We start from the raw sequence: 72,089 nt of genomic DNA on the forward strand, positions 1-72,089 counted from the left end.
CGTAAGTCAAAATTTTAGTATCAAATTATGACAAATTAGAGTCGGTGGCGCGTTTGTTTGTCGTTCACCATAATAATCGCGTAAGTTCGCGTCATTGCCGCTTTAAACCGTTCTTCGATCCGATTTCAACTACGGTTATTAGAATTAAATTATGGAGCTAAATATAACGTAAAATTTAAGTTTCAAAGGTAATTACACATCTCCGATGCTTCCGTTTCGTTGCCGGTGCGTTTCTTACAGTCGCGTTTTCCATTCACGTTCGCGTTTGCGATGTACGGAAGCATGATAAATTCGCAATACTAAATTTATAAGTATATGTTATTTGTATAAACTTCGTAATCGACGGCGTTGTCAGTATTTTGTACGGTGTCAGTTCCTTATCGTTTATCGTTACGCAGTTGTTCCGAAAATCACCGTATGCGCACTGTAGCGTCAGATAAGCGTTCCTAGGCATTCCAATGGCCTAATTAAGTTAATTGTGCCTTAAACACTACTTATTATCGCCTTAAACGTTTGTTAATCGCGTAATTAGAAGGTCGTTAATTACAGGTTGTCACATTCTCCCCCTGTTGCAGAAATTTCGTCCTCGAAATTTAGACTATGTTATCTCCTCAGAGTTGTGTCGTTCTTAGGTAAGTCCGAATAATACCAAAGTGAATGACCGTGTAATCGAACCAAAAGTTGATCTGATTACGTGATTGCAAGAACACTTTGCATCAATAAGAACCCAACGGTTCAACTGAGTTTGTTTACAGAAATCGATGTCAAGTGAACGAGACGTTGTGATACTATCACCAATGTGACTGAGTTTATTGGGTTAAACAAAAGAGGAATCTTGACCAATAGAATTCCAATTGAACGCTCACAATAGGCAAATCAATTTTTGAAACAATAGCATTCACTACCAACGGAAACTTGCGTTGGTTGTTGTATGATTGAAACTTGAATTTAACAAGCTCGAATAAGTGGAATCATGAAAATGATTTGTCAACTAATGAACAATTAAATGAATAAAATCAATGTGTTGACATTATTGAGTTGCAAGGATACACCGAAACGAAATACAACCGAACATGGTGTATCATCATCTTAATACATAGTTGCATTAAGACTACTTAAATGATGTGTCAACGAAAAAAACATACATAGTTTCGCATGAAATAGTTGATCGTGATTAGCACAAGCTACAAGTTTATACCGACACCACAAGGTGTCGTAGTGAATGAAGCAATTCAATAATAGCGGTGACCGAACAAGTATCACCTATGTTTTGCATGAAACGCTCGATCATGATTAGCCCAAGCTACAAGTTTATACCGACACCACAAGGTGTCGTAGTGATTGGAATATTTCAATAAGAACGGTGATCAAACAAGTTCACCGTGGTTGAATTCAACTGAAGGTTCAACGAAGTAAATCTGAATGTTTGTTTCAAACAACTCTCATAGGATTTTCAATTGAAAATGAAACAAGGAAATAATGTTTTCGACCGAAAATGAAAAAGCAATGAATATCACAAAATGTTCGATCGATGCTGAAAGAACCGTTAAGAGGTACACCGAAATACGAAATGAATTTGTGTACCATTATCTTAACACACGATTGTATTAAGATTGCTTTAATATGATAAATCAACAAAGCGGATTTAATATCAATAAACAAATAGATAAATAATTAAATCCGTACATGATGTGTGTAAACGAGATTAACGCAAGCTTCAAACTTGTGAAAAAACGTCACCACAAGGTGATCGTGATTAAAGAAACGATTCAATGAAGTCGAAGACCAAACAAGCATGTTGTGGTTCAAAGCAAATGAAGTGCTTGTTGGGATTATTTCGAATATGATGGCCTCAATCCATCATATGGAATCCTGAATCGAATATATATTACGAGCAAGTTCAAACAACTGAACTTGGTTTAAGCACAATCCAAAAATGGATGCATGTATCGATACGAAATTTCAACATGGTTACAACGAAAAACCATGTATGTAGCTTGAAAAGGAAAAGAGATCCAACAAGTTTCATTGACTCGATATCAAGGAGTCAACGCTTTACAACAATGCAATCGTCCAAATCACAATGCAATAATCAACGTAGAGAAACAATATTGAACGTTGATAAAGCAACAATTTCGAGTGAAGTCACATGCGTAACAAACGACGCGCGTATAAATATGAATTCATCAAGAATGAAACAAATGAGCATTCACTATTACGAAAGAAATTTTTTTTTTGTGATGCAATGATCATTAGGGGGAGTAGAAATATGAAAGTCTACTCGCTATATGCAAAAATCAGAATTTCAACAAAAGAAGTTTAAGGACTTTACCTGGAAGTTCACGTGATGATCGGTTGCTAGATGAGATTACCATGGAATGCCGAACATTGCGTATTTGCCATTCATGAAATAGAGGAGATGCGAAGACGTGTGACTTCTTTTGCAGCGCCCATAGTTGTGAGTCTCATTAGACCTAGTATCGATCGTTATGAAACCTTGTTTCAACGTACCTCAGCATGATTTGTGTTGCTTGCAGGATCACTTGGCAAATTGCTGCGTTTCGATCAGTAGTTCTCCCGCTGACGGGATTAGCATCGTTGTTTCCGTGCCCAATCGTGTTTTCCAAAGGCCTTGCCTCGAAAGTCGTGTGTGATGTACTTCGACGTCCACTGACGTATAGTTTAAGTTTCATGTATACCTGTTCACTAGCATTTCGTTCTGCGTAGAATATGATGTGCTCCGACATCCGTTGATGTATAATTTGAGTTTCATGTATACTCGTGCGCACTAGCATTTCGTTCCGCGTAGGTTACCTGCTCTGGTAAGTAAGATAGCATAGACGACATAATATAATAGCGTTTGCGCGAGTTAATAGTCGCAGTTTCTAAGTGAGGACCTCTAATGAGTTTCGACGTAAGTTTTCCAAAGGTCCTAAATGCATGTTATCCAAAACTCTCAAAGTTTTGCTTACTATATGTAATCGTTTCATGTACCGTGTATCCAACACAACACTTGTGTATGTTTAAAACCAAAAGCGTTGACTCATTGTTTTCGGCAACGGTTGGAAACCCATATTCAGTCCTAGGCGTTCTGTATGTGTCCAAGTCTTAATAATCTAAGTTCCCAGAGGAAATAAGGTTAAAGCCTAGGTATCTCTACAGAAACCTAATTCGCTGAAACCTAATGCTCTGATACCAATCTGTCACACCCCGAAATTATCAGAGCTGGCGTGACTGGACCGGTATCTTCATTGCACAGCGGAAGCAAAAAGCTAAGACTTCTAAACAATGAACGCCCGCAAAGTACTCGAAATCCCGTGGGTTCTCCTATTCCAACCGTTCCGTAGTTTTGAAAAATGCAGCCTGAGAAAGAACATGCGAAAAAGTCAACATAAAGTTAAGCGAGTTCATAGTTTGTTTTTAAAAAGATTTTAAACAAATCTTTTTGTGTACCGGTTTAAAAGCTGTGGAGAAAATTTAGTAAAATCAGAGTTTCTTGGCATGTTATATGAAAACTGTGGGTCTAGCCCACAAGAGTATTCGTGCATTGCATGAGAGAGAATGGGCCGAGCCCAAAAGAATATTTGTAAGCAGGACCAACACGTCCTCTTACTTGTACATAAGTTGAAAACATTTTCAAAGTTTGTAAATACATGTATTACGAGTTTGCGTCAAATGAATATTAAAAACATTTGAAAGTTATAGTGTTGTAAGTTGGTATGTAAAGCGTCTATGAACATGTTGATCATTAATATTTCGCGAGGACATTAATATATGCGACGACATAGGAGGTACTCAACCCGCGTAGGCAATTTAAGTGTCGAACTCTCGACGCTGGACACAACAGCACTCTAAGTGGTCACCCATGGACCGTGAGTGGGGCTCGCCCGTACCCATTAGATCTAACCTTTGTTCCTTGGTCCTCAAAAGGATTAATGGCACCTCAGTTACAGCCTATGCTCACATGATCTAAGAGTTCATTCCATAACTTAATCATACCTAAGTTTGACATGTATTTCCCCCCCGAAAGTTGTTAACCGAAACGTTGAAAGAAAAGGGGGACATGGTCTCACTGAGTTGTCTCGTTTTTCGTACGCAGGCCAACCCAGTCCCGTTGTTGTAACTAGGACATTCTCGTCACTAGTCATGAAAATCAAGCATGTTTTGTAAAACCGGTATGTTTAGTATAAATCGTTCGTAAACCATTCAAGTTTGTTGAAAATCATTTGCAACATGGTTTATAAATATGTGTTTTCGTTCATCGAAATAGTGTTTTCTTTTGCAAAAACTTGCATGTCTTTCCACCCCCGAAAACATTTATAAAAATGTAAAACAGTAAAAAGTGGGGGTTATGAACTCACCTTGACATTCCTGTGCAAAGCTAGCCTAGCGTGATTCCGTAGTGTCATTCCACGAATGTGATGTAGCTAGCGTGCATCTATAGTATTCCTAACAGGGAATAACTTATCAGTTTCTAGTTTAAAGACGTAGTTAAACTACGTGTCCGAGCTCTACCGAGTCGTTAATAAAACGACTCTAAAGTAGTGTTGAGACTTTGATTTGAAATAACCGAACTATGGTTATTTGATCCTATTGATAATCGGGATGAAACTAATTCTCGAAAACAACTTAGTTTTCGAGTGTTTTAGAAAATATATACATTTATGTATATAATCATATATATATATATGGGTGTGTGTATACGAAGTCGTGTTAGTAGTCGCGAATAAAAGGCGTATATGAAGTAGTGATACGGCTAGTCGTAGTTTTCGTAAGGTGTAAGTATATGTACACTCGATATCAACTAACTCTGTTGGTAAGGTGTTATAATTGTGCGATGCTTGTCGTGTTCGGTTAGATGTTTGAAACGAATAATCTTTATAAGAGTATTCGAAGTCTCGACACTCGAAATAAATATAAATAATTATATTTATGTTATATATTTTCCGAATACTAGACTTTTGAAATACGATTTCCGAATCGTTGACGTTAGGAATAAATATAAGACATTTTATTTATTTTATAAAATATACTTTTCGACGTTACGTTTGAAATAAATATAACTAATTATATTTATTTTATAAAAGTGTTAGAGTTTCAATGTGTTTTCGTTGACTTGTAATCCACTTTTGTCGAAACATTATAAACGCGTTTTGTAAGTCGTAAAGTGTCGCCAAAATAAATATACTCTTATATTTATTTTATAAAAATACCTCAATCTCGTTAGACGTCGTTTATATAACATAATTATGTTTGATATTTCGGATTTTTGACGAAAAACGGACAGAGTTTCCTCTGTTTTTGGACGATCCCGACAATCAAACTGTCGATCTTTTTATAAAAATTCAACAATTTTCACCAAGCAAACAATATATACTAAAATTATACGAAATACGACAAGATAAAATGTAACTAATCACTAATCGATTCGGGTCGAGCTCGGTTCGCGTAGTATAAAAATCTATTCTAATTTCGTGACGTTAACTTTACCGGATCTTGTGTTTGACCAGTTGACCCTACAGTTGACTGGTTGACCAGAGTTGACTTTTGTTGACCTGACCCGTTTTGAATTGAATCCGAACCTGTCGAACCGAACAAACTTGAGGTGAATCGAGACCGAACCAAAAGTAAACCGCATACTCAAAACGGACCCGAGATGATGTTTGACTGGCGTTGACCAGCTGTTGACCTGTTGACTAATAGTTGACCGTCTGTTGACTCGAGTTGACTCGGGTGTTGACCGAGTTAACCGGGTTTGACCCGAAACTTTGACTCGAAACATACTTTAACTTGCTGAACCAGAGCCCGACACGAAATCCGAGCCTGGTGCTGAACCGAACCCAACTGTTGAACCGTGCCCTCGAAACAAATAATAAAAAATCAAATCATCATCATCAGTGACATAACTATCCATCAACTTCATTAGTCTCCAGCAGAAACAAAATGAAAGGGAACGACGATTTACCGGAGAACTTGACGGGAGAAGATACCACCGCCGCGGTGAGCGGCGGCGCTGCCACCATGTGCAATCATTGCCGGCTTCGACCCCCTACCATCACCATCTTCTCGTCAACATCATCACAATCATCGGAAAACATAATCGTCATCAACAGGAATGAAGCGGCCGGAGCCGATTCCGGCCAGATCTGACCCGATTCCTCAGCAGCGTCGTCATCATCAGCTTCAACCTTCGTCATCAGTCTGTATCATCATCTCTGACGTCACCAGCGGAGCCGGTTTCACCGGTCGGGCATGTAGCCGGGGGGGGGGGGGGGGTTCGTGATGTTGTCGGTGAAGGAGGGTGTTCGGGTGGATCTGCTCGACAAAACACCGTCGGCCGTCGCCATCGCCAGAGCCAGGCGATTAGGCAGGTCGAACAAAGGGGGGGGGGGTGGGTGTTTTGCCGGTAACTCTTGTTTGTGTTTACAGAGATTTCGAGAGGGAGAGTAGGGTGACCGAGAGGGTGTCTGGCTGAAGGTGTTTCATATGTATGTGTGTTGTGGATCAGGAAACTATGATGCAATGAGGTGTTTTTCATGTTTCCTTGGAGTATGTAGTAGAGAAAAGGGGAGTTTGGGAAGGAAAAGTAAAGTGTCGGCTGATGAAATGAGGGATTTAGGGTTTTCTTTGCTATTTATACTTAGGTTAGAATTTGTCTTAATGGGCTTGAGCCCAAGGCCCACAAGCCCAATCCACGTGTTTTTAGTGGCCCATCAGCTCAAAACCCAAACCCCGCGAAACGTCGTAAGTCAAAATTTTAGTATCAAATTATGACAAATTAGAGTCGGTGGCGCGTTTGTTTGTCGTTCACCATAATAATCGCGTAAGTTCGCGTCATTGCCGCTTTAAACCGTTCTTCGATCCGATTTCAACTACGGTTATTAGAATTAAATTATGGAGCTAAATATAACGTAAAATTTAAGTTTCAAAGGTAATTACGCATCTCCGATGCTTCCGTTTCGTTGCCGGTGCGTTTCTTACAGTCGCGTTTTCCATTCACGTTCGCGTTTGCGATGTACGGAAGCATGATAAATTCGCAATACTAAATTTATAAGTATATGTTATTTGTATAAACTTCGTAATCGACGGCGTTGTCAGTATTTTGTACGGTGTCAGTTCCTTATCGTTTATCGTTACGCAGTTGTTCCGAAAATCACCGTATGCGCACTGTAGCGTCAGATAAGCGTTCCTAGGCATTCCAATGGCCTAATTAAGTTAATTGTGCCTTAAACACTACTTATTATCGCCTTAAACGTTTGTTAATCGCGTAATTAGAAGGTCGTTAATTACAGGTTGTCACAAAGAAAGTCATTTCTCCCGGTAATTGTTTTGAACTTTTCAGCACGCCTAAGAACACTTGCAAGACACCATTTGATATCCATTAATTCCATCTCTTCGGCATCTATTTGGTCGTATTCCTCTTTGGTGAGCATGGGATTTCCGATCCGACCAGCTACAAGACCCTCATATGATAACAATACAGAACCAAGTAGGGCCATGTGGTCTTTTGCAGTATCCTCAGAAAAACTTTGACCTTCTGGAAGATTTAGAGCTATATTGCATTGAATCACATAACCATTTCCAGTTTTTGTACTCTGAGACTGAAAGCTTGTGTTTGATTCTTTAGGATTGACACTTGGAAATGATGAGAATCCGCTGCTGCTTTTTGTTGAACTCTGATCAGCTTTTTCCATTGAATCACCAGCACTAAAAGCAGTTTGGATTTTCGGACTTCTCTCAGCTTCTGGAACCAGAACACTCCCTTTGTAATACATCTTTACATCCTGTTGACCACTGGGACTGTTCATCCTAGCAATCTTCTGTTGTTCCAGATCCTGACTCTCGATCTTTTCAATAAACTGAGATATAGTCAACCCATCATAAACACCAGTGTTTTTCAGAATCATCAGATAAGTTCCCCACTCTTTCTGCGGTAGTGCATCAGCCAACTTATCCACCCACTCTTCACGATCTTTAGTAATGCTCAACATAGACATGGATCGCACTAGGTGACAGTATCTCTCAATCAGCTTCTTCGTGTCTTCACCCGGTAGACTGCTGAACAAATCAAACTCTTTCTTTAGCAACGCCTTCTTGCTTTTAATCATATTCTCGCTACCTTCAAACTTGACTTTAAGAGCATCCCATATCGACTTTGCAGTTTTGTCGTGCTGTAGCAGAATGAATATATCTTCTTTGATCGCTTGCTGCAATAAACTGATCATCATCTTCTCGGCTTTGTACATCACCCGTTCCTGATCCGTGAATTCGGATAACTGTTTGATAACCTGCAATTCTGTTCGAGGCAACACATACTTCTTCAATATACACTCCCATGATCTAAGATGATTCGCCTGAACCCAGTTCTCGAATCTATCTTTCCACCCGTAATATTCTTCGATACTCATCAATTTCGGGGGCTTTTGGGTGGTTCCCGTCTCGTTCTCTAAGTTCATGGCCTGAGCAATCGCAGCTGGAGTAGACGGTGTTGCAAACGCATTATAAAACTCGGTATCCATGATGATTTAGCACATTTTTCAAAAACAATGACGAACAAGCGAAACTACTGATATTCACACAAGCGAAACTACTGATGTTCGAATAAGCGAAAATAGGGTTTGTTCGGATAAGCGAAACCCTGATTGTCCTTTGAAGCGGAACCGATTGATGACCTTTGGAACGAAACCTTAAATGTTCAGATAAGCAAAACTTTGATGATCACTGAAGCGAAACCTATAAGCGGAACTTCAAATATGTCCTTTGAAGCAGAATCTTGAAGCGGAACCTTTGATGTTTTTTAAGCGGAAACTCACTTATGGTGACACACAAGCGGAACTACCACGTAACTTGGAGCGGAACCTCTGAAAAATGACCGAATAAGCGGAACTATGAAGCGAAACAGTCAAGTGTACAAATAAGAGGAACCTATTCGAAGGTCAATTTGCTCCACTTTTAGTCCATATTTTGGCATGAAACTTTCCAGGGTTTATTAATGTCCAATAATACACATTCTGTGCAATTTTGATCCAATTCTGACCGGTACAACTTTCCGAAATGATAAAAGAAGGTGTAGAAGTAAGAAACAATGATGAAATCCAGCTAATTTCTGTAGAAAACCTCCTCCCAGGCTCTGATACCAATTGTAGGATCGAATACTGACCTGAACGAGTTGTTCAGAGGCATTCTTCTATGTTTCAGGTGCGGAATAACAAGAAACGTAGATAGAAATAGCTTGTTGTTCACTTAAACTACTGATTTCATTGATTTAACAATGTTTACAGCCCAAACGTCACACCGGCAGCACCTCGGTATGGAATCCATCAAAATTCTTATGGTTTCGCTTATAGTGACTCCTATTTATAGTGCACATGGTTTCGCTTATGTGTACATGACACATAAGTGGAACCTCTACAGTGACAACAAAGCGAAACCTCTAGCATATGTCCCTACAAGCGAAACCTCTTCCTAAAACACATACATTCTCCTATTTTCTCGTATATTGAGCCCTAATCTATACAATGCAATGTTTGACTTGATCCAAGACGAAATCAACAGATGTAGTGCACCAACAGTTATAGTCCTATATGACATTTATTTATGGTTAGTTGTTTATCTTCGTTTATGACTATAAATTAAATGATTTTGGTGTAGGAGTAATTAGTACTTTCTTTCATTAAAAATTTACTGACATCTAACTATTTTTCACGATTTTATAAAAATTTTGATAACTTTTTAGAGATTTTGAAAAAAAAATCACATTTTTTAATTTTTTTCGTATTTTTTTAACTTTTCTACAATTTTTTAAAATTTTTATAAATCTATTTCGCATTTTTTTCTAACCCATTTGTCATTTATGTGCCATGTCAACAATTTTTTTAAATAAAAAACCTAAATAAATGCCATTTGGATAGATGACCTTTTATTTAGGTAAAATATCTAGGATTGAAACATTAAATGAAACTTGAATGACCTAATTGGAACAAAAACAATTATGAGTGACCTAATTAGAACACTCTTGGAACTTGGTTATTATTGTACAAAGTTAACCCTTAAGTTAAAGCTCTAAAATGTACTTATGAGTCAAATACTATTTTTTATTTTTATAAAAACGAAAACTTTAAACTTAAAGTTTATTGGATGAATACTATGTGGATATTTAGAAAAAGTTATGAACTTTAAAAAATAAAATTATACTTTATAATTTAACCAATAAAATAAACAAACTTTACAATTATAACAACTTATCTTTTATTTTTTGTCTGTTGATTATTAATTTTTATACAAAAAAAAACAATATTTTTTATCTTTTGATTATTAATTTTTATAAAAGAACAAAACTTTTACATTTGTGTAAACTTATGACATATATCCACCACAATAATGTTATCATAAATATTATACGAATAAGAAAACTATCATAAACGAGTGTCGCAATGCAAAGTGTCGCCCCCGTCGCATCGCGCGGGCACCCTGCTAGTATATATATATATAGGGTAAGGTTCATGCGAGAACCACCCTTATTGCGAGAACCGCGAGAACCAATGTGAACACAAAATAAAATCTAAAAAAAAATCAAAAAAGCACTCAAAAATTTTTTTTATTTTTTTAATATTTTTTAACAAAAAATCGCTATATTTCGTTCCATTAAAAAAAAAAAACTTTTTTTTTTCGAGTAACAGTTATCCATGCACATGTGCATATGTATCATTACTTCAACAAATTCGGTAATACATTATCAGGAATAGACAATTGCACTTTAATTTACAATACCATTAGTAATACACTACTTTTTACATTACCAATATTCAAAATGCACATGTGCATAATTAGGTATAACCATGATATAACGTGTTTTGGTACAAAAAGTTTGTGATTTTGAATGGAGAAGTAGACCCATATGCATGTTTTTTGGTTAGTTATATCTAGTGGTTGATGGTTTGGTTATAGTTGTCAATTTTTTATGAAATATGTTGATTGGATGGTATAAATGGTGTTTACATACATGTAATAAAGTGAAAATATTGTTAATGGTATTGTATTATGGATGGTAGGAGGTAATGGTATTGTATTATGGATGGTAGGAGGTAATGGTACTGTATTATGGATGGTATGATAGATGAAAGGGAAAGTGTATTCAAAGTGGTGTACCAAACACCTTATTTCATGTTGATACATATAATGCACATGTGCATTTCTAATATTGGTAATGTAAAAAGTAGTGTATTACATATGGTAGTGTAAATGAAAGTGCAATTGTCTAATATATGTAATGAATTACGGAATTTGTCAAAGAAATGACTGAAATGCACATGTGCATGCTTGTGTATTATGGATGGAATGATAGATGAAAGAGAAAGTAGTGTACCAAAACACCTTATTTCCTGTTGATACATATAGATGCACATGTGCATTTCTAACATTGGTAATGTAAAAGATAGTGTATTACACGTAGTAGTGTAAATGAAAGTGCAATTGACTATTATTTGTAATGAATTACGGAATTTGACAAAGAAACGACACATATGCACATGTGCATGGATAACTGTTACTCGAATTTTTTTTTTTTGAAATTTTTTTTATTTTTTTATTAACAAAATATAGCGATTTTTTCAAAAAAAAAGTAAAAAAAAAAATTTTTTTTTGGTGTTTTTTAGATTTTTTTAGGAATTACTGTTTGTGTTCACACTGGTTCTCGCGGTTCTCGCAATAAGGGGTGGTTCCTAACGGATCTTTGTCCTATATATATATATATATATATAGGGGATGGTTCAAATGAAAACCACTTTTATTGTGAAAACTCGAAAACTAATTAAAAAAAGCCTAAAAAACACACAAATTTTTTTTTTCAATTTTTTTTATAAAAATCGCTGCTTTTTATATATAAAAAAAACTTTTTTTCAAAAAAAAAAAAAAATTTTGTGTAGTGCACATGTGTAATAATACACATGTGTAGTACACATACACATGTGTAGTATTACACATGTGCACTACACAAAATTTTTTTTTTCTTTTTTGAAATTTTTTTTATATAAAAAAACCTGCGAATTTTGGTTTGCAAAAAAAAAATAAAAAAAAAAATTTTTTTGTATGTTTTTTTGGCTTTTTTTAATTAGTTTTCGAGTTTTCACAATAAAAAGTGGTTTTCATTTGAACCTTCCCCTATATATATATATATATATATATATATAGGGGAAGGATGTATAGAAAACCCACTTTAATTTAGAAAACCCGGGAAACTCAAAGCTCCCGATGTTTTTTTTTCTTGAAAAAATTTACACATGTTATATACATGTTTTTAAGGGTTTTGGGCAAAAAAAATCAAAAAAGCGCCGAGTAGATCTTTTTTAAAAAAATAAACAAGTTTTGGTGTAACACATGTTACATTCATCTGACATATTTGTAACATGTGTTACACCAAAACTTGTTTATTTTTTTAAAAAATATCTACTCGGCGCTTTTTTTATTTTTTTTGCCCAAAACCCTTAAAAACATGTATATAACATGTGTAAATTTTTTCAAGAAAAAAAAAACATCGGGAGCTTTGAGTTTCCCGGGTTTTCTAAATTAAAGTGGGTTTTCTATAGATACTTACATTATATATATATATATATATATATATATATATATATATGTATATATATATATATATATATATATATATGTATATATATATATAGTGTATCGTACAAAATGCCTTAATGTACATTATGTACGCGATTAGAAATCGCATGGCTGACTAACCCGGACATGTGTATAAACTCGCATGGCTCTTAAACTCAGACTCCCCAAAAAATGGTTGTTCGCATGTTATATACAAATCGCGTACGCAATGTACGTTACGGGATATTGTTCAATAACCGGCCTATATATATATATATATATATATATATATATATATAGTAGACGAGGAGTTAAAATTGACACTTTTTAAAATTTAGGATAAGTAAAATGGAATAGTAGCACAGAGGTCAAAATTGTCATTTTTAAAAGTTAGTTGCAAAGCAAGTGGATAAAATAAGAGTTGTGGAGGTAAATTGAAAGTTGATAGCAAAGAAAAAGGCTAAAAATGAGTGTTTACAAAGTTGAAGATAAATGTGAAACATCAACCGACGACGACATTCATCTGGAAGAATACAAGTAATAAATAGACCCGTGTGCGTTGCAGCACAGGTATATTGCAAAAGTCGAATGGATTAGCGCAAGTGCTATGTAACGCGACCGATGCACAACAATTAAAAGGGTTTTGTTATAGCTTTAAAAAATAGAAAACACATGAAACACATAGTAACTCGAATTTATACCTTCGAATAGAAATATATTATATTTAACGACACTCGGTATGGTATGTAAAAAAACATATTATACTTGCACAGAGTTTTCGTCTAAAAAAAGATCAACTCGAATTTATACTGATACATACATAAAAATCCGCACGTAAAAAGTTAATTTTTTTCAAGTAAAAGAACAAAAAGGGGCAAAGTCGAAACTTTTGAAACTCAAAAAGGTTGACGACAAATTAGTTCTTTAAAGAAAATTGGTAAACAAAAATCATTAAAAAAGTTACATCTAAACGTAGATCAACTCGAATTTATACCGACACATAAATAAAATTCCGTACCTAAAAACTTTTTTTTTCAAGTAAAGGAATGAAAAACGGTAAAGCCGAAACTTTTGAAATTTAAGGAAATTAACGACAAATTAGTTCTTAAAAAAAGATATTAGGGAACGAAAATCATTAAAGAAAATAACATGTTAAAAATGCATATTATATATGGTACATGGGTAAAGCTAGAATATTAGAAACATGAGGGATTAAACGTTGACGTTTGTAAAGCCTAGGGACTAAAATTGCAATGTGGTGAAACTTTGAAAAAAAACGTAAAACTAAGAGAAAAAGAGTTAAAAAATGTAAAATTGGAAAGTATAGGGGGTGCCAGTAAAATGAAATATGGGCTAAAAATACCATTTTGTAAAGTTAGGGGTTGGATTTATTATATTGTATAGAGTAAGGGGCTAAAAATATTATTTCTCAATGTTGAGGTGAACTTGTATTTTATTGAAATGTGGAAGCGATGGCCTTGAATTTATATGTAATAAAATCATTTATATGTTTTCTAACTATATAGTCACTTAAGTTTTAACATTATTCTATATTTGAGTTTCTTTTATAAATGTTTAAAACTAGTTGATGTCCCGTCCGTGTTGCGGGGCGATGACCGAATAACTCTTAATCAATTAAAAAAACACTATCATAGTTTTGTTAGAAAAAAAAACTAAAACGATGACAAGACCGTAGTTCTAAGCTCAGGGCAAAACTATAGTTTGTCAGGATTAATGAGCGAGTGTTAGGCAGCTCCTTGACATGAAAAAAATTATATCCAGTCAACCAATTAAAAAAACACTTTTACAGTTTTGCTAAAAAACTAAAACGATAGTGATACTGTAATTTGAATACTGGGGGCAAAGTTGTATTTGTTGACTTGGGTAAAATCGTAATTTGCCAAAAGTTAAAGTGATAGTAATACTATAAATTTGAACCAGAGACAAAATCGTAATATAACTTTGCACTAAGGACAAAATCGTAATTTAAGCTGGGGACAAAACTATATTTTTTATTTTAACCGGGGCAAAATCAAAATTTTGAATTGAGGGAAAATCGTAATTTTGAACTGGGGGGCAAAAGCATATTTTTATTTTGAACCGGCCAAAAAGCATATTTTTAAACTAAAGGTGAAATAATAACTTTTGAAACGGGGGGCAAAAGTAAAAATTTATTTTGAACTGGTGCCAAAATTGTAATTGTAATCGTAATCTGGGGATAAAATCATATTTTTGAACCGAGGGCAAAATCGTAATTTTGAGCGAGGGACAAAAACATAATTTAATTTTGAAGTGGGGTAAAAACGTAATTTTATTTTAAATTTAGGACGAAACCGTAATTTTAAAACGAATATAAAATTGTAAAATGATTGGTTCAAAAGGAAAGTGCCACGCAGCTGCGTGGCACTATTCCCCTCACTTGCCTGCGTGACACTATTCCCCTCACTTGCTATTGTATATGTAGGAAAGCTACGTGGCACTATTCCCCTCACTTGCCTGCGTGACACTATTTCCCTCACTTGCTATTGTATATGTAGGAAAGCTGCGTAACACTATTCCCCTCACTTGCCTGCGTGACACTATTCCCCTCACTTGCTATTGTATATGTAGGAAATGATTTATCAAAACAGAAGATAATAAAATTTATTTGTTATTTAATTAATGAGTTTATTTCAACAAATCTTCCATTTGAGGTTACTAGAGTGGTGCTTGTGTAATGAGAGTTACTAGAGTGGTGCTTGTGTAATGAGACGGGAACACAATATCTAGGTTACTGATTTTTAAAGGTGTGTACAAGGCGATTCGCTTCGGTTTTGTGCCATAATAATAACCAAAATTTTTGGTTCGGTTCAACTTTAAACCGGCGTACCGCATATGGACCCAAAAAAAAAAAAATTAAAGCTAAACATGCCAAACGGCCCATGGTGCAGCTAAATAAAGCCGCCAAGGAACTTTGTAGAATTATTATTTATAAGAATTTTCTTTTGCAATGTTTCTTCTGGCAAGTGATGTGGAACAAAATTTGTTTACGAGTTTCAACTTTATATACTATAATATATAGGTTAAGTAGAAAGAGGAAGGGTAATTTCATCATCTTTTAAGACACTAAACTCCCTTAAGAACATCCACAACGTTGGACCAAGTTCAAAATCTAGACTTATCACATCAACATGCTATATCATTCCAAACCACAACCATTACAACCCCATTTTTTCCTCCAACATCACTCGCTAGCAAGCAAAAGCGAAAAAACAAAATAAAAAAATAAACTCGTGACATTTTCAAAAGAATATCAATACGTCTTTTACAAACGAATATCAATAACAACAAACTATTCCAAACATCTACCTCATCAGCTATTGTTCCCTTTGTAAATTAACTTCTACACCCATCCACCCAACCTCAGTCTTGACATGCCTAATTATCACCAACCATTTACACATTGAGTTTAACAAAAAAAAAAAAAAAAAAAAAAAAAAAAAAAAAAAACATTTGCCAGCTACAAAACTAACTAACATGATTATAAAACAAGTAAACAATCTCAATTCATTATTGAACTGTGTACACATGTTATGTTTCAATTAAGCATCTAGTCCTAAAATTATTTATATTACATTCAACGATCTTATACATTTTTATCCGTATATTTTATCTATGCACATTTTGCTCATACATTAGGCAGTTTATTCATTAAATTTACATAATTTGCTTATATCAATTTCAATTTATTTAATAATCTGTATTCAACTTTTTTTGATTTCTTATACCATGGGGATATTCCTTATAATATCTTGTTTTTTTCAAAAAGTAAATATAACTAAATTCATATTTCATCTTCATTATTTTTCATTTTTTGTTCCCGAAATGCTTAGTTCTGATACGGGTCATGGGAGATACGTTGCACTCAAGAACAATTTAAAATGAAAACAATATAAAAATAAATAAAAAAACAAAGAAAACGATCACGGTGGGACTCGAACCCACAATCTCCCGCTCCGGAGGCGAGCGCCTTATCCATTAGGCCACGCGATCTATTTTATTTTATCATTCATTAAAATAAAGTTTAACTACTCTATTTTGTGAATATATAGGCCAAGATTTATTAATGAGGAACACGTAAATACTTTTTAACCGTAGATTAATTTTGATCTAAAGAAACAAGTTGGTTATGCTTAAATGGTATGTATAATCAAAGTCTTTTACATAGTCCACAAAAAGTCTAAAATAGAATCCACGCTTAAAATTCAAAAATAATGTGAATTTTCAACTTAAAATATGCTAAGCATCTAAGATTAGATCAAACAAATTATATATAAAGACGGAACATTTTTTACTAGAATAAACGCCCCATTAATATATTTTATTGATTAACTACATCATATTATATCTCTTATACAAAAAGCAACTTGAGTTGTGTCTTATTTCTTTAAAAGTCATACCTTTTAATTCACTTTCCTAACGCCCTTTCATTTTACCCTTATATCTCTTATACAAACCTCTTATTTCTTTAGAAGTCATACCTTTTAATTCATTTTCCTTACACCCTTTCATTTTACCCTTTGTTTGTTACTATATAATAAAAAAAACAAGCAAGGTTGCGTTACATTAACCGCTCACAAAACTGTGAGGGTGATGCATAACCGTCACAACGATTCAAAACAGAAGATTCAATTTACGAAAATGAAGGGCTATGCATAGACACGTGTGATCGATTATTAATGGGTTGCTTTGTTTTTTTAATTTATGGAAGAAAATCATATTTTGGTTTTTTCTTTCTCTTGGACTTCAACCAAGATTTCATGTCTCTCTCTAACAAATATATCCGTTTGATTAGGTTTTGATGTAACCATAAATATTATTAGATTTCATCCAAGTTCATCAACAAGAGACATCAAAATTTGTTTTAAAAGGTTCAATTTCAAACACAGTTCAACTTCCCTGATATAGTGATATGTATAATCAATCACAAACAATAGATTGCAATTCAAGTTCGATGATGAACTTATGGTAAACAATCGTACAACAATCCAAACCGATGCACCGGGCTACATGCAAACAATCTGGGGATCCAAACCGACGCGCCGAACAAAAATATTCAAAAAAAAAACTGACAAAAACTTTCAAAATAACCGAACGGACACGACTTCACGGAACCAAAGTCATCGGTTCGGTTATTATCCTTGACCGAAGCCGGAACCAAAGTCATCGGTTAGTCTATTTTATTAATCAATCGGTTTTCGGTTAATCACTTCGGTTTATTAGATTAGATTGACGGTTTTGGTTTGGTTCATTTAATTTCAGTTAATAGAAAAAACCAAACTTGTGTTAAAACTTTTGCTTAGAACTATATGAAGTTAAGGTTAAATACATGAAATGAAAGTATAAATATATGAACCAGATGTAAAAAAGCTAGAAATATGTGAAAATATGAATGATTCGATTTGGTTCAACTAATTTTGGTTAAACGAGAGTACAAAAAAATTGATAACCGGTTTTAGTTAATTTGGTTTTTAGTTTTTGGTTGATTTAAGTTGGTTTCATCTGTTTTTGTTTGGTTTAGATTAACGATTTAGTTATTACTCACCGATAACTGGTTTTGGTTGCTAACCAATAACAGTGCGCTGTCATACCCCGAAATATCAGAGCTGGCGTGACTGGACCGGTATCTTCATTGCACAACGGAAGCAAACAAGCTAAGACTTCTAGAAAATGAACGCCGCTAAGTACTCGAATTCCCATGGGTTCTCCTATTCCAACCATTCCATAGTTTTGAAAATGCAACCTGAGAAAGAACATGCGAAAAAAGTCAACATAAAGTTGAGCGAGTTCATAGTTTGTTTTGAAAAGATTTAAAAGAAATCTTTTTGATAACCGGTTTCAAAGTTGTTGAGAAAATATAGTAAAATTATTTTCTTGGCATGATATATGAAAAATTGTGAGTCTAGCCCACAATAGTCTTTGTACATTGCACGAGAGAGATAGTGGGCCGAGCCCAAACGAACCTTTATAAGCAGGATCAGCGCGTCCTCTTACTTAGGTATAACTTGAAAACGTTACCAAAGTTTGTAAATCCATGTATTTGTAAGTTTACATCAAATGAATCTTAAAAACATTTGAAAGTTCAGTTTATAAGTAGGTATGTAATGCGTCCATGAACATGTTGATCATTAATGTGTAGCTAAGACATTAATATGTGTGCCGACATAGGAAGCACTCAACCCGGTAGACGATTTAAGTGTCGGTTCACTTCGACAGGGACACAAAAGCACTCTAAGTGGCCGCACAAGGACCGTGAGTGGGGCTCGCCCGTACCCGATAGATCTACCCCCTGTTCCGTGGTCCTTAAAAGGATTAATGGTGCCTACGTTAGCGCCTATTCGCACGTGATCCAAGAGTTCATTCCATAGCTTAATCATACCCTAGTTAATATGTATTTCAAAAGAAAAAGAGGGACATAAACCCATTGGGTTGTCTCGTTGTTCGTACGCAGAACAACCCAGTCCCGTTGTAGTAACTAGGATATTCCTGTCACTAGTCATGAAAATCATGCACGTTTGCGAAAATATGCGTTTGTTTTGTAAAACCGGTATGTTTAGTATAAACCATTCGTAAACCTTTCGAGTTCGTTGAAATTCGTTTGCAACATGGTTTATAAATATGTGTTTTCGTTCATCGAAATAGTGTTTTCTTTTGCAAAAACTTGCATGTCTTTCCACCCCCGAAAACATTTATAAAAATGTAAAACCGTAAAAAGTGGGGGTTATGAACTCACCTGATGCACAAACAAATGTGGCAACGCAAACCATAAATGGCAAGGTCCGTGTCTGTGTGAACCCTCCTATTTGTGCCCTAAAGCATAAAGGACATCTTAAGGTCTATACAATGCTTCAAGCATCCAAGTTGGTTATGTGTCAAGTTCACCCAACTAACTAGACTGGTTGTGAATACTTGAAAAATATGAACGTTTGAAACATAGAGAAGCATTGGTGATTTGTGTACGTTTCTTGAAAATATGTTTGTATTTTCAATAAAATAATATATCTATATTATTATAAAAAGGAGAAGTGACGTACAAAATTGTAATTTTACTATATTTACAAGTTACAAAGCACCATGTACAAGGATGTTTAAGCTATTTAACCCAAAGTTTTAAGACACCAAAGGGGTATAATCGGTAATTTGCCATCTTCTAGAACCCTAATAAATCCAGAGACCGATCACTCTTCCAAACGGCCAAACCTCATGAAATACAGACCGATTATTCTTCCAAAGCTCATGAAACATATTCTCTCTCTTTCTCTTCCAAATCTCCGGCTCCCATAGTGTATCGCCTGAATCAGTGGGTTCAACATTTCCGGTAAGGCTAGGGTAGCATAAATCCAGGAGATGAAGAAAACCCTAGACAACGAATCTTTCAACACCACGAAAGCTTAACGACATTCATCCTCACTATTAACGTGGTTCTTCAAATGCATTGTTCTAATTCCTTCCCATCCGAAAATCACCTTCAGACACCACAATCAACCATCACTGATTGTAACACTTCACCCATGGGTTGTTGCTCCTTTCTTAGTTGTGGCTGATTACTATGTTGATAAATTCCGATAGCAGCAATGGTTTCTGGGTAATTCAAAGTTTTTTTTTTCATTTTGTTTTTTAATCATAATTCATAATCAAGCGGTATTCGATGGCGAATAATGATGTTGTCTAATTGATTTACATTTCTGGATTGAATGTTTTGATTAGGCTTTTAAATATTGTTTTACTCAGGTGAATGTTTCGATTGTGCTATCAAGTACGCCATTACCAGGTAATTTTTGAGAACCTTCTATTTTCAGTGTTTGTTGAGCACCAATTGTTCGATGGTTTGTCTCAATGAGCCTAATTTCATGTGGGTATGCTTAAGTTTTGAAATTCACACATCAAATGGGTTGCTTTGCATCTTTGAATTTGTTATATGAATCACAAATGATAAACCTTAATATCGTATAACATGAGTTGTAATTGTAACATGTTTGTATTTGGTTTGGGTCAAAGCCTGTGCCACATTATTAATCTTAGATTTGCGATTGGAAGTATAAGGACTGTAGCATCTTTTTGCGCTGAAGAGAAAGTGATGCGGGTTTATAGAGATAAATGTGCAGGTCCTGAAAGAATGAGGATAAAACAAGGTTTGATCGAGGGGGCTGGGTTTGGAGTATCGTGTTTCTTACTTTTTTGTGTGTATGCAGCTAGCTTTTACGCCGGAGCTTGGCTTGTTGAGGCGGGAACAACTACATTCCCTAAAGTTTTCCGGGTGAGTGATGTTTGAACTTGAAGCCACAACCTGAGACATATACACCGATTGCCTACTGTCCCACATGAGACATATACACCGATTGCTGCTGACAAAGGAAAAAAAATCGCCTCACTTACATTTCACTTAGTTTATACTTGCAGCTTTTGATTAGACCATCAACTCATTTTTGCAGTCTCAACAACAGCTTTAGTGAACACCAACCCCAACAACATCGACCATCTCTCCGAGCACATCGGCAATAACATCCGCTGCCAAAAGACAGCTCCAGTTCCCAGGTAAGAGATTCAACTGGAATCCAAAAATTCAACTTGCTGGCCTTTTTTCACTGAAATCCAAAAATTCAACTTCCTGGCCTTTTTCACTGATGTAGATATACCTTTTGGGCAATGAAGCACCTCTGAAGTCCAACTCGAACACCTTCTTTACTGATGTACATATACCTTTTGGGCAGTGAAGCATTTCTGAAGTCCAACTTGAAGGCCTTCAAAGGCTTTTTTGTTGGTTCAGGCCCCTTTGATCACTACACTCACACTACACAAACTCACGTAAATATGTTTATGAAACTCTCTTTATATTCAATAAACAAAGGATACAAATAAAAACCTAATGCTACTCCCTATTTATAATAAAAATACAAATAAAGTCACATGCATAAAACCCACGAACTCCTCTTTTGTAGCAACAACTCCCAACGTACACTTCTCCATGACATCTATCTCCAACAAACTTGGTCAACACAAGACTAATTCTAAACCTGTGATCTGTTTGCTGCTAGAATGCCCATTTTCTGACCAGTTCTCGACCCGTAACCCAACTTGACCCGTTTTACGACCCGTAACATCAAGATTAATTCCAACATTTTTTACTGATGTAAATAATAAAAGATATTGTTGGGCTATGGACTGGGGATATTATTTTGAATTAAGTATGGGCCTACCATGTTTAGTATAGTGTAATACAAAACTTAGTGGTACTTATTATATTTTGGCTACAGAGATTAAGTGGCTGAATTCTATCAAGGAAACTTAGTGGTACTTATTAGTATGTCAAAAGTTTGTTTCCATCTTAACTCAAGTTTTTAAGTTGTTGATGGATTATCTGTTCACAATTTCATTTCATTTGTTTAAGAACCATACAAGAGTCATATTTAAAAAGTGACATCAGTCGGGATACCCGCCGCAACGCGCGGGCAATTCCCACTAGTTAATATATGATGCACTAAACCATGACCCGTGTTAGTAACTAACTTTAATAATCGTGTTCGGGTGTATAAAACTATGACTCGTTGTTACCCGAGAACCAACACAAATAGTTTTCCAAATAAATGTAATAAATATATATTTTTAAGAAATAATTAATCTGATATAAACGACCGTGTTTTTATTACTTGAAAACGCAATATGGTTTAACACTAAAAAAAAAAAACCATGTACAAATCTGCTTGAGATATAATTATATGCTTTTGTGGGGTTTTCGATTACTTAGAATTACATAAAAAAACATATATCTATTCATGCTCTTTTTTTTAATCCAAAATTCGATGAACTACGTATTTGAAAATATATGCATATTCTTGGAGTTCAAATCTTATAATATTTAACAAGGTTTCCTAGCAAAACATATAATAAAACTCATTATAAAATCTTGAAGTTGATTATCATATGTTTGGGTCTACTAAAATATATATAATTTTAGAGCTACAAAAGAATATATATCTATATATATAGTTCATATTTTTAGCGTTTCCAAATTCCCTTTACATGTCCAAGATTCTTCTTCATTAAGCATTTACCAAATCCATGAACATATTAGTTGGTACATTAAGTTTTTCTCCCCAATTAATAAACAAATCACTAACATACATACGTTTGATAAGCCTCATGACTGATAAAAATATGCCATCTAGTGTTTTAGTAAAATATAGCCAAGTTAGCAAAGGTTTTTAGTTCGTATTTTTAACAACTCTATACAACTACAACCGTTGGGTGAATCCACACAACATAGCACTAGATTATAAAAGATCTAAAGTTAAGGTAGTGATTCTTACTAAAAGCGAATAACGATGAAGCATGAAAGCTTGCAAAAACACTTGATCTTTCTTGAAGACACCCTAAAATATCCTTGGAAACCTTGATCTTTTTCTTAGATTATGAAGGAGCACTTGACAAATTTAATTGTATATGTATGTGTGTTGGTCGAGAGATAAGAGGAAAAAGAGAGTCTGATGTAATGTTGTTGTAGGTGACAAAAATTAAGGATATATGGTTTTGCAAATGGGATCTAAAATATCTAAGCCTTACAACACAATTGAGAAAAAAAAAATATATATACTAAATAGGAAAGTATGGAGGGTTTTTGATGGGATTTTCGCCAGATAGGGTATGGGGTGTGTTGATGCAACAAACACGAGACCGAGGATGGTAGCTGAGTTGGTTAGGCAAAAAGGCTGAAGGGTTCAGTTTTGCCTAACGCAGGTCGCGGGGTCCCCCCACGTTTGCAAAACGTGGAAGGAGGTTCACTAGTATGTAGTTGTTATTTGCTTTGAGGTTCTTTCTCCGAGACAAGCTCGAATCCAGAAACGAAAGCAAACAGAATGTATGTGGTGAATATGGCGAGGAGTAACTTGGAAGCAAGTACTCTTATGAATGACCAGAGATGAAGGAATCTTTCTCCGGTTTGGAATGTCTTTTTGAGGTGAAAGAGCTGTCTTCTTATAGGGGAAGACATCTCCTCAAATGGTATGTACAAGACTAGTGGAACCTGTTTGCAGTGGAGGGTTTCCCCTTTTGGGGTTGAAGGCTTTGGACCCCTGGGTAATAGCATGTATTGCAGACCTGCTCTGTTTTTGCGTGCGTGGGTTGGTGGAGTGAGCTCGGATGTGATTGATTACTGTTCCCTTCTCGCTTTTCCCACTTCACAGCTTTTTAACCATTGAACCGTTTAACCTTTTAAGCTCTTATATGTTTGGTTACTTTATTTGGTCTTGGGCTACCCCCGTCATCAGCCCCCTAAGTCAGAGGCTTTTGGGTAGTATACTCAAAGACTTCTGACTTTTATGCCTGTGTGTTATTGCTTGAAGGTTTCAATGGTTCGTTGCTTGAGTGGTTGAAAGGTTGGAGGCAGTTAGTATTTGAATTTGAATTTTAAATTATTGACAGTTGATTTGATTGATGTATGGCAGTAGATAGGGTGGCGGTTTTGCAGGAGACTTTAATTACTTTTATTGCCCCTATATTAATTCGTTTTATATTTTTCTTTGCTGCCATTTCATTTTCCATCAAGTGTTTCCTGCAAATCTTTCCCCTTTTCTCTCAAGGTTAGTGCTTGTTCACCCTTTGCTTTACTTTTGTTTCATAATTTTCTTGCAAAAATGGGTGCCCTTTAGGATTTAGCGAGATCCTTTTCCCAGTTAACCCAAGAGGAAGTAGAGTTGTTTTGTAAAGATTATGGTATTGGGGCTGAATTTACACCTACTGCTCCTGCCTGTGATGCTTCGGTTGATAAATGTCCGGCTGGTTTCATCGCCCTTTATTGCCGTCATTTTGAATTTTCAAACCTTCGCTACCCATTTTCTCTGTTTGTTTTGAATTTGTTAGAGTATTACCGGGTTTCCTTTGGTCAGATTCATCCGAAGGGCATGGCTAGGGTTTTACACTTCGAGGTTTTGTGTCGTGCCCTTGGTTATGATCCCTCTTTGTTATTATTCCGTAGCTTTTTTCGTCTCGCCAAAAATGGCGATTGGTTTACTTTTGAAGCGTCTAAAGTTGATTTTGGCCTTATTTCATCGATGGTTACCACACTTGGAGTTTGGAAAGATCGTTTTTTCTGGGTTTCGGACACTATTGTTCCGTTTAAAACTGTGTGGCGTCACCCGGATGCCGTTCTCAATGAACCGGAACCCCTTGAGTCTGATTTAAATGATGCTTTTCTGCAATGTATTCGTAAATGCCCTGCGAGGGTTCGTCCCTTTCCTGAGCATTTGCTGGTTCTATTGGGGGTTAGTAAGTTGTGGGAAAAAGCCGACCGGGATCCGGTTCTGATGAGAGATGGCACGGGTATGCATTTTTATTTTTCTTGTTATTTTGTTTTTTAATTTTTCGTCTTATGTTTTGTTTGATTGTTCTTTGCAGTTATGTCTGCCTTGGACTTTATTAAAAGTGATGACACTTCGGACGTTGTGTTTGAGGATGTTCCCTCTGTTCCAAATGAAAATGTTGTTGTTAGGACTGCTGAGCAAAGGTTTGAGGGTAGTGGGTATGCTAGTGTGTCAATTGTGAAGGGTTTCTCGAAGCCTCTTGCTCCCAAGGCTTCAACTCGACGATCTACTCGTCGTTTGAAAGCTGCTCCTCAATCCACCTCTACTGAACCGGTGGATTTGAGTGACGATATTGAAGTTTCGGAAGATCAGGTTGAAGCCGGTGTTGAGAAGGACAAGGAGTTGGTTGTTCGTGGTAAAAAGGTTCAAAGCAAAAAGGTTGTCTCTACCCCTGTTCAGGAGTCTTCAAGCAGGGACGTTGAAGGGTTGAATCCCGAAGGTACTTATGTGCCTGCTTGGTTAGTAAAAAATGATGACACCTTCAAGGATGCTGCTGTTTGTGAGGATGCTCTTAGTCATCTTGCTCCTCCTTCTGTGCACAAGACCATTGCTGAGATGGATGATGACTTAATGTTGTCTCGCATGGTTTTAAGCACCTGCAACCTTGCGGCTATGCTTCCTCAAGGGATTACTCGTTTTCGTCAAAGGATGCAAGAATATGAGGACTTCTCCAAGAAAAAGGATAAGATGAAATCCTCCCTAGCATCGATGAAGAAGGAAATAGCTGGTTTTGCGGAGAAGGAAGCAGCGTGGCGGAAGGAGGTTAGTGATTTGAAGAAAATGCATGATATTGAGATGGGTGATTTGAGGAAAAGTTTTGAAGCTAACTTGCTGAAGTTAAAAGCTGACCGGGAGGCCTTGGCTGTTCAGCAACAGGCCTTTCGTGAGGAAAAAGAAGGGTTGAAAGCTTCGGTTGGCCATGTTACTGCTGACAATCAGTGGTTGATTGAGCATGGTTTCCAGCAGGTTGTCACTTACCTTTTACATTCCAAGGAGTTTAACTCTGCCCTTGGTGATGTTTATACTAAGCTTCTGAACCTGGGGAAACATCAAGGCCTTATTGCTGGTTACAAGCTTCATGAGTCTGGACAACCCTTGGAGAAATCACCTATGTTTCGCCCCGAGGCTTCTGATATTTTCAAAGGCTCTGTTGAGCAGATGGAGAGGCTAACCTACCCTTATATTCATGAGGTTTCTTCTTGCTTTGGTAAGCCTTTATCTGTTTTACAGGATTTGAAACCTGAGGGGCTGAATGAGAAGGTGTGTGCTGAGGTTTTGGGTTCCCTTTCAAGGAAGAGATCTTACTCTGGGGATAGCGATGATACCCTCTCAAGTCTGCCTGATGTTTCAAAAGATGCTGGTTTAGAGGCCTCCGCGGTTGGTGGTGATGAGGGTGCTAAGGCCAAGAAGACTAAGAAAGCCAAGAAGTCCAAAGCTGAAGGTTCCAAGCCTTCTGCTACCTGATGTTTATTCGTAGCTTTCTTAGCAAACACTTTATGTCTGTAATATCTTAAACAATATTAGGTTTCTAGGAACCTTTAAGGTTCCTGTTGGTGGTTTGTTAGGCCTGAATGGCCGTTTGAACATTAGTTTCTCTTGCAAGTTACTAGAACTTGCTTTAACTTTTTTCTGAAGGTCTTTTATGGCCTTCCTAATTATGATATGATGGTTGCTATGTTGTTTGTGTTATGTTTGTTCACTTGTTTTGCTTGGTTTGTTTTGTGGGTTTTCAACCCTTCAAGCCTTTTGTGTAGCTGTTTTTGGGTTAAAGCCTTTAACCTCTCGAGCTTGTTTTCTGTTGGCTTGAAACCTTGACGGATTTTGGTTTGCGTGTTTTATTGATGGGTCTGCTCATTTTTCCCTTGTCGATTATTGTTATTTTCTGGTCTTGCCTTTGTTGAGTTTACTTTGTCTTTATGTTTTTTACACTTTAAAGGGTTCAGTGCTGCAGACACTTTACCTTAGTGTTTATTAACAACAAGACGTAGTATCTATCCTTTTCATTATTTCTTTGTAATTTATTTGATTTCGTAAGTCTATTTGTTGATTATGTTTCTAAGACTTAAGGAACGATTGGTGTAGGCTGTTCAAACCTGTCTATGAGACATTATTGTTTTTTCTTAATAAATCTCATGGAGTTGTATTGATTTAGGAACTCACCCCTTATATAGGCTCATTCAACCCTTGAACCTATTGAGCGATATGGCCTGGGAGCTCATCCCCTTACATGCCCCTTGCCATGGAGTTTTTTGCTAGGTTCTCAACCTGATATTAGGATAGAAAGACAAGTTTGATAAATCAGCTTCATTCATTCAAGCAGTATCTGCTTTTACAAAAGGTTTTCGTTTTGATACAAACCAAACTTTTTGTCTAAACATAGAACTTTCTCAGGGTTTTTCCGTTCCAATGCCTTGGAAGCCTTTTCCCTTCTGGGTCTGCTAGCTTGTAAGATCTGCCCTTGTGTGCTTCTAGGATGGTATATGGACCTTCCCATTTTGGGCCCAGCTTCCCTTGATTTTCCTTTTTGCTAGCTTCGTTGTTTCTGAGGACTAGATCCCCTGGCTTGAATCGTTCATTCTTAACCTTCTTGTTGTAGTAGGCTTCCATCTTTTGTTTATATTTGGCTTCTTGTATTGCCGCTTGATCTCGGGCTTCCTCTAGGAGTTGTAAATTCAACATAGTCTCTTGTTGATTTACTTCGGGATCCATGTTGACAATTCGTTGGGTTACAACTCCTATTTCAGCGGGGATTACGGCCTCGGATCCAAATACCAAGCTGTAAGGTGTTTTCTTGTGACTTGCTTTTTCGGTTGTTCTAATTGCCCATAAAACGCTAGGCAATTCTTCGAGCCAATTGCTTTCATACCTCCCCAATCTTGTTTTGATGCCTTCCACGATGCTTCTGTTGGTCCTTTCGACCTGGTCATTTGACTGTGGGTAAGCCACTGAGCTAAAAATCTGGTTGATCCTGTATTCCTTACACCAAAGGCTGAAGGGTTTCTCGGCAAATTGCTTTCCATTATCGGTGACAATTACACCCGGCAAACCATAGCGGCAGATGATATTTTCCCAAACGAAGTCTATGACTTGTTTTCCTGTGATCTTGGCAAGGGGTTTAACCTCCGGCCACTTGCTGAAGTAGTCGATTGCTACTAATAAGAACTTCACTCCCCCTTTGCTTGGAGGGAATGGCCCAACAATGTCCATTCCCCATTTATGGAATGGCCATGCCGGGGTTATTGGAACCAGGTCATGTTTGGGGCTTCTTGGGATTGGGGCATGAATTTGACAGGCATCACATTTCTTCAACTGTTCCACGGTGTCACGATGCATCGACGGCCAGAAGTATCCAAGGTTCATGAGCTTTGCAACCACCGACCTAGCTCCAAAATGAGCTCCACATATTCCTTCATGCACTTCCTTAATCAAATACTTGCTTTGTTCAGGACCCACACATCTTAGCAAGGGTGCAAGGTAACCTTTTTTATAGAGGGTTTCTCCTTGCAACACATATTGTCTTGCTTTGATTTTAACCCTTTCGGCTTCTATTTGATCATTGGGTAGTTCATTATCTTGGAGGAATTTTTTGATGGGAGTCATCCAATTTGGATCTTCCTCGGTGACTACATCTTGCACTTCCAGTTCATCAATCGACCGGGCCTTTAACACTTCAACCAACACCTTTTTCGTGAGGTGGGCAAATGTGAGGGATGCCAATTTGCTCAAGGCATCGGCCTTTTTGTTTTGGGACCTTGGAATTTGTTTAATGCTGCATGTCTGGAAGGTGTTCATTAACTCCTTGGATTTTTCTTTGTACCTTCTCATGTTGGGCTCTTTGGCGACATAGCTGTCATTAATTTGGCTTGATACTAGTAGTGAATCTGTGAACACTTCAAGCTTCTGGACTTTCATTTCTTTGGCCAGTCGTAGACCAGCGATCAATGCCTCGTATTCAGCCTCGTTATTGGTGGTCTGAAAATTAAAACGGAGAGCATATGTGAATTCTAGCCCCTCAGGGTTGATTAGGACTAGACCAGCTCCTGACCCTTCAACGCTTGAAGCCCCATCAGTGAATAATTTCCAGGCTTCAGGGTTGGAGGGTTCAGCGGTTGTGGTGTTTACTTCTTCAATTGTTTGGTTTGGGACTTCAACCAGGAAGTCGGCCAGGACCTGAGCTTTAATGGCTTTTCGTGGGACATAGGTGATGTTATGTTCACCTAGTTCCACTGCCCATTTTGCTAGCCTCCCCGAGTTCTCAGGTTTTTCAAGCACATTCTTGACAGGTTGGTCAGTGACCACTTGTATAGGGTGTGCTTGGAAGTATCTCCTAAGCCTCCTGGCTGTTTGAACCAGGGCTAGAGCAAGTTTTTCGAGGGGAAGGTATTTGGTTTTAGCTAGTTTTAGAGTTTTGCTGAAAAAATAAACGGGTACCTGAGCCTTGTCTCTTTCAATGGTGAGAACTGCACTGATGGCTTCGTCGGCAATTGAAAGGTACACCGATATGACCTCCCCAGTTTTTGGTGCTGCAATATCTGGTAGGGAAGCTAAGTGCTGCTTCATTTGATTGAAAGCTTCTTCAGCTTCATCGGTCCATCTGAAATCTTTTTTATCTGAGCAGTTCTTGAGCGTTTTGTAGAAGGGTAGAGACCTTTCGGCCAGTTTTGAGGTAAAACGCTTCAAGGCTGCAAGCTTCCCGTTTAAGCTTTCAACCTCCTTCTTGGTTCTTGGTGGTTTAGCTTCAAGGACAGCTTTTACTTTGTTAGGGTTGGCCTTGATACTTTGCTTTCCAACGATGTGACCCAAGAATTTTCCTTCATCGAATCCAAACGAGCATTTTTCCGGGTTGAGCTTCATGTTAATCTTTCTAAGGTTCTTGAAAGTTTCTTGGATATCATCAAGCATTTGATGTTCCGTCTTGCTCTTAATCACCAAGTCATCGACATATGCCTCCATGTTTCTACCGATTTGGTCTTCAAAGGCCTTATCGACGAGTCGCTGATAGGTGGCACCTGCATTTTTGAGGCCAAAAGGCATCTTTTGATAACAAAAGATACCTTTGTCCGTGTGGAAAGCTGTCTTTTCTTCATCCTCCTTCTTCATGAGGATTTGGTGATAACCTTTGTATGCATCAAGAAAGCATTTAAACGAATATCCCGTGAGGGAATCGACCTTGAGATCAATTTCCGACAGAGGGTAACAATCTTTGGGACAAGCCTTGTTAAGATCTTTAAAATCTATGCACATTCTCCAAGAGTTGTCGGGTTTTTTGACCATAACAGGGTTTGCAATCCATGATTGGTATTTGACTTCCCGGAGAATACCGGCTGATACAAGCTTTTCAACCTCTTGGCAAGCTGCCAGGCTTCTCTCGGGTGCCAGGCTTCTTTTCTTTTGGACCACCGGTTTGACATCCGGTGGTATTCTTAACTCGTGTTCAGCAATGTTTCGGGGGATCCCAGTCATATCTTCAGGACACCAAGCGAACACATCACTGTGATGTTTCAGCAGCTTTTCAAGGTACGAAAGAGTCTCCTGGGAAAGGTTGGGGTTGACCCTTATTCGTTGCTCAGGGTATTTAGGGTTTATGACTAACCCTTGCTTGTCCTTTTCACCGTTTGAACTTTCACCCTCGATCATGTAAGCTTCCTGAGAGGGTTGAAGGGTTGCTATCCCTCTTTCAGTAGGGAATTTGACTGTGCCATGGCCGACAGACACTGCCATGTAAAATGCACATTGTCCGGGCCTCCCTATGATTACGTCATAGTTTGAAGGGATGTTGATAACCACAAAGGTTAGTGATCGGGTTCTTTCTTTCGATCCCTCGCTGAAACGAACATCAAGGGTTATCTGCCCCAAAGGCTTCAGGGTTATATCGGCGATACCTTTTATGGAGGTTTCGGAAGGTTGAAGCCTTGAACGTTCCTCATCGCTTAAACGGTTGAAGAATTTCTCGAACATGATTTCAGTGGCTGCTCCCGTGTCTATGTATGCTTTACATGTTTGTAGTGTACCCACGATGGCTTCAACCACAAGGGGACTGGGAAGTGGGTCCTTCCTCGTTGGGGGAAAGCAGACACACTGAAGCTCCCAGGCTTCCAACCGCTGCTTCTTGTGAGGAACCTTTTCATCAGAATACACCATGTTTACTTCCTTTCCTTTGCCTTCAGCCATCTTGTCCCGAACTCCTTTTACCAAATGGGCGAGCTCTCCTGACTTAACAGCCTCTTCAATTCTCTTTTTCAGTTGGAATCAATCGTTGGTGTGATGTCCCTTTTCTTCATGGAACTCACAGAATTGCGTGGAGTTCTCATTTTTTCTACTTTTGGGGAGAGGCCTGGGAGGTCTAAAGTTTTGTTTGACTTCTTCTGTTGCCAGGATTTCTTGAGGGGTTTTGGTGAGGGGAGTGAAACTCATGCCTTTGTCTCTGCCTGAAGGGTTTCGACCTTCAACCCTTCGAGGGTCTGAACCCTTTGGGCGCCTGTCGTAAGAGTTGAAGTTTCCTCTCTTTCTGGCTGGGCTGTTGCTTCGCCAGCCAGACCCTCTTTTCCTTTGTTCCTTGATATCTACAGCTTCCTCTCCCCGAATGTGAGCTTCGGCCCTTTCAAGGGCTTCCTCCAAGGTTTTGGGCAGAGATTTGTTGAAATCTCGTGTGAGGTATTTAGAGGTTATGGCGTTCATAAAGCCGGCCACTCTCATTTTCTCGTCAGCCCCTACATAGGTTAGTCCTTCTTTCTTGTATCGTTCAATGAATGCTCGAAGACTTTCATCGTCGCGTTGTTTTATCTGGAAGATTACTGTTGCGTCCTTGACGTATCGCCTTTGTTGGGAGAAGTTCGCCAGAAAACCCCTGCTGAGATCATCAAAGCTTCGAATGCTTTGAGCAGGTAGGTCATTGAACCAGATCCTGGCGGATCCAACAAGAGTCTGCATGAACATTAGGCAACATTCAGCATTTGACCATTTTTCTATTCGAGCAGCACCAGTGAAGATCTGGAGGTGATCCTCGGGGTCTTCAGTCCCATCATACGTTCTGATGTGGGTTGGCATCTTGATTTTTGATTGAAAATCATAATCGGCTATCTGCCTTGAGAAGCATGAAAGGTTGCTTGGCTTATAGGGTTTAGCCAGGTCTTCTTCAGGTCTTGTATCCACATTGTGACTATTGCCATGATTCCCCTGAGTGGCTAGCACTTGATTAATGAAGTGTTGCCATGGGAAGTTGGCCATCATCTGGGACATCATATTGGGTATGAGGTTGAAGCCCTGAAGGCTTCCTGGACCAACCGAGCAGTTTACCCCGAGAGGGGTGCTAGTAACAGCACTTCGTGCTAAAGGGAGCACGGACAGAGCTTGCTCCCATGTGGTTGTTAAAGAAGCTGGATAGCTTGTCACCGGGGACTGTAGGAGCTGGTCAAGCGTTAGCTCGTGTCCCAGAGGAGTGCCACTAGTAATTGGTTGGGACGAGAGAATAGGATGAACCGTTGGATTTGTCATAGTGGATAGATAAGGATGAGGGTTTGAAGGGTTGCTAGGACCAGCCTCACTTCTTGTGGTAAAAGGAGGTTGGGGTGGTCCGGGAGACAGCGTTGGCTCAGGTTCGTCATAATCTAAACGAATCCTTACCCCCTTTTCCCTTTCTTTACTCACATGCTGGTTAAGAAGTGACCTTAACTCGAGGAAATTATTAGCGACCCCCTCGGGGGTAAGTTCAACACGCGCTGGGGTGTCTGATACACCGACATCGGGAGACGGAGCCCCGGATCTGGATGGGGTTGGTGTGTTGAAGGTAAGGAACTCGGGTGTACTCCCCGGAGTCGAAAACGGTGTTGTTATAGCCGTATGAGCTTGACCACCACCCGGGGTAGAAGTGTTAGGGATCTGGTTCACTTCTCCCGGGGATCCACTTTCTGACATGGTGATTTTGAGTGAAGAGAGCTACACTACTAGGTCTTTTTGAGAAGAAATAGCGGCGTGGCCCCACGGTGGGCGCCAACTTGTTGATGCAACAAACACGAGACCGAGGATGGTAGCTGAGTTGGTTAGGCAAAAAGGCTGAAGGGTTCAGTTTTGCCTAACGCAGGTCGCGGGGTCCCCCCACGTTTGCAAAACGTGGAAGGAGGTTCACTAGTATGTAGTTGTTATTTGCTTTGAGGTTCTTTCTCCGAGACAAGCTTGAATCCAGAAACGAAAGCAAACAGAATGTATGTGGTGAATATGGCGAGGAGTAACTTGGAAGCAAGTACTCTTATGAATGACCAGAGATGAAGGAATCTTTCTCCGGTTTGGAATGTCTTTTTGAGGTGAAAGAGCTGTCTTCTTATAGGGGAAGACATCTCCTCAAATGGTATGTACAAGACTAGTGGAACCTGTTTGCAGTGGAGGGTTTCCCCTTTTGGGGTTGAAGGCTTTGGACCCCTGGGTAATAGCATGTATTGCAGACCTGCTCTGTTTTTGCGAGCGTGGGTTGGTGGAGTGAGCTCGGATGTGATTGATTAATGTTCCCTTCTCGCTTTTCCCACTTCACAGCTTTTTAACCATTGAACCGTTTAACCTTTTAAGCTCTTATATGTTTGGTTACTTTATTTGGTCTTGGGCTACCCCCGTCATCAGCCCCCCAAGTCAGAGGCTTTTGGGTAGTATACTCAAAGACTTCTGACTTTTATGCCTGTGTGTTATTGCTTGAAGGTTTCAATGGTTCGTTGCTTGAGTGGTTGAAAGGTTGGAGGCAGTTAGTATTTGAATTTGAATTTTAAATTATTGACAGTTGATTTGATTGATGTATGGCAGTAGATAGGGTGGCGGTTTTGCAGGAGACTTTAATTACTTTTATTGCCCCTATATTAATTCGTTTTATATTTTTCTTTGCTGCCATTTCATTTTCCATCAAGTGTTTCCTGCAAATCTTTCCCCTTTTCTCTCAAGGTTAGTGCTTGTTCACCCTTTGCTTTACTTTTGTTTCATAATTTTCTTGCAAAAATGGGTGCCCTTTAGGATTTAGCGAGATCCTTTTCCCAGTTAACCCAAGAGGAAGTAGAGTTGTTTTGTAAAGATTATGGTATTGGGGCTGAATTTACACCTACTGCTCCTGCCTGTGATGCTTCGGTTGATAAATGTCCGGTTGGTTTCATCGCCCTTTATTGCCGTCATTTTGAATTTTCAAACCTTCGCTACCCATTTTCTCTGTTTGTTTTGAATTTGTTAGAGTATTACCGGGTTTCCTTTGGTCAGATTCATCCGAAGGGCATGGCTAGGGTTTTACACTTCGAGGTTTTGTGCCGTGCCCTTGGTTATGATCCCTCTTTGTTATTATTCCGTAGCTTTTTTCGTCTCGCCAAAAATGGCGATTGGTTTACTTTTGAAGCGTCTAAAGTTGATTTTGGCCTTATTTCATCGATGGTTACCACACTTGGAGTTTGGAAAGATCGTTTTTTCTGGGTTTCGGACACTATTGTTCCGTTTAAAACTGTGTGGCGTCACCCGGATGCCGTTCTCAATGAACCGGAACCCCTTGAGTCTGATTTAAATGATGCTTTTCTGCAATGTATTCGTAAATGCCCTGCGAGGGTTCGTCCCTTTCCTGAGCATTTGCTGGTTCTATTGGGGGTTAGTAAGTTGTGGGAAAAAGCCGACCGGGATCCGGTTCTGATGAGAGATGGCACGGGTATGCATTTTTATTTTTCTTGTTATTTTGTTTTTTAATTTTTCGTCTTATGTTTTGTTTGATTGTTCTTTGCAGTTATGTCTGCCTTGGACTTTATTAAAAGTGATGACACTTCGGACGTTGTGTTTGAGGATGTTCCCTCTGTTCCAAATGAAAATGTTGTTGTTAGGACTGCTGAGCAAAGGTTTGAGGGTAGTGGGTATGCTAGTGTGTCAATTGTGAAGGGTTTCTCGAAGCCTCTTGCTCCCAAGGCTTCAACTCGACGATCTACTCGTCGTTTGAAAGCTGCTCCTCAATCCACCTCTACTGAACCGGTGGATTTGAGTGACGATATTGAAGTTTCGGAAGATCAGGTTGAAGCCGGTGTTGAGAAGGACAAGGAGTTGGTTGTTCGTGGTAAAAAGGTTCAAAGCAAAAAGGTTGTCTCTACCCCTGTTCAGGAGTCTTCAAGCAGGGACGTTGAAGGGTTGAATCCCGAAGGTACTTATGTGCCTGCTTGGTTAGTAAAAAATGATGACACCTTCAAGGATGCTGCTGTTTGTGAGGATGCTCTTAGTCATCTTGCTCCTCCTTCTGTGCACAAGACCATTGCTGAGATGGATGATGACTTAATGTTGTCTCGCATGGTTTTAAGCACCTGCAACCTTGCGGCTATGCTTCCTCAAGGGATTACTCGTTTTCGTCAAAGGATGCAAGAATATGAGGACTTCTCCAAGAAAAAGGATAAGATGAAATCCTCCCTAGCATCGATGAAGAAGGAAATAGCTGGTTTTGCGGAGAAGGAAGCAGCGTGGCGGAAGGAGGTTAGTGATTTGAAGAAAATGCATGATATTGAGATGGGTGATTTGAGGAAAAGTTTTGAAGCTAACTTGCTGAAGTTAAAAGCTGACCGGGAGGCCTTGGCTGTTCAGCAACAGGCCTTTCGTGAGGAAAAAGAAGGGTTGAAAGCTTCGGTTGGCCATGTTACTGCTGACAATCAGTGGTTGATTGAGCATGGTTTCCAGCAGGTTGTCACTTACCTTTTACATTCCAAGGAGTTTAACTCTGCCCTTGGTGATGTTTATACTAAGCTTCTGAACCTGGGGAAACATCAAGGCCTTATTGCTGGTTACAAGCTTCATGAGTCTGGACAACCCTTGGAGAAATCACCTATGTTTCGCCCCGAGGCTTCTGATATTTTCAAAGGCTCTGTTGAGCAGATGGAGAGGCTAACCTACCCTTATATTCATGAGGTTTCTTCTTGCTTTGGTAAGCCTTTATCTGTTTTACAGGATTTGAAACCTGAGGGGCTGAATGAGAAGGTGTGTGCTGAGGTTTTGGGTTCCCTTTCAAGGAAGAGATCTTACTCTGGGGATAGCGATGATACCCTCTCAAGTCTGCCTGATGTTTCAAAAGATGCTGGTTTAGAGGCCTCCGCGGTTGGTGGTGATGAGGGTGCTAAGGCCAAAGGTTTTTAGTTCTTATTTTTAACAACTCTATACAACTACAACCGTTGGGTGAATCCACACAACATAGCACTAGATTATAAAAGATCTAAAGTTAAGGTAGTGATTCTTACTAAAAGCGAATAACGATGAAGCATGAAAGCTTGCAAAAACACTTGATCTTTCTTGAAGACACCCTAAAATATCCTTGGAAACCTTGATCTTTTTCTTAGATTATGAAGGAGCACTTGACAAATTTAATTGTATATGTATGTGTGTTGGTCGAGAGATAAGAGGAAAAAGAGAGTCTGATGTAATGTTGTTGTAGGTGACAAAAATTAAGGATATATGGTTTTGCAAATGGGATCTAAAATATCTAAGCCTTACAACACAATTGAGAAAAAAAAATATATATACTAAATAGGAAAGTATGGAGGGTTTTTGATGGGATTTTCGCCAGATAGGGTATGGGGTGTGTTGATGCAACAAACACGAGACCGAGGATGGTAGCTGAGTTGGTTAGGCAAAAAGGCTGAAGGGTTCAGTTTTGCCTAACGCAGGTCGCGGGGTCCCCCCACGTTTGCAAAACGTGGAAGGAGGTTCACTAGTATGTAGTTGTTATTTGCTTTGAGGTTCTTTCTCCGAGACAAGCTCGAATCCAGAAACGAAAGCAAACAGAATGTATATGGTGAATATGGCGAGGAGTAACTTGGAAGCAAGTACTCTTATGAATGACCAGAGATGAAGGAATCTTTCTCCGGTTTGGAATGTCTTTTTGAGGTGAAAGAGCTGTCTTCTTATAGGGGAAGACATCTCCTCAAATGGTATGTACAAGACTAGTGGAACCTGTTTGCAGTGGAGGGTTTCCCCTTTTGGGGTTGAAGGCTTTGGACCCCTGGGTAATAGCATGTATTGCAGACCTGCTCTGTTTTTGCGAGCGTGGGTTGGTGGAGTGAGCTCGGATGTGATTGATTACTGTTCCCTTCTCGCTTTTCCCACTTCACAGCTTTTTAACCATTGAACCGTTTAACCTTTTAAGCACTTATATGTTTGGTTACTTTATTTGGTCTTGGGCTACCCCCGTCATCAGGGTGGAAGCTATCATGTTTAATCATTCAAACTATAGGATGATGTATATATGTATCTATGTATGGGATGAATAGGTAGACTAGAGATGGGGCATGACTTCTGGTCGTACCATTGGATGGGGAAGAGATAGTAATGAAGAATTGATATACCCAGGTTGATTATTTTAGTCATGTGGTTATTCAGTCTAAAGGTCGTTCTTGTTAGGTGTGTAAAATACCCACTTAATTATACCTCCTAGCTACTCATTTTTTTAATATAAAAAATGGCAATATAGATATATGAATGTGCCGGGTGTACAAAAATATGTAATCATATGTTTGTATTTGTGTCATGCTAACCACGTGCCGCAAATATAATTTACAATTTACGCGTCAAAAACTTCAAATAATAACAAATATATATATATCTAAATATATATTTATAGTATTACACGCTTAATAATACTATAGAGTGGTTTTCCAAGTATTTAGAAAATTATCATCAATGTTCGTGTGTATCGGGTTAATTCGTGTGTGACCCGATAATTTTATAAAAATTATCAAATGTAGAATGTGTCACAAATAGACAATGCTATGCATGTGATGATCCACTTAATAAAAATTAAGTCTAATACATAAGATCACGATATGTGTGAGATTAGGAGGGTTTTATACTAGGGTTTTGTGGGTTGGGCCCAAGGCCCATTAGCCCGTTCCTTGCGTTTTTGTGCGGCCCAATTGCATTTTCGAGACCCGTTTTCGAACCCGAACTTCGTATAATGTCGTAGAATAAAATTTTGGGTCATGAGTATGTAAAATAGTGTCGGTAGTCGATGTTTGACGCCTTCGTTCGTTGGTCGCGGTAAATCGCGTAAAAGCCCCGTTTTTCGTTTCTTATCCATTCTTCGATCCGATTTCGACTACGAATAATAAAATTCGAAAAACAAGCTAACTATATCGTAATATTTCAATTTTGAAGGAAATATACGAGTCCAATGTTTCCGTTTTATAGTCGGTGCGTTACTGCGATCGCGTTTTTTTTTTCGTTCACGTACGCGTTTTGTGACGTTCGAGAGCACAATAATTCCGTAAAACGAAATCCATATGTTTAAATTATATGTATAAAGTTCGTATTTGTCGGCGTTGTCCATATTTTGCCCGGTGTCAGTTCGTTATCGTTTATTGTTCCATAGATTTCTCTAGAAATCACCATACGCGCACTGTACCGTCTGATAAGTGTTCCTAGGCATTCCAATAGCCCAATTAAGCTAATTTGTGTCTTAAACACTATTTGTTATCGCCTAAACATTTGTTAATCGTGTAATTAGAAGCCGTTAATTACCGATTGTCACATTCTCCCCCATGTGGTAGAAATTTCGTCCTCGAAATTTTGTCTATGTTATCTCCTCAGAGTTTTGTCGTTCCTAGGTAAGTCCGAATAATACCAAAGTGAATGGCCGTGTAATCGAATCTAGACTTATTCGGATTACGTGAGTGTAAAGACATTCTGCATCAATAAGAATCCAACGGTTCAACTGAGTTTGTTCCAGAAATCGAGATAAAGTGAACGAAGTGTAGTGATACTATCATCAATGTGAGTAAGTTTACGGGCTTCAACAAAAGAGAAATTTCGACCAACAGAATTCCAAATGAACGTTCAGAATATGCAATTAATTTTTGAAACAATAGAATAACGGATACTTGCATTGGTTGTTGTATGATTGAAACTCGAATTCAACAATCTCAAATAAATAGAATCATAAAAATGATTTGTCAACTATCGAACCAATAAACGAGTAAGATAAAATCAAGGTGTTGACATTGTTGAGTTGCAATGATACACCGAAATGAAATATAAATGAACCTGGTGTATCATCGTCGTAATACATAGTTGTATTTAGACTACTTAAATGATGTGTCAATCGAAAAGCATACATAGTTTCGTGTGAAACGGTTGATCACGATTAGCACAAGCTACAAGTTTATACCGACGCCATGAGGTGTCGTAATGAATGAAATAATTCAATAATAACGGCGATCAAACAAGTATCACCGTGTTTTGCATGAAACGCTCGATCATGATTAGCCCAAGCTACAAGTTTATACCGACACCACAAGGCGTCGTAGTGATTGAAATAATTCAATAATAGCGGTGACCGAACAAGCACCACCGTGTTTCGAAATTAGATGTAAGGTTCAATTTGAAGTAAATCTGAATTTTTGTTCCAAACAAATCTCATAGGATTTCCAACTGAAAATGAACAAATAAATACTATTTTTCGATCGAAGATGAAAAGTAATGAATATCACAAAATGTTCGATCGATGATGAAAGAACCGTTAAGAGGTACACCGAAATATGACATGAACTTGTGTACCATTGTCTTAATACACGATTGTATTAAGACTTCTTTAATATGAATAGTCAGCAAAACGGATTTAGTATAAATAAACAAATAAATAATTAAATCCGTACATGATGTGTGAAGACGAGATTAGCGCAAGCTTCAAGTTTGTGAGAACATCACCATATGTTGATCGTGATCAAGAAAACGATTTAATGAAGTCGAAGACCAAACAAGCCTGTTATGGTTCAAAACAAATGAAGTGCTTGTTGGAATTATTTTGAATATGATGGCCTCAATCCATCATATGGAATCTTGAATCGAATATATATTACGAGCAAGTTCAAACAATTGAACTTGGTAGAAACACAATCCAACAATGATTATACGTATCAACAAGAAAGTTTCGGCATGGTTACAACGAAAGAACCATGTATGTAACTAGAAAGGAAAAGGAGTTTTCCAATAAATTCGTCGACTCGATATCAATGAATCAACACTTAATCAATAACGTAGGTTATCTAGATCACAATGCAAAGACTGAGTATAGCGAAATAATATTTGAACCATCGATAAAACAACAATTTCGAGTGAAGCCCCTTGATGGTCTTCACGAATCAAACGAACCACATGTGCAACAAACAATGCATGTGTATCGGATGAACTTGTCAAGAAATGAAACAATTGAGTGTTCGCTATCATGAAATAAAATCTTCGTGGTGCGATGACCATTAGGGGGAGTAGAAATGCGAAAATCTACTCACTATATGCAAGAGGTCGAGATATCAACAAAGAAATTTAAGGACTTTACCTGGAATTTCGTGTGATGACCAGTTGTTGAGCGACATTACCACGAAATGTTCATCTTGACGTAATCGCCATTTAGGGAGTGGGGAGATGTGAAGACTTGTAGTTTCTATTGCGATGCCAATAATTGTGTTTTCCATTATTTTGCGAAGCCCTCGCTTGAACGTACCTTGGCGTGATTCGTGTCGCTTGCAAGATCACGTGGCACATCGCCGCATTTCGATCAGCAGATCTATCGCTGATGGGGTTAGCATCGTTGTTGTCGTGCCCAATCATGTTTTCCAAAGGCCTTGCCTCCAAAGTCGTGTGTTATGTACTTTGACATCCGCTGACGTAAAGTTTAAGTTTCACATATAGTTGCGCAATGGCGTTTCGTTCCACGTAGGTTACTTGCTCGGGTAATTAAAATAGCATAGACAATATAGGTAATGGCGTTTGCCCTAGTTAATAATCGTGGCTCCTACATGAGGACCTTTAATGAATTTCGTCATAAGTTTTCCACAGGTCCTAAATGTGTGTTACCACAACTCTCAAAGTCTTGCTTTATGTGTGTAATTGTTTCGTGTATTGTGTATCGACACAACATTTGTATATGTTTAAAATCAAAACAGTTGACTCATTGTTCTTGGCAACGGTTGGAACCCATATTCGAGTCTTAGGCGTTCTGTACGTGTTCAATTCTTGATATCTAAGTCCCCAGAGGAGAGTGAGGTTAAAGCCTAGGTATCACTACAGAAACCTAATTCGCTGAAACCTATAGCTCTAATACCAATCTGTCACACCCGGAAATATCAGAGCTGGCGTGACTGGACCGGTATCTTCATTGCACAGCGGAAGCAAACAAGCTAAGACTTCTAGAAAATGAACGCCGCTAAGTACTCGAATTCCCATGGGTTCTTCTATTCCAACCATTCCATAGTTTTGAAAATGCAACCTGAGAAAGAACATGCGAAAAAGTCAACATAAAGTTGAGCGAGTTCATAGTTTGTTTTGAAAAGATTTAAAAGAAATCTTTTTGATAACCGGTTTCAAAGTTGTTGAGAAAATATATTAAAATTATTTTCTTGGCATGATATATGAAAAATTGTGAGTCTAGCCCATAATAGTCTTTGTACATTGCACGAGAGAGATAGTGGGCCGAGCCCAAACGAACCTTTATAAGCAGGATCAGCGCGTCCTCTTACTTAGGTATAACTTGAAAACGTTACCAAAGTTTGTAAATCCATGTATTTGTAAGTTTACATCAAATGAATCTTAAAAACATTTAAAAGTTCAGTTTATAAGTAGGTATGTAATGCGTCCATGAACATGTTGATCATTAATGTGTAGCTAAGACATTAATATGTGTGCCGACATAGGAAGCACTCAACCCGGTAGACGATTTAAGTGTCGATTCACTTCGACAGGGACACAAAAGCACTCTAAGTGGCCGCACAAGGACCGTGAGTGGGGCTCGCCCGTACCCGATAGATCTACCCCCTGTTCCGTGGTCCTTAAAAGGATTAATGGTGCCTAAGTTAGCGCCTATTCGCACGTGATCCAAGAGTTCATTCCATAGCTTAATCATACCCTAGTTAATATGTATTTCAAAAGAAAAAAAGGGACATAAACCCATTGGGTTGTCTCGTTGTTCGTACGCAGAACAACCCAGTCCCATTGTAGTAACTAGGATATTCCTGTTACTAGTCATGAAAATCATGCACGTTTGCGAAAATACGCGTTTGTTTTGTAAAACCGGTATGTTTAGTATAAACCTTTCGTAAACCTTTCGAGTTCGTTGAAATTCGTTTGCAACATGGTTTATAAATATGTGTTTTCGTTCATCGAAATAGTGTTTTCTTTTGCAAAAACTTGCATGTCTTTCCACCCCCGAAAATATTTATAAAAATGTAAAACCGTAAAAAGTGGGGGTTATGAACTCAGCTGATGCACAAACAAATGTGGCAACGCAAACCGTAAATGGCAAGGTCCGTGTCTGTGTGAACCATCCTATTTGTGCCCTAAAGCATAAAGGACATCTCAAGGTCTATACAATGCTTCAAGCATCCAAGTTGGTTATGTGTCAAGTTCACCTAACTAACTAGACTCGTTGTGAATACTTAAAAAATATGAACGTTTGAAACATATGTTTGGGTCTACTAAAATATATATAATTTTAGAGCTACAAAAGAATATATATATATATATATATATATATAGTTCATATTTTTAGCGTTTCCAAATTCCCTTCACATGTCCAAGATTCTTCTTTATTAAGCATTTACCAAATCCATGAACATATTAGTTGGTACATTAAGTTTTTCTCCCCAATTAATAAACAAATCACCAACATACATACGTTTGATAAGCCTCATGACTGATAAAAATATGTCATCTAGTGTTTTAGTAAAAGATAGCCAAGTTAGCAAAGGTTTTTAGTTCTTATTTTTAACAACTCTATACAACTACAACCGTTGGGTGAATCCACACAACATAGCACTAGATTATAAAAGATCTAAAGTTAAGGTAGTGATTATTACTAAAAGCGAATAACGATGAAGCATGAAAGCTTGCAAAAACACTTGATCTTTCTTGCAGACACCCTAAAATATCCTTGGAAACCTTGATCTTTACTTAGATTATGAAGGAGCACTTGGACAAATTTAATTGTATATGTATGTGTGTTGGTTGAGAGATAAGAGGAAAAAGAGAGTCTGATGTAATGTTGTTGTAGGTGACAAAAATGAAGAATATATAGTTTTGCAAATGGGATCTAAAATATCTAAGCCTTACAACACAATTGAGAAAAAAATATATATATATACTAAATAGGAAAGTATGGAGGGTTTTTGATGGGATTTTCGCTAGATAGGGTATGGGGTGGAAGCTATCATGTTTAATCATTCAAACTATAGGATGATGTATGTATGTATCTATGTATGGGATGAATAGGTAGACTAGAGATGGGGCATGACTTTTGGTCGTACCATTGGATGGGGAAGAGATAGCAATGAAGAATTGATATACCCAGGTTGATTATTTTAGTCAAGTGGTTATTCAGTCTAAAGGTCGTTCTTATTAGGTGTGTAAAATACCCACTTAATTATACCTCCTAGCTACTCATTTTTTTATATAAAAAATGGCAATATAGATATATGAATGTGCCGGGTGTACAAAAATATGTAATCATATGTTTGTATTTGTGTCATGCTATCCGCGTGCCGCAAATATAATTTACAATTTACGCGTCAAAAACTTTAAATAATAACAAATATATATATCTAAATATATATTTATAGTATTACACGCTTAATAATACTATAGAGTGGTTTCCCAAGTATTTAGAAAATTATCATCAATGTTCGTGTTTGTCGGGTTAATTCGTGTGTGACCCGATAATTTTATAAAAATTATCAAATGTAGAATGTGTCACAAATAGACAATGCTATGCATGTGATGATCCACTTAAAAAAATTAAGTCTAATACATAAGATCACGATATGTGTGAGATTAGGAGGGTTTTATACTAGGGTTTTGTGGGTTGGGCCCAAGGCCCATTAGCCCGTTCCTTGCGTTTTGTGCGGCCCAATTGCATTTTCGAGACCCGTTTTCGAACCCGAACTTCGTATAATGTCGTAGAATAAAATTTTGGGTCATAAGTATGTAAAATAGTGTCGGTAGTCGATGTTTGACGCGTTCGTTCGTTGGTCGCGGTAAATCGCGTAAAAGCCCCGTTTGTCGTTTCTTATCCATTCTTCGATCTGATTTCGACTACGAATAATATAATTCGAAAAAGAAGCTAACTATATCGTAATATTTCAATTTTGAAGGAAATATGCGAGTCCAATGTTTCCGTTTTATAGTCGGTGCGTTACTGCGATCGCGTTTTTTTTTTCGTTCACGTACGCGTTTTGTGACGTTCGAGAGCACAATAATTCCGTAAAACGAAATCCATATGTTTAAATTATATGTATAAAGTTCGTATTTGTCGGCGTTGTCCATATTTTGCCCGGTGTCAGTTCGTTATCGTTTATTGTTCCATAGATTTCTCTAGAAATCACTATACGCGCACTGTACCGTCTGATAAGTGTTCCTAGGCATTCCAATAGCCCAATTAAGCTAATTCATGTCTTAAACACTATTTGTTATCGCCTAAACATTTGTTAATCGCGTAATTAGAAGCCGTTAATTACCGGTTGTCACATGCGCGATGCAGTGGGAAATACAGACATTTCCACGTTGTGCATTGTTCTGTTGGTTAGATTATTATCCTCAACTGAAATCGAGGTCATCGATTAGTTTTTTATTAACCAATTCGTTTTTAGTTAATCGGTTTGGTTTATTTAGTTAGATTGACGGTTTTTTGTTTGATTCATTTAACTTGGTTAATAGCCAAAACTAAACTTGGGCTAAAACTTTTGAATAGAAATACATGAAATATAGATATAAAAACATGAAATGGATGTATAAATACATAAAAAGAGGGTATAAATATGAAATACATCAACTGAAGGTATAAAAACTATAAATATATGAGAATGTGAATGGTTTCGTTCAGTTAATTTTGGTTAAATGAGGGTAAAAAAATCGATAACCTTTTTTTGGTTAATTTGGGTTTCGATAAGGCAGTTTTTGGTTGATTTCGGTTCCGTTTCAGTTAGCGATTCAGTTATTACTCAACGTTAGACACAGTTAATCACGTAACACATCATTTTTTTAATTAAAAGGACTATAGCAATACTATACTCAAATTAAACAGAATAAAATACTCGTTTATATGGTGTAACTTAAAAAAAAAAAATATTAACGTAGTAAAAAGTTACGACCTTTTAAAAATCAGGGGGGGGGGGAGTTTGTTTTTTATAAGAGAATAAAGTATAACTACTAACTAATTATCTATAATTTTGTTAAAGATGAGAGATTAAAGTGTAATCTAGATGAGATGATTAAATTAACAGTATTTAATCACTTGACATTTTGTAGCTATTAAAAATTATGGGATAATGACTAAGTATGTTGGACTTTAGCCACTTGTACACTAAGGCATTATCTACTTGTACGTTTTAATCCACACGTCAATACTGACCAAGACGACTATCGAAACGTCGAAAAAAATGAGAAGGTCGTCACGATATTTTTGGATTTAAAAAAAAACGTTTATAAGATATGACAAGAATACGTAAAATTATTATAAGTTTGTTGCGGAGGGGGAAAATGTAACTAATTAACTATAATTATGTTAAAACTCGGGGATTTAAGTGTAATAAGATGGAGGACTAAAATATACACTTATTTTAGGGGTTTATTTATAAATTAAGAGGAAAAAAGTTCTTTTTTGAGTATCTTAAAATGTCTCCCCCCCCCCTCCTTGCATTATAATAAAGTATAGATTAACTAGTTATTATTACCATTGAAAGAATAAACCCTTATTCATCGTGTGTGTGTGTGTATATATAGGGGATGGTTCAAATGAAAACCACTTTTATTGCGAAAACTCGAAAACTAACTAAAAAAACCTAAAAAACACACAAATTTTTTTTCAATTTTTTTATTAAAATCGCTAGTTTTTTTATTAAAAAAAACTTTTTTTCAAAAAAAAAAAAATTGTAGTGCACATGTGTAATAATTCACATGTGTAGTACACATACACATGTGCACTACATTTTTTTTAAAGTTTTTTTATATAATTTAAATAGCGAAAATTGGTATTAAAAAATTGGTATGTTTTTTTGACTTTTTTAATTAGTTTTCAAGTTTTCGCGATAACTAGTGGTTTTTATTTGAACCTTCCCATATATATATATATATATATATATATATATATATGTATGTATATATATATATAGGGGAGGGTTATCTTGGGAACGCTAAATATTGCGAGAACCGTGAGAACGAATGAAAAAACCAATCAAAAACAATTTTTTTTATACAAACCTCATTGTAATTAAGATACAACATCAAAACAAGAATTTATAAGATCAAATAATTCATTTCTCGTTTCAAAATCATTCTTTTTAGATTTTTTACACATGTGTAAATATAGCAGATTTACACATGTGTAAATGGCAAACTTACACATGTGTAAATTTTCTTTATTTATGAATTCACGTAAATTTAAACGTGTAAATTGAATTTCTAACATTGTATTCGAATAATAATGATAAGTGTAGAAAAAAAAATTTGAATTTGAATTGTTTTTGACCAAGTTCTCATGGTTTTTTCATTTGTTCTCACGGTTCTCACAATATTTAGCGTTCTCATTTAAACCCTCCCCTATATATATATATATATATATATATATATATATAAACCTAATACTATAAATAGTAATATTATTATTTTATTTTAATTATTATTATATATTATATTATATTATATTATATTGGGTAAATTACTTTTTGAGTCCCTGTGTTTTATAGGTTTTAACTAGTTGAGTCCAAAAGCAAAAAGTTTAACGACCTGAGTCCCTATAAGCATTTTCCTTAACCATTTGAGTCCAAATTTCTAACACTGTTAGAATTTTTTGGTTAAGTATTATAAAATGACCAAAATACCCTTATAGTTAAAAAAACTAATTTTTTGTTAGATTTCTTTCTCTCTCAGTTGTATCTCCCTTTTTCTTTAAATTCTGCATCTCTCTCATCTTTCTCTCTCTCTAAACCACCTCCATCCCTCAACCACAAAACACCATCACCACCACTGCAATTCCACCGTCACCCCCACACCACCACTTCAACTCCACCGTCACAAAACTCTTTAGGCAGGGAACAAAAAAATAAACGATTCAATAAATTATCCCCATTTGTTGAAGACGAAATAAGTCATATTTTACAAATAAAAAAGTCAGTATCATCTATAAATCCTTACAACTTCATCTTCATCAGTATCATCAAAATATGACTTTTACTTCATCTTCATCAGTATCATAAGTAAATCCTTACAACTTGTATTAGTAAGCAAAATAAAAAGTCATATTTTACAAATAAAATTAGGGCTTAAACAACCAAAAAGTCAGATTGATGCTCAAACATCTATCTACCCACAATTGTATGAACGACTTTCTTCACTCCAAATCCAACACCAAATTCTTCTAATAAATCTACAAAATTCCAGAGCTGCAATTGTTTTTGAAGCCGCTGAAGATCTTGTTCTTGAAGATCTGATGTTAAAAATTGTTTTTGATTCTCCCAAATCTCACCTACCAAAATTTCCTTAGTCACCTTCGTTCAAAAAATTTACTAACAAAAACTTTTACACAAACAAATGACACAATTTTCAAAAAGTTACACACAAATTCAAACATTAACAAAATTTTGTACACATAAAGCATCAATAAAATGAGAGAGACGAGAAACAAGACCTTCCGAGGACCGAAGAGAGCGTGCGAATGTGATCATCTTCGAGTTCTTTGTGTTGAGGTCGATCGGTGTAGACGATATGGACTGCTGCTTCTTCTATTGTTGCTGATACAGATGCAGGAATAGATGAATCGGTTTCTGCCATTGATGATGATGATAATGAGGAGGAGGAGGAAGATGAGAGATAGGGTGTTGTTACATGATGATAATAGGGTTCAATTAGCCATTTTTATAGAAAGAAAGAGATAGGTTGAATTCTGGATTTTTTGTGGTTGGGGGATGAAGGTGAGAGATATAAGAGAGAGAAATATTTTCTTTTATTTTTTAATTATAAGGGTATTTTGGTCATTTAACAATACTTAACCAAAAAAATTCTAACAGTGTTAGAAATTTGGACTCAAATGGTTAAGGAAAATGCTTATAGGGACTCAGGTCGTTAAACTTTTTGCTTTTGGACTCAACTAGTTAAAACACATTAAACACAGGGACTCAAAAAGTAATTTACCCTATTATATTATATTATATTATATTATATTATATTATATTATATTATATTATATTATATTATATTATATTATATTATATTATATTATATTATATTATATTATATTATATTATATTATATTATATTATATTATATTATATTATATTATATTATATTATATTATATTATATTATATTATATTATATTATATTATATTATATTATATTATATTATATTATATTATATTATATTATATTATATTATATTATATTATATTATATTATATTATATTATATTATATTATATTATATTATATTATATTATTATATTATTATTATATTATACTATATTATATAGTTATATATTATTATATTATTTTTAAACAAACCTAATAAATAGTAATTTAATTATTTTAATATTATTTTCTTTATTATTTTTCTTAACTTCAATGATTTTTTTTTGGGTTGGGATAAATGTTATCCGATATCATTTGCTCATACCTGATCATGGGTACCGTAAAAACAACAACGATATCGTACAATTTTTTTGTTGATTTTCTTCAACTTTTAATGATTTCTTTTTTTTTTAGTTTCTGGGGTAGGGATGAGCTTGGTGCCAACCGATACCGAATCGGTACCGGTACCGAAAATACCAGTTACGAAACCGTTATATGAAGGTAAAAAACGGTACTAGGAACGCCAAAAGTCAGTACCGAATTGATACTTAAGATCTTTCGGTTCGGGAAATTCGATACCGGTACCCAGTACCATTTGCTCATCTCTGACCATGAGTTTCATACGAACAATATCATTACCATAAACTTTTTTGGTTTATTTTCTTTCGGTTATCTTTTAATATTTTTTTCTACATTGTCTTTTTATTTTTGTTAGCGATTCCGTACACAACGTGTTTGTAGTGATTTCAAAACACATGTAAACACACAATATGGTGATTCTAGTTCAACGGAAATCAAAACAAGAAAACCTTCTCTTCAATCCATCACAAATTAACCTCTCTAAGGGTAGGCGGTATGGTATCGGTGAACCCAGTCGGGGATTTGAGTCATCGATCGGTGACCACACTGTGGTGATGAAGGTGTTCAATGAGTGGTGATTCGGTGAGGGTATTCGGTGTATAGTCACCGTTTTGATTGAGTGGTGTGATTGAGTGAAATTTGACCATTAAAGAAAAACTAGCCGTTTTATAAAAAAAAAAATACAACTTTTCCTTATAAAAACAATACCATTCAACATCATTTTTCACCATTTTCTTCTCCATCCAACTCTATTTTCTAAAAAAATTCACTTCTTCTATTTTTCCAATGGATGATATACCACCGCTATTCATTCCAATTGATATTAGTGAAGACGATGATTCTTCCTCGAGCGATAGTAGTTTAATTTTTTTTTTCCAAAATCTTATTAACGAAGCCGCTGAACTGGAAGACATGGGCACTTCTAGAAAAAGGAAACCTGTCCGTCGAGATCGAGTGAAATGTCACGAAAACCTTATGAGATATTATTTTATCGAGGAGCCCGTATTCAACGAAGAGGATTTTCGTCAAAGGTTTCGTATGTCGAAAAGGTTGTTTTTAAAAATTTTGAGTGACGTGCAAGCGAATAACTCGTGGTTTCAAGACACCGTGGATGCGAGTTTGAAGAAGAGTTTTACACCGATGCAAAAAGTTACTTCGGCGATTAAGCAGCTAGCAACCGGTAACGCTCCAGACAAGTTCGACGAGTATTTGAATATGTCCGAAAGGACTTCCCGAGAAAGTCTAGAAAATTTTTGCGAAACAGTATGTAATTTATACGCTTCCGAGTTTTTACGTAGACCTACTAGCCACGACGTTGCGCTCTTGTACCAAGCTCATGAGGAGAAACATCACCTTCCTGGGATGCTGGGTAGTCTTGATTGTACAAATTTTGTTTGGAGAATGTGTCCAACGGAGTCGCGGGGTCAATATATGAGGGGGGTCACAGTCACCCGACAGTTATGCTCGAAGCGGTGGCCTCTCAGGATTTGTGGATTTGGCATGCTTTTTGTGGTCCACCAAGTTCACAAAACGACATCAACGTGCTCCAACAATCTCCGTTATTTCTTACTGGACGAAATGGAACTGCACCAAAATGCCCATTTTACGTGAAAACCACTTGTACAAGCGTGGATACTATCTTACCGATGGAATCTACCCTACTTGGTCCGTGTTTGTGAAATCATTTCTGTATCCTCACATTGTGAAAGAAAAGAAGTTCAAGAGGCAACACGAGTGTCACACCCCAACCGATGGCGGAATCATCGGGGCGCGGCACTGAGCGAAACTGTCACACCCCAACCGATGGCGGAATCATCGGGGCGCGACACCGAGCGAAACAGATTGTTCAAAGAAATTCCATAACGACTAAATTACCGAATAGTTTAAATATCATGTCCCATACCATGACCCATAAGATAATATAGTTATTACAGACATAAATATTCTTCAAACAAAAACATGTTCCGACAACTCAGATTTAAATAAAATAAATTGTCTTTGTTTCTAGACTCTTTCCTAGCCTCGATTTCACAGCAAGCCAAGCATTCTAACAACTTAAGCACCTGCCACATACGTTAAAGTAAAAGTCAATACACATAGTGTAAAGGTGAGCATACAAGTTTAATAGATATAATAAAGTTCGAAATCTTTTACGCATAACCAACACGTACACAGCGTGAAATGAAGCACGTAAGTTGATGTGGAAAAACTAGTTCAACTAATTAAACTAAAATTACCCTAAATTAAGACTCAAGTAATAAAAATCTAGACTCTTTAACCTGACTAAACTACTCACCGGCAAGTGTACCGGTCGACTCTAGCACAGAAAAGTAAGTCCGGATGTCGAACCCACAAGGACTCTAATGAATTACGTTAACGACTCTATTTAGATTAGACACTGACACGACTTAATAATTGTTGTGTTTTAAGGGGGGTTTTTACTAAAATCCTAAAATTGCACTTAAAATGAAATTAAACTAAAGTACGAACGAAGACTAGGGTTTTACTTCAGATGAGATTAAGGACTACCTAGACTTGAATCCAGTTGAACTATGAATGGACTTCTAACGGTTTTATTGTTGTATGGAGCCGGGATCGTAAAATACTAAACCTTAAGGTATTTCAATGCTAAGACTTCCCGACCCTTCTCAGGAAGAAACCTAGGAAACCCTACAAGGCTGTTATGAATACCGACTGTTAGATTTCCTCTCAGTCCTCTAACGATTCTAAAAGTGCCCTAATATGACTATCTACCTCTCAGCGTGACAATCTAAGGCAATTCTAGGTTCTGATTTGGTTTACTAGACACGAATGCAATTAGGGAACTAACGTCAACTTCTCTCAAAATCTAATTTAGCTATATACTGCACCGAGACCTAATAACTAACTCGAGCCTCTCAGCGACAAGTTAAGCAGAATATTTAATTCTAATTGTATTTTAATTACTGTTTCTAAGGCTATCGGCCGATTTACCCAAAGATCACCCGAACCCGCAAGGATGCAAATAATCAACACAGATCTATTATGTGAAAGACATCCACCAAAATCTATGTGAAACAGTAAATAATCAACAATCAAAAGTAAATACGCACACGCACAAAATCAGAAATTCTAGAACACTTTACTTTCAGAAATCAATCCATAATCAAACAATAAAAACCCGTTAAAATATCCAAACTTTAATCAAACCATCATCAAATCTAGGTAGTATCTAAGGTTTAGCCAAGAAACATGATGTTCAAAACAAACAAAGCAAGTTCAAAACAAGAATTCATCGTAAAGTATTGAAAACGCGAAATTAAAGAAAACCGGGAGATAAAACCCGAACAATCTTCACTCTCACGATCCAAGCTTCAACCGGATGATTCCCGTTAGCCAAAACACTTCAAAAACCTCAAAAATCTGCTCTCAAAAGGTCGCCTAGGGTTCTTGGTTCGTAACTAGGGTTTTTGTGGAAGTTTATGAAGTATATATATGTTTGGAATGAAGATCCAACAACAAAAATCAACTTTTCCCGTACTCTTTGGAATAAGTTTGATTTTTAAGGCGGGAGGGAAACGGAGCACGGGAAATATCAACATTGGGTGATGGAACAACTTGAATGGGTCTCTTTCCTACACTCTTCTCACTCGAAGGCCCCCCGGTGTGTGCGGTACTTTCTGGGATTAACCTAGGTTGCACTTTACCGGGCGCCTCCATTTCAATCTCCTCATCTACGGGGTCCTCATCTTCTATCTCAACACTCTCGGGTCTCACTACCTCTCCTAAGGTCCTACCAGTACGGGTCGAAATTGCCTTCAAAGAGCCAGATGGGTTGGGTTTTGTGTTGCCCGAAAATTGACCGGGAGGTCGTTCTTGCAACTGGCGTGCAATATCCCCAACTTGCCTCTGAAGGTCTAAGAAACTTGAATGATTATTCTTTAAGAGCGTAGCATGGTCCTCTAAGGTACGTTGGGTAGCCTGGTCCTTAACCAATAATTGGGAAAGAAGGTCCTCTATCCTAGACAAACTACCATTTGACCCCTCATTCTTAGGTTGAACCTCTTGGTTTGACCCCTCACCTCTGAACTGCCCGCCTGAACCTGAACTAGCAAATGGACCTGTTTGACCCGACCCCCCACTAGAATAAAAACCTGGCCCCCTACTTTGGTATTGACCTGACGGAAAACCAGGGGGGTTACCTGAGGAGCGATAATTGTTAGCACGCCAATTAGAGTTACTATTGTTGAACGGGTTAGTTGGACCCCTATTTTGACCTGATATATACTCGACCTGCTCTAGGGTAAGGGTTGGGCAATCTATGGTGTCATGTCCACCTCTACAAACCTCGCATCTATCTACCTTCTTCTTAATTTCTAGCAACTCTTTGGTGATATAGTCAAGCTGAGATATTACCTTTGAGTCTGAAACGACTTGATTCACTCCTCGAGAAGATGAGGAAGTAATCACAGGATTGGAATTCCTGCTGGAAGCACTATGATCTATATCAGCATGAGCGAAGCTCTCAAAGAGGTCGTTGCAGTCGGCCACAGTTTTCTTTCCCATTAGGTGGCCTCCTGCGGATGTGTCGAATCGGGCCTTGCACTCAGGGGTAAGACCATTATAAAATTTTTCTACTAAGGCCCAATCCGACAGTCCATGTTGGGAGCAACGTGAGAGCAATGTTTGAAACCTCTCCCATGCTAAGTGATAAGGTTCGTCAGGTTCCATTCTGAAGGAATGGATCTGATCTCGTGTAACACCCCGAAAATGGGTTTGGTGGTCAAACCCCATTAGCACTAAAAGATGGGTAAAAAAAATACCGTTAGCGGTAAAACTTACCCGGTAAATATTAGGATTTAAATAATTAATCCTAATATTAAATAAGAAGTGAATAAAAGCTTTTAATGAAATGAAATTTATAAGAGGCCGAGTAACGGGACTTAAAATAAAAACGGGTTATGACTTCCCGAACCCGTTAAGTTAACTAGGAATGTTTAACCTAGTTAATAAGGGGAATATTACTAGAAATAGATGGGTTATGGTCTACTTAATGACTAACTAAACTAGAGGGACCTAAGTTGCCAAAAAGGAGACTTGAATTATAAAAACTAAAAATTAAAACACAACACACATTGTGTGTGTGTGTGCGTACGCCCAGGAGCAAGAACAAGGGGTTCCAAACCCTAGTTCAACAAATCGATCAAATTGAAGCCCAAATCAAGAGCCAAATCAATGCATGAACACAAATTAGTGATCACCTCAGTGAAATGATCATAAGGTATGTGAAATTTCGTTGAATGATTCCAATTGAAATTCTGAATCAATACTTGAAACTCGAAATTCATGATGCATGATAGTTGCTTGGATGAAATAGGAATGAGATAGTGATTAGGGATAAACCCTAGTCAATTACTTGTTGAAATTTTGCTTAATTCTTGTTAATTCACAATCACCATTGAAGGTGATAAGTGGGTTTTGTAAGAATATGTTAAACACTAGAATTTTGATTGTTGTTCTAGTGTAATTTGAGCTCTAGGAAGTGAATTCAGATTTTTGTTAATGTGAAAATTTGTATGAACATGCTTAATTGGTATTAAGCTTGGCTAAATAACTAGTTAAGAAAATTGATTGTTGATTTTATAGAATATGGCCACAAGGTGTTTGTTAAAATGCCTAAGTGAATATTCATATTGTGAATTTTTGAATGAAACGCATAATGGCCTTGTTTGACTAATTACGTGAAAGATGGGGTAAAGCGGGTTCTAATCATAATGTTGATTCGACTAAATTGCGTAAACCATGTGATCAAAAAGTAGTTAACTTTTGATAAGCTAAGTTAACTAACCATGAAGTCGAATAGTAGCTTCGGCATAGAAAATAAGTGAGGTGGAATAGTCGTGATTTTTATGACTAATTTAACCGCCTCGTAAATGATTTAAAATAGTTTGACGCCTAACGAGCTAGGTGGAGGCTTGGGAAAGGAAGCGGGTCAAACAAATCAAGAATGGAGGAAAAGCACAATTCGGATGCAAGGTAAGTATAGCTTACACTAGTCCTATATTTTAGAATATTCTCTTATTGTATTAGTTACGAATAAGATAAATACAAAAAAAAAATTGAGGTATGATGTTCCGGCGTGTAAACGTACGGGACAAGATAGCCGCGCATGACAAGAAATCATGTTGATGTTTTAAAAGAAGCTAAATTGGTAATTGGTCACGCGTTGACCATAACTTTTGGTTTTGAAAGGCAATGTATGACTTAAGCAAGGATGGGCTAAAAAGCGTTAAGAAACGATTAATAAATAAAATGACCGCACGGTTTGAACCGGAGCGAGTCATATAGATGAGATGGTAATAAACATCATCTCGTCAACATAATCGGTCACTTAGACCAAATGGGTCAAAAGGTGAAGATATCACCTTTTGACAATAACGACTAATGATCGTTGTCGAGTTATATTATTTCAGGAGTAAGTGTCAAATGGTATTAGCAACGCTATGGATTAGCGGTTATAAAAGCAAGGTATTTAATAACGGATCAATAAATTGATCCGCGCCAGGTATGTGAAAAAGGGTGACACTCATTTCGAATATGTGGTTCCATGAGTGCTAAAAGATGTCAAAGTAAACAATTGGTTACATGATAAGTAAACCGAATGTTTGAATAATGAACGTTGCGTTTGAAAAGCTTAGTGACTTTTCAAACAAAAATCATAGGTTAAAGGAGGGGTTATGGGTCAAATATACTTTCAAAAGTCCTTCATCGTAAATGAATGGCTAAACGGACTAAAACGCCCTTATAAGCTAAATTGGAAAAAACTACCTTTAAAGGTAGTTTTGAAATGAGTCTTATGATCGAATAAGTAATTGAAATAAGTATAAAGACGCAAAAGATGTAAACCTTTGGTCAAATGACTCTATATGAGTCTTTGTCGTAAATTTAGTAATCCGACGAGAAAAACTCGGATTATATAAATTTCCCCCTTAAGTCCACCACAAATAAGTTGATGTGGAAGATCACTTGATAAGAAATGTTGTATGTTAATGCTAGGAATGAATGAGAGCGTTTCATGGTCAAAATATGCATAAATACCCTTAACGGGTCAAAATATGCATATGAGCGTAAGCGGGTTTAAGATACGTATGAGACCCGTAACGTGAACGTAATATGATAGGAATTATAGAAACTATGAGTATCATGAGAACAAGGACCAAATAAACATGTTTGATGTTTAAATTATGAACGGGTCAAAATTTGGCAAAAGGGTAATAAGCCGAAGACTTAAAAGTCTTAAATTTTATCAAGCCGAATGTCGGATTTCAACTCCGTATGATGGAGAATCAAATTTCAAACATGTAGGAAGAAACAGTAGGTCAGACGGATAAGCGGTCCGAAAGATACGAAAGATTTCGCGTCAAATTACGACAAAATGGAAAAGCTGGATGCAGGGTCCACCGTAAATTACGGTGCCACCGTAATTTACGGTGGAGCTGATGGGGTTACGGTGATGATCTACTGTTGTACGGTAGAAGAATATGAACGCAGGGGCCACCGTAACTTACGGTGCCACCGTAAGTTACGGTGGAGATCATTTTCAAATTCTTGTTTTCTTTTCTTTTGAAATTCGGTTGTTTACCGGACTTGTTTGGATACGATTTAATTCCCTTATGACTAAAGCATTTCATGTTTATGAAATGTAGGTACATTTTGGATGCCGGAAGACGATCAAGCTCAGCGAAGAACCGAACACGATAAAGATACATGCTTCCGCACATTGTCTCGTCGTAATTTTTAAACGGTGGATTCGATCACGCTATGTTGAATAACTTATTATTTGTAAAAGTTTTAATATACCTGTATTTTTATAGAACGTGTAGTCTTAAATACACATATAATTGTTGGTATTTACATGTAAAACCGTTAAATTGTAACTAGGGTCTTACATCTCGAAGGCGAGAGGCCTTTGCAGGTGGAAAAGACTTAGCAAGGAAGGCATCTCTAAGTCCAGCCCAAGTGGTGTAAGTACCTGCTGGCTGCGAATCAAGCCAGGTGGCTGCGCGGCCAACAAGTGAAAAGGGGAAGACTTGGAGATAGCGGGCATCAAGATTCACACCTTCGATGCCGAATGTGACACTCGAGGTTTTTCCGAACGAACACCTGGTAATATTTTGTGTATGTAATTATTATTAAATGAAAACGTGATCTTTATTTGCTTATTGTGTGTTAAATGTACGTATTATATATAAATGTATGCGAGTCGAGACCATGACTCGCAACCGGGCGGTTGCGAGTGGGCCTTTGGGCCGTAACCGGCTTGGGCCGAAACCCCAAGCCCAAACCGAAACATCCCTTGGTATATATACCCCACCTTCCCCACTTTCCTCCACTTTACACAAACACACAAACACACACTTCTCCTATTTTTCTCTCAACTAGAAACCTTCAACAACAACACCACTCTTCTTCTCTTTTCGGTTCAAGCAAGGATCCCGGACAAGAAACTCGGTCAAGACTATCACTCGGACACTTCATCTTCTCTCATTTCCTTCCTTTCTTTCGGCTCATCCTCCTTCTTCACAACCGGTTAGTGTTGTTACTATGTGCATGAGATTTATGTTTGTTGTATGAACTAGAAATGCTTGGTTAGAATGATTATGCATGACTCTTAGGTTGATTTGTAAAGTTTGACAATATTTGGTAACATGTTTAAGAAAATGGTAGTTTAAGAATGATAATGCCTAACCATACTATGCTTCATTGTTTCCTTGTAAAATAATGATGTTAAACTTAAGATTTCGGATATAATGTATGTTTTGCATGTTGATCTTGCTAAAACATGTGATTTTGGTTCATAAATATATGATTATGTTGATATGAAAACCCTAGAAAATGATGAACATAAGATGAACTTGTTTGAATATGACTTGAAGATGTAAAAATGGCAAAGTTTGATCTATCTTTACTAGTAATCAGATTAGGAAAAAGTGTTAGTGAAACCTTATTGGTTGTTTCCTAATCTGGGTCTGAGTACATGGTACAATTTCGGACTGTTGCATCTGCATCATCACGTGTACGTGAAAGGGACAGCTTACGACTCACAACCGCACCGTTGCGACTCGCAACCAAGGCAAGACAACTCGAGACCACGTAGTTGCGACTCGCAACCACTGCATGACTACTCGAAACCACAAGATTGCGACTCGAGACTACGTCAGTTGCGACTCGCAACCACAGCATGATGACTCGAGACCACGGTTACGACTCGCAACCATAACGTGACAAGCCGAAACCACCTGGTTGCGACTCGAGACCAGCTGGTTGCGAGTGGGCTGTTCATTTTGGTTATTGGGCCCATATGTGTATAACTTGGGCTATCTGTTGACTGGATTATGTGTTGCTGTGACTGCTTAATTGTTTAGGCCGGCCCAATAACCCAACGACTGTTTATTTATATGTGTGTTACGTGCCAAGTATGTGTTTTACGTGAATGCTTGTATACCGAACCTGACCTATACCAGTAACCATGTTAGGACGTGGTGACCAACGTGATTGACAAGTAACCTAAACCTACCGAGCAACCCAAGGTGAGTTCACAACTTAAAAGCATGCGTCCCGGTGGTTTGGGACACGAGACTAACAACCCTATCCCCTGGTAAAAGGGGATACCATTTACATACCTTCCCTAGTTATTGGGAACAAAACTTACTTTTCCTTCCCAGGTATTGGGAAACCTTTTGGTTAATTACTGTTTATACGGATTGCAACTAACGGCACTAAACGAAACTCTATCACTCAAGTCCCTACTACAAATACCGATTAGTCGCCGGGTTAGGCGAGCGGGTTATTAGTTGATAGCGCTATTTAGGTGTTTACCAGCCTCACACCGTGCCCTGGTTTGGGACGGGCGTGAACTAATGGACTCAGAAATCCGTCAATGATGATAGAACATTGACATCGGGGCATCCTGCGGATACGCAACGGTTACCTAGTGTTCGGTATTGGAAAAACAGTTTAGTCGCTAACTTTTGGGGTAGCTCCCCAGGGCATGTATAAACGGGTAAATTAACCGGTGAAACAAGTTTTTGGTAATTAAAACTGGATAACTAGTGAACTCACTCAGCATAATTGTTGACCCCTTACTGCATGCTTTGCAGGTAACCAATGATTCAGGAGCTGCTGCTTGGGGGATGTGTAGTGTTCGTCAAACCCGTGTGTTGGGATAACTGTTTTGATCAATGAACTGTCTTTAAAACTGTTTTGGTTTATGCTTCCGCTGTTTTGTTAAACCAATTACCGAATCTAAACTCTAATGTTGATTAATTACTTCGGATATTAAATATTTCTACTATTAATGAAATGCTCAGTATAATTGGTGGCTGGATCCTGGTCAGTCACGCCCTCGAAGCGGGTGTTATCCGCAGGTGGATTTTGGGGGTGTGACAGATTGGTATCAGAGCCATTGGTTATAGTGAACTTGGTTTTAAAAAGGGGAAAATCTTTTTGGAGAAAACCAGACTATAACCCGTGACTCGTGACGACACTACACTCCAAGTACAAGGCTCAACACTTTTGACCTCATAGCTCGGACCAGTGTTTACTTGTTTGCTTACTTTATGTTTCCTGTTTCGCTATACGTACTAGTATGCCTAACTAGTGAACGCCCACATACGATATTGCATGTGATTGCACGTTAGCACACCAATATGAATTCATGTACACATTCTCGTATCATGTGATTAATAGGGTGGTAATTCCCTAAACCTCCATGACTTACACTACTTGATACTCTTTGAAATCTACTCGAGTGTGGGGAACCATTTGACATGAGTTAAGAGGAGCTGAGATGAACATGCAAATCACAATATTATTGTGGGTGCACACATAATAATATAGTGGGGTGGATGTGAGTCCCAGTAAGGCTTAACAAGTGAAAAAGGGGTTCCGTTTCGTTATTTGTATGATGAGAAACACAACAGTCCATAGGAGCCGTAGCAGTGATTGTCTCCTACTCGAACACGATCTTTTCACTTCTCACTGCACCCCTTTCGAACCTCGATGCTATCGAGTATTACCTGAACACCCATATGAACGCCTAGCGAACTGTGTAGAACATTAGGTGCTTGTACGAACATCCCCGGGATGGATGTTGAAACAACAATGATTGGTCTATATCCTTCTCACCTCTCTTCGCTTGCTGGAACTTAACGTGTTGACGTCTTAAATCCCGAAGTGCGATCACTCCTGCAACACTATCTCAACATACCGTGTATTAATCAGTCAAGAGGATAGACGTAGTACCTTACTGGCTTCAGCATTTGAACGACCCTAGTCACCGACAACGAGCATCAGCGAATTGACTCCAATCGAACCCTTAACCCTAGTCAGCGGCTCATAGGAGCCAGCTCTTACGAATCAGTCGGGCCATAAGCGATGACAATTGACAATGGTGCGGAAACGCGTAACGGCCAGCTCAATAAGTACACCTTGGGACGCGGCACGGAAACGTGACAAGATGGACTTGTCAGTGAAGGATCGTAGCGCACCATTTCAAGCAACATTAGAAACAACAGTCGCGACAACATCAAGGTCAACAACATTGGAAATGATGCTCATGGAAGGGCATTTAGGGTTGACGCAGGCGACGCCAGGCATAGTAGCAACATGGTAGCTTGTATGGGTAGTTGTTTGCTTCATCTCTATTCTGCTTGACCCTGATACTTCTTAAAACCGAACCAGATGCAGAATCGACTGATGGCAAGTCAAGTAGAATCTCAAAAGTTCGTTAGGATGTAAACACGACCTTGTGGGACGAGTGTCCAATGTCGACCTTCCTTCTACCACACTCGGTGGTTACAACGCAGTAGTTAGTGTGAATTGGTTACCCAGGAATCACGCGAATATACCCAGTGAGGAGAAAACTTTGTGTGGAGGATCGGCATTTATTCTAAAGCATCAGAGTAGTTCAATAGTTAGCGCCATTCCAGCTGTGAAGGCCAGAAGTGTCTACAGAGGGATTACTCCGCTGTGTTAGCAACCGCTACGGATGTTAAGGCTAAGGAAAAGTGGAACGAGGATCCACCAGTTGTTCGTTGTTTCTCTCGGCGTGCTATCCGAGGAACATTCAGTTTTTCTTCCGAAAATTTGTTAGGCGGAATCTCAGTTTGATCTCACGTCTGAGGCAGCCCTGATTACTTGTACTTTTACCATTTTGCGCCAGGAAGGTCGCAAGATCTATCAAAGCAACTATAGGAACCGTTGGACAGGAGTTTTGTAGGGTCTAGTTCTTCGCTTTGGGGGAGCCCCACTTATCCTAGGGAAGATGGGCCTTTTCGTGTGTATACTGACTATTAAGAGCTCATCAAGGTGACAGCCCAAAACCGTTTGACTCGATCCTGTATTGACAACCTGTTGGCCAGTTACATGGGTCATGCTCCTATGTGAAGAATGAGTAGCGAACGAACTAACATCAGATGGAAGTCCAAAGGGAGGATGTTCCTAAAACGGCATAGTGAACGCAATAAGGCCATTTCCAGGAGACACCGGATGAATTATTCCATGACCTTTTGGGGTGAACAACCCACCGGCTGCTTATGGATCACACTGCAACTGTGTTTATCTAGTACGTTTTGAATCACTTCTAGGAGAAAGGGGCACCTTGAACAACCCTTGTATTCCATTGTAGAGCTTCTAGGGGAGGAGCGTCTACGTGCGAAGTCTACCTAAGTATGACTTCAGGATTCGGGAAGTACACATTTTCTTTTTATCAAACAACGAAGTGGGAATACACATGGATCTCGCTAAGATCCATTTGGTTAGGAACTGATCAACATCAAAGATCCCTTCGAGGATACAGGAGTTTCTTGGTCCCACTAGATACTATCGCAGCTTAATCACAAGATTTTCGAAGGTCGCACAGCTTAAGTCTCGTTGGCACAGCAGGGTGTTGTGTTCGTGAAAGACCAAAACAGGAGGACGTCTTTTCAGCTTTCGAATCCCAACTTTGTAATGCACTGAGCATCATCTTCACCCTAGGGTACGGGTGATCTAGCGGTATACCATGATGCTTCGAATCAGGGTCCCAGTACACACGGATGTAACACGAGAAGGTTATTGCTTACGCCTCTCGACAACTTAGGACGCACGAAAGGAACTACACAACGCTTGATTTGGAACGGGGAGCAGTGATCTTCGCACTTAAGTTATGACGGCATTACCTATACGGAACCAAGTGCGCCATCTACACCGACCACAGAAGTTTAGAACACATATTCAAGCAGAAGGAACCGAATATGCGACAGCGACGATGGGTCGGACTGCTGAATGATTACGAGTGCTCTATCAGGTATCACCCGGGCAAGGCCAATGTAGTGGCAGACGTCCTCAGTCGGAAGGACACTACGCCTAAGCGCGTAAGAGCTTTACAACTCACGATCCATTCTAGTCTACCTTCGCAAATACGAGCTGCTCAGATAGAAGCACTGAAACCAGAGAACGTTAGAGCTGAAGCCCTACGCGGGTCAAGGCAACGCTTAGAACAGAAGGAAGACGGTGCTTATTATGTAACAGGACGCATTTAGGTCCCACTCTATGGCGACTTACGAGAACTTGCGATGGATGAAGCGCACAAATCTCGCTACTCAGTACACCCTGGTTCGGAAAAGATGTACCACGATATTAAGACTACGTATTGGTGGCCTAGCATGAAGGCCCACATAGCAACTTACGTCAGCAAGTGTTTGACTTGTGCGCGAGTCAAGACGGAATATCAGAAACCCTCAGGCCTACTCCAACAACCAGAGATATCACAATGGAAATGGGAGCAAATTTCCATGGATTTCGTTACTGGCCTACTTAGATCACAGCGCAGAAACGATACTATCTGGGTGATCGTGGAGCGACTCACGAAATCCGCACACTTCTTGGCAATCAAAGACAACAGATAAAATTCTCCACTCTGGCGAAGATATACCTCAAGGAAGTTGTTTCGAGGCACGGGGTGCCCACCTCTATCATCTCTGATCGAGATGCACGTTTTACTTCGGAACTGTGGCAAGCAATGCACAAGTCTTTTGGCTCACGTTTAGATATGAGCACAGCGTATCACCCACAGACGGACGGGCAGTCCGAACGCACTATGCAAACATTAAAAGACATGCTTCGCGCTTGTGTAAACGACTTTGGCAACAGCTGGGAAAGGCATCCGCCACTCGTGGAATTCTCGTATAATAACAGCTACCACACCAGCATTAAAGCTGCTCCGTTTGAGGCATTGTACGGACGTAAATGCCGGTCACCTCTTTGTTGGGCAGAGGTGGGGGATGGTCAAATCACTGGTCCAGAACATGTGGTAGACACTACTGAGCGGATTGCTCAAATACGACAACGCATGGCGGCCGCTCGTGACCGTCAGAAGGCCTACGCCGATAAGGGCAGGAAACCACTTGAGCTCCAGGTTGGGGAGCGGGTATCACTCAAAGTTTCACCCTGGAAGGGTGTGGGTCGTTTTGGTAAACGAGGCAAACTCAACCCACGGTACGTTGGACCTTTCGAAGTCCTTGAGAAAATAGGCAAGGTGGCCTACAAACTGAACTTACCAGCAGAACTCGGTGCAGTTCGCAACGTTTTCCATGTGTCGAATCTGAAGAAGTGTCTGTCAGATGAGACGCACGTAGTTCCTCTGAAGGAACTCACGATCGACGAACAGTTGAAATTCGTCGAAGAACCTGTCGAAATCACGGACCAGGATGTTAAGGTCCTCAAGAGCACTAGAATACCTTTTGTTCGAGTTCGTTGGAACTCACGTCGCGGCCCAGAGTTTACCTGGGAGCAGGAGGACCAGATGAAGTCCAAGTATCCCCAGTTATTCCCAAACGAAAACCCCAGCACTGAAGCTACAACCGAATTTCGGGACGAAATTCCAAACTAACGGGGGGATGATGTGACACCCCGTTAAAACACGCTAGCTTGGCAGTGGCTGCTTTAACTTTCGGGACGAAAGTTCTTAAAACTTGGGGATAATGTGACACTCGAGGTTTTTCCGAACGAACACCTGGTAATATTTTGTGTATGTAATTATTATTAAATGAAAACGTGATCTTTATTTGCTTATTGTGTGTTAAATGTACGTATTATATATAAATGTATGCGAGTCGAGACCATGACTCGCAACCGGGCGGTTGCGAGTGGGCCTTTGGGCCGTAACCGGCTTGGGCCGAAACCCCAAGCCCAAACCGAAACATCCCTTGGTATATATACCCCACCTTCCCCACTTTCCTCCACTTTACACAAACACACAAACACACACTTCTCCTATTTTTCTCTCAACTAGAAACCTTCAACAACAACACCACTCTTCTTCTCTTTTCGGTTCAAGCAAGGATCCCGGACAAGAAACTCGGTCAAGACTATCACTCGGACACTTCATCTTCTCTCATTTCCTTCCTTTCTTTCGGCTCATCCTCCTTCTTCACAACCGGTTAGTGTTGTTACTATGTGCATGAGATTTATGTTTGTTGTATGAACTAGAAATGCTTGGTTAGAATGATTATGCATGACTCTTAGGTTGATTTGTAAAGTTTGACAATATTTGGTAACATGTTTAAGAAAATGGTAGTTTAAGAATGATAATGCCTAACCATACTATGCTTCATTGTTTCCTTGTAAAATAATGATGTTAAACTTAAGATTTCGGATATAATGTATGTTTTGCATGTTGATCTTGCTAAAACATGTGATTTTGGTTCATAAATATATGATTATGTTGATATGAAAACCCTAGAAAATGATGAACATAAGATGAACTTGTTTGAATATGACTTGAAGATGTAAAAATGGCAAAGTTTGATCTATCTTTACTAGTAATCAGATTAGGAAAAAGTGTTAGTGAAACCTTATTGGTTGTTTCCTAATCTGGGTCTGAGTACATGGTACAATTTCGGACTGTTGCATCTGCATCATCACGTGTACGTGAAAGGGACAGCTTACGACTCGCAACCGCACCGTTGCGACTCGCAACCAAGGCAAGACAACTCGAGACCACGTAGTTGCGACTCGCAACCACTGCATGACTACTCGAAACCACAAGATTGCGACTCGAGACTACGTCAGTTGCGACTCGCAACCACAGCATGATGACTCGAGACCACGGTTACGACTCACAACCATAACGTGACAAGCCGAAACCACCTGGTTGCGACTCGAGACCAGCTGGTTGCGAGTGGGCTGTTCATTTTGGTTATTGGGCCCATATGTGTATAACTTGGGCTATCTGTTGACTGGATTATGTGTTGCTGTGACTGCTTAATTGTTTAGGCCGGCCCAATAACCCAACGACTGTTTATTTATATGTGTGTTACGTGCCAAGTATGTGTTTTACGTGAATGCTTGTATACCGAACCTGACCTATACCAGTAACCATGTTAGGACGTGGTGACCAACGTGATTGACAAGTAACCTAAACCTACCGAGCAACCCAAGGTGAGTTCACAACTTAAAAGCATGCGTCCCGGTGGTTTGGGACACGAGACTAACAACCCTATCCCCTGGTAAAAGGGGATACCATTTACATACCTTCCCTAGTTATTGGGAACAAAACTTACTTTTCCTTCCCAGGTATTGGGAAACCTTTTGGTTAATTACTGTTTATACGGATTGCAACTAACGGCACTAAACGAAACTCTATCACTCAAGTCCCTACTACAAATACCGATTAGTCGCCGGGTTAGGCGAGCGGGTTATTAGTTGATAGCGCTATTTAGGTGTTTACCAGCCTCACACCGTGCCCTGGTTTGGGACGGGCGTGAACTAATGGACTCAGAAATCCGTCAATGATGATAGAACATTGACATCGGGGCATCCTGCGGATACGCAACGGTTACCTAGTGTTCGGTATTGGAAAAACAGTTTAGTCGCTAACTTTTGGGGTAGCTCCCCAGGGCATGTATAAACGGGTAAATTAACCGGTGAAACAAGTTTTTGGTAATTAAAACTGGATAACTAGTGAACTCACTCAGCATAATTGTTGACCCCTTACTGCATGCTTTGCAGGTAACCAATGATTCAGGAGCTGCTGCTTGGGGGATGTGTAGTGTTCGTCAAACCCGTGTGTTGGGATAACTGTTTTGATCAATGAACTGTCTTTAAAACTGTTTTGGTTTATGCTTCCGCTGTTTTGTTAAACCAATTACCGAATCTAAACTCTAATGTTGATTAATTACTTCGGATATTAAATATTTCTACTATTAATGAAATGCTCAGTATAATTGGTGGCTGGATCCTGGTCAGTCACGCCCTCGAAGCGGGTGTTATCCGCAGGTGGATTTTGGGGGTGTGACACCGAAGGTGCTACACAGACGGGTGAGACTGTTGATATGTGCTGGCGTATCCTCATCATCACGACCATGAAACTGGCAAGAGTTGTTAATGGCAGTCATGATGTATGAAGGAATTTGCCAAGACTTATCATTGGTGATTTCAGGAAGGGTGATGGGTGAGTTTGCGGTAAAACCCGCGGTGGAACGCTGGTGGACAGTTTGGTTTTCGGCCATTTGGTGAACTGGTGGTGGACTAGGGTGACGGGAGGGTGGTGGGGAATTATGGGGTGATGACTTCAGGGTGAAGTCGTAGTTCGATGGTTTAGATGGAAGTGTAGAGTCAGAAAGGGCTGAAGATGAAGTTGGGGGTTTTCGAACCTGAGGGATTGGTGTGGAGAGGGAAGACTTGTCAATTGGTGGCTTCACTGGTCCCTACGAACGTGTGTGGGGCATGAACTGCAAAACCAAGAATAAAACAAGTAAGTCAACTCCAACAAAAGACTCAAAGAAATACGAAAAAGACTGTAAAACTACTTGGACTCCTACGACTCACAAACACACAAAAAGCACGTAACGATATCAGTTGAAATCCAAACAAAGCAGTTAACGCAATTGCCAAGAGTCCCCGGCAACGGCGCCAAAAACTTGATGTGGAAAAAGTAGTTCAACTAATTAAACTAAAATTACCCTAAATTAAGACTCAAGTAATAAAAATCTAGACTCTTTAACCTGACTAAACTACTAACCGGCAAGTGTACCGGTCGACTCTAGCACAGAAAAGTAAGTCCGGATGTCGAACCCACAAGGACTCTAATGAATTACGTTAATGACTCTATTTAGACTAGACACTGACACGACTTAATAATTGTTGTGTTTTAAGGGGGGTTTTTACTAAAATCCTAAAATTGCACTTAAATGAAATTAAACTAAAGTACGAACGAAGACTAGGGTTTTACTTCAGATGAGATTAAGGACTACCTAGACTTGAATCCAGTTTAACTATGAATGGACTTCTAACGGTTTTATTGTTGTATGGAGCCGGGATCGTAAAATACTAAACCTTAAGGTATTTCAATGCTAAGACTTCCCGACCCTTCTCAGGAAGAAACCTAGGAAACCCTACAAGGCTGTTATGAATACCGACTGTTTGATTTCCTCTCAGTCCTCTAACGATTCTAAAAGTGCCCTAATATGACTATCTACCTCTCAGCGCGACAATCTAAGGCAATTCTAGGTTCTGATTTGGTTTACTAGACACGAATGCAATTAGGGAACTAACGTCAACTTCTCTCAAAATCTAATTTAGCTATATACTGCACCGAGACCTAATAACTAACTCGAGCCTCTCAGCGACAAGTTAAGCAGAATATTTAATTCTAATTGTATTTTAATTACTGTTTCTAAGGCTATCGGCCGATTTACCCAAAGATCACCCGAACCCGCAAGGATGCAAATAATCAACACAGATCTATTATGTGAAAGACATCCACCAAAATCTATGTGAAACAGTAAATAATCAACAATCAAAAGTAAATACGCACACGCACCAAATCAGAAATTCTAGAACACTTTACTTTTAGAAATCAATCCATAATCAAACAATAAAAACCCGTTAAAAGATCCAAACTTTAATCAAACCATCATCAAATCTAGGTAGTATCTAAGGTTTAGCCAAGAAACATGATGTTCAAAACAAACAAAGCAAGTTCAAAACAAGAATTCATCGTAAAGTATTGAAAACGCGAAATTAAAGAAAACCGGGAGATAAAACCCGAACAATCTTCACTCTCACGATCCAAGCTTCAACCGGATGATTCCCGTTAGCCAAAACACTTCAAAAACCTCAAAAATCTGCTCTCAAAAGGTCGCCTAGGGTTCTTGGTTCGTAACTAGGGTTTTTGTGGAAGTTTATGAAGTATATATATGTTTGGAATGAAGATCCAGCAACAAAAATCAACTTTTTCCGGAAATTACCCCTAGGTGTCACGCGACGGGGTCTTCAACATATCCTCCATGCTACACCTAGCCCCAAAACTCAGCAAATCCTTCCCACGGGTCTAGGTGTTGCATGTAGCCCCTTGCTTGAGGGGGAGGTGTAGCACCTAGGCCTCATTTTCACAGAAAGTTACGAATTTTCACAAGCTTCAACATCCCAAAAATTCCAAAAATTATTCTAACTCTTTTTTACTTGTTCCAAGACTTAGTGTTTCATCATTGTAGCTCGTTTTCACTCCATTTTCATCAACTTTATGCATCGAGACCTGGAAAACGCGAATATGATCAATAGCACGTAATTCTAAATAAAACTAAACTATAAATAATGATAATTTATACAAACTATATACGAATAAAGGATGTATTTTGCAATACATCAAATATCCCCACACTTGCTGTTTTTTCGTCCTCGAAAAAGAATTATGCAACGGAATCAGAGACGAATAATCACTTGGGTCAAAAAGTATTTATATCTTATTAAAACCAAGACTTGCGTTAGCTGCGATTGCGAATATACTTATCCCTTTAAACCCGAATCTAATCCTAAACCCTTATCATGTACATTTAATTTAAGTGCGGTCAATCCACCTAGGGTCTCACACTAGAATTTACGGTCCACCTACTCCCACCTCAAGCTTATAGGACTAAGAGAACGATCATTTGACCAATTCCCAACCGTCTTATATCAAAACCAAGAGAGTTTACAATCAATTTTTTTTTCTATTTTTGCTTTGCTTTTTGCTCTTTTTTTTTCTCTCGTGAGTCTAGACGATGCTTTCCCTAACCAAGAGGCAATCCGGCTGTAGAGTCGCTATCCCCAACCACAGATTACTTAGGTTTCGGTACTTTTAATCGGCAATTCGATTTCACACATCCCAGAGGCATTCCGGCTGTAGAGTCGCTATCCCCAACTCGGATTACATAGACCTGTGTTACTTTCATTTAGTTTCTAGCTCACTTTTTTTTTCTTTTTTTCTCTTTTTTTTTTCATATTTTTCACATGATCACAAACTCTAACAGTTTTAACTTATAACGGTGCCCCTTATACTATTATTGGCAGTTTTAATTTCCCATATCTCCCAGGCGAAAACCCACTAGCAGACCGACAATTTAGGTATATTAGATCAAAGGGACTTAAAACCAAACCCGGGCCTATCCACATATCCCTAACTAGACGCAAGCTCGATTTATTATATTCTCATATTATCATTATTTAACCCAAGCACAAATTCACCTTTTCTATCATTTTCCGTTTTATTTTGCAAACTTCTTTATATCGAAAGACATTTTCTGATTTTTCATTTTTTTTTGATTTTTTCAATTTTTTAATTTTTTTTCATTTTTCAATAAGACTCGATTATTTACATGTATCACATCCCCACACTTGAAGATTGCATTGTCCCTAATGCAAGAATGGAAATACGACTCACTAACTACCTAAAATCTAAAAACAAAAACTAAATACGAACTAACTAAATAAATAACAAAAGAATACAAGGGAAACGACTTAGCTGATTAATAACAACGCGTATGCTCCAAATCTCTCGTCCCATCTTGCTCGATCGTATAGCATTTTGGTCGCGATCGGCTTTGACTCAGATACTGGTACGCTTGATAAATGCCTTATATTCGAATAGCAGCTCCAAACTCACCCGAATGGAGATTGCGTACGGGTGGTACATATTCAAACCTGCATAACCAAAAATAAGCATAAACCAAAGCAATACCGACTCTATAAAAAACGACTCAAGAACCACTAATTTAGACTCATGATACAAAATAAACGACTCAATAACCAAGTAAACACGAAAACACAAAATACGAAAACAGAACTAAAACTACGATAAAGACTCAAAATCTACAAACTCTACAAGTGTGCTATCAACTTTTCTAACACTCACGGAGGATCATGTAGACGCAGCTCACCTCCATACCATATCTCACGGGCTGTAGCACCATCGAACCTATTATTATCCAAATCTATCCGAACACCCGCATACCTGTCACAACCTCTCAAACCATCATCAGGCGGTTTAAACTTATACATTTCAAATCGAAATCTTTCCCCACATTGAGCCTTGCTCAGCACTTCTATCTTAGATTCCACGCACTTTACCCTTTTTTCAAGATCATATACTCTCCTATCGGGTGGATCCCCACACTTGGGTCCTATCGCTTCTTCCAAACTAGGACCACTTACCACCTCTTTCTCACTTCTTTCATCTTCCTCCAACAACCTACCCTTCTCTCCCTCCTCTAACTTAGACGAAATAATGACGGGAAAATCGGAACCCTCACCTAAGTAAGCGTACTCTAAGTGGGATGGGAGAACTTTGAGTTCTAATGGCGCAGGTTTCTCTAATGGTGTACTCTCAACCTCACTTTTTACCTCACTCAACTCTAGCACTTCGGGGACCCGCTCGTCCTCTTCTACTTCCTCACCCTCACTCACAACCTCCTCTACCTTATCAACTACCTCATCTAACTTACTCTTAACTAAATCGGCTCCACTAATATAGTCAAAGCAATGGTCGACACATGATAAAAAAGAATCTATGAAATAGACCGAATGACAAGGACTACTAAGATCATCGGAACCACTAGGATGGTCCATAGAGCGTGCTATCTCGAAAGTAACTCTCTCCTCACCGACTTGAAGTGTGATTTTTCCGTCAAAGACATCAATGATGGCCTTGGCGGTACACAAGAATGGGCGTCCTAGAATGATAGGAACCTTTTCGTCGGCTTCCATATCAAGTACGACAAAGTCTACGGGGAAGACGAACTTATCCACTTTGACTAAAAGGTTTTCAATAATGCCACGTGGATACTTAACGGATCTATCGGCTAGGGACAAAGACATGCGTGTAGGTGACAACTCTCCTAGGCCTAACCTCTCGTACATGGAATATGGCATTAAGTTTATACTCGCTCCTAGATCGGCTAGGGCCCTACACTCGGTATCACTCCCAAACAAGCACGGGATGGTAAAAAGGCCCGGATCCGTCAATTTTTCCGGGACCTTGTTCAACACTACAGCGGAACACCCTCCACTAAGGGGGATGTTAGAAACCTCTCCTAACCTATCCTTGCGTTTTAGAAGGTCTTTTAAGAATTTTGCATATTTGGGCATGGATTGGAGAGCTTCTATGAAAGGAAGGTTGATCCTAAGCTGCTTAAAGATCTCTAAGAATTTCCCGTACTCTTTGGAATAAGTTTGATTTTTAAGGCGGGAGGGAAACGGAGCACGGGAAATATCAACATTGGGTGATGGAACAACTTGAATGGGTCTCTTTCCTACACTCTTCTCACTCGAAGGCCCCCCGGTGTGTGCGGTACTTTCTGGGATTAACCTAGGTTGCACTTTACCGGGCGCCTCCATTTCAATCTCCTCATCTACGGGGTCCTCATCTTCTATCTCAACACTCTCGGGTCTCACTACCTCTCCTAAGGTCCTACCACTACGGGTCGAAATTACCTTCAAAGAGCCAGATGGGTTGGACTTTGTGTTGGCCGAAAATTGATCGGGAGGTCGTTCTTGCAACTGGCGTGCAATATCCCCAACTTGCCTCTGAAGGTCTAAGAAACTTGAATGATTATTCTTTAAGAGCGTAGCATGGTCCTCTAAGGTACGTTGGGTAGCCTGGTCCTTAACCAATAATTGGGAAAGAAGGTCCTCTATCCTAGACAAACTACCATTTGACCCCTCATTCTTAGGTTGAACCTCTTGGTTTGACCCCTCACCTCTGAACTGCCCGCCTGAACCTGAACTAGCAAATGGACCTGTTTGACCCGACCCCACACTAGAATAAAAACCTGGCCCCCTACTTTGGTATTGACCTGACGGAAAACCAGGGGTGTTACCTGGGGAGCGATAATTGTTAGCACGCCAATTAGAGTTACTATTGTTGAACGGGTTAGTTGGACCCCTATTTTGACCTGCTATATACTCGACCTGCTCTAGGGTAAGGGTTGGGCAATCTATGGTGTCATGTCCACCTCTACAAACCTCGCATCTATCTACCTTCTTCTTAATTTCTAGCAACTCTTTGGTGATATAGTCAAGCTGAGATATTACCTTTGAGTCTGAAACGACTTGATTCACTCCTCGAGAAGATGAGGAAGTAATCACAGGATTGGAAT

At 38.4% G+C, this 72,089-nt stretch overlaps 1 protein-coding gene, 1 long non-coding RNA gene and 1 other non-coding gene across 3 annotated transcripts; 2 read left to right on the top strand and 1 right to left on the bottom strand.

Annotated features, from left to right (window-relative positions):
• Positions 1-16,559: 16,559 nt before the first annotated feature.
• On the bottom strand, positions 16,560-16,632 carry TRNAR-CCG. The gene has a single exon. It is a non-coding gene; the product is annotated as a tRNA-Arg (tRNA).
• Positions 16,633-19,804: 3,172 nt separating this feature from the next.
• On the top strand, positions 19,805-21,933 carry LOC110877938. Its single transcript, XR_002557424.2, has 3 exons — positions 19,805-20,224; positions 20,371-21,174; positions 21,270-21,933. It is a non-coding gene; the product is annotated as an uncharacterized LOC110877938 (long non-coding RNA).
• A 27,507-nt stretch (positions 21,934-49,440) lies between these two features.
• On the top strand, positions 49,441-50,265 carry LOC110875896. Its single transcript, XM_022124092.1, has one exon. It carries the CDS (start codon positions 49,441-49,443, stop codon positions 50,263-50,265), a length of 825 nt encoding a protein of 274 aa, XP_021979784.1.
• The last annotated feature ends 21,824 nt before the right edge of the window (positions 50,266-72,089 follow it).

The sequence above is a fragment of the Helianthus annuus genome, chromosome 9, assembly GCF_002127325.2.
Source record: "Helianthus annuus cultivar XRQ/B chromosome 9, HanXRQr2.0-SUNRISE, whole genome shotgun sequence".
Lineage (NCBI taxonomy): Eukaryota > Viridiplantae > Streptophyta > Magnoliopsida > Asterales > Asteraceae > Helianthus > Helianthus annuus.

Excerpts from the sequence above, each read along its gene's own strand:
- LOC110875896 (XM_022124092.1), top strand. The coding sequence starts at position 49,441 with ATGGATGATATACCACCGCTATTCATTCCAATTGATATTAGTGAAGAC.